General features: G+C 49.7%; 1 protein-coding gene across 2 annotated transcripts; it reads left to right on the top strand.

Moving 5' to 3' along the window:
- Positions 1 to 24953: 24953 nt before the first annotated feature.
- PTP4A3 (protein tyrosine phosphatase 4A3) lies at positions 24954 to 68923 on the top strand. Of its 2 annotated transcripts, none has more exons than XM_048286696.1 (6): positions 24954 to 25030; positions 56266 to 57080; positions 58388 to 58480; positions 63108 to 63238; positions 63570 to 63644; positions 64273 to 68923. In XM_048286696.1, the coding sequence occupies exons 2-6, from the start codon at positions 56976 to 56978 to the stop codon at positions 64388 to 64390; spliced, it is 522 nt and encodes a 173-aa protein (XP_048142653.1). In that variant the 5' UTR covers positions 24954 to 25030; positions 56266 to 56975; the 3' UTR covers positions 64391 to 68923. The 2 variants fall into 2 exon arrangements, with proteins under 2 accessions (XP_048142653.1, XP_048142652.1); XM_048286695.1 differs by lacking the exon at positions 24954 to 25030 and adding an exon at positions 55784 to 55884.
- The last annotated feature ends 1749 nt before the right edge of the window (positions 68924 to 70672 follow it).

The raw sequence follows: 70672 nt of genomic DNA, 5'->3' as shown, positions 1-70672 counted from the left end.
GGACCTAAAAGGTCATCTCATTCCAATCCCCCTATCATGGGCAGGGACACCTTCCACTAGACCAAACTGCTGTCTCTGGAGAAAAATAAGCATTACTGAATTTCAGAATAACTTTGCAAAATAACATCTCAAATAGTGTTTTAGCCTCTCTCTGCTTGTGGGCTGGAAGGAAATGAGTTTAAAGGAACCTGATAAGCTGATAACTGCCTTATGCCAATTCATTGCTCTCTCCAGCACAGGTCCTTTAATGAGACCTCTGTGCACTGGAGAAGAGTCAGAACCAGCTGCCATCCCTTGGCTGACAAGCCAAAACCTCTTTTCAGTGAGGAGTTCAGTCCCAGATCTTCTCCCTTATGGAGCTGCAAGTATCTTCTGCAAGATTAAGACAATTTCTAGGGGAGATTTTCTGAGAGAAATGAATTTTCTTGGACCATAATTTGTCCTTGGGAAGATGAGCCTAGTCTGGGGGCTTCCTAGTGGAGAGGGCAGAGGTAAAGACATCCCAGTGCAGAAGGTCTGAACAGCAGTCAATTGGCTAAATTATTTCTTGAAAGTCATAGAATCCCAGAATGGTTTGTGCCTCTGCACATGCAGGTTTGGGTTGGAAGGGACCTTCAAAGACCATCTAGTTCCAGACCCCTGATAGGGACAGGGACACCTTCCACTAGACCAGGTTGCTCCAAGCCTCATCCAGCCTGGCCCTGGACACTTCCAGAGATGGGACATCCCCAGCTTCACTGGGCAACCTGTGCCAGGGCCTCATGACCCTCAAAGGAAAGAATTTCTTCCTAACATCTAATCTAAATCTCTCCTCTTTCAGGTTAAAACCATTGCCCCTTGTCCTATCACTAACTGCCCACGTAAATACACTTGTCTTCATAGACAACAACAGCTTGGAAACTTGGAACCTCTGTTCATGCACAAGAAAAGAAACCACTTAAGGCAGAAAAGTGATATTTTCCCCCCATCAGCCCTGGGAGAAGGAAAAGGTTCAGACAACAGGTCTTCCCAGGTGTTCATCCACTGCAGAGCATCCCACTAGCAGCTCCTTCCAACCCCCCTGGTCTGAACTCACCTGCTCACCACATGAACAGTGACTGTCCCCATCAGGACCGTGCTCATAAAAGGTGGCAGCAGCAAGGAGCAAAGGTCTTGGAAATCTGGGAAGGCACAGAGGGAGGAGTGTCCAGGGAAGACTGCTGGCACTCCAGAGAGGTACAGTGGTGGTGCTGACTGAGGATGAAGGCAAACAGGATTTGTCACATCACAGCCACGAGCTGTGACCTCTTCCCAGCCAAGCCTGGACAGGCAGATACCAAAGCTCTTGGGACAAACTGGGAAAATTACCTCAACTCCAGCAAGAAGCTTGAATGGGTGAGGGAAGGAGCAAACCAGAGAGGTTTTCAAGGCTGGAGAAGCACCATCTCTTGAGGAGCCAGGGACGTGCCTGCTCTCCAGTGGGATGGCTCTGCATCTTCCTTGTCTTCCCTGGGTTTTACCAGCACAGACAAGACCCTCCAAACTCCTCATGATGTAAACTCAGAGGATTCAGGACTTCATGATTTTGGGGCATGAAGATGTTCAGGTCTCACAGGAGATGGGTCATTCACAAGGAAAATGAAACAACCACCTCCCTGCTCAGCCTTGTTTTTTCTCAGGGAGGCAGATGTTTGATTCCAGGATTTTGGCAGACATTTGTGCACCAGAGACATGAAGACCACAGAAAAGAGAGAGCAGACAGACAGACATTTACACTGAATCTCAAGTACATTTGCCTGATGGGGGCATAGCACGTACAAGAATTTCAGCAAAATGCCATAGGCTGTTAATTAACTGAAAAACTAATTTTATAGAAAAACTTTCATACTTTTGGAAATAAGTAGCAACGCTATTTAAGGCTGCCTGTTCATAAACAAACCCATGTTAGTGGAAAATGTTCAGATTTATATGAACCCTAGGATTTACATGTTTTATTAATGATCAGCAATGTCATATCTATCAACCTGTGGGCCAAGAAAGAAATTAACTGATGGAAGCTAAAACCTGTGCTTGGTTGTGCTGACTGCTCCCACCGTGGTGATTGGCATTCCAGTCATCCCCAGACACTGAAAAATCCTGAGTCAGGCCTTAAAACCCACATACCCTCCTTGAAAACCACAAGGGAATTTGACATTTATGAATAATAATAACAAAAACAGCAGCAGCAACAACCTTGGTGCTTTACCCTTGGCTTTCTGCTGTATTTCCAGCTTGTATTTCTCAGCTAGAATTTACTTTTGATCATGAAGCCTGAGAATATAATGGGTTAGAGGGTCCTAGGAGTTGGATGTATCAGAAAAAACCTCATCTATTGCAAAACTAACAGTAAAATTACACAACAGCATTATGCTTGGCATCTTTGCAAAGCAGGAATATTTCTATTTCCTGCACTTACCTAGACAAATTTACCAGACATCTTTCCTCTTCAGCATCTAAGGGACTTTATGGGGCAGTAAAAACGGAATGAATAAACCCAGATAAGAAGCAATAAATGATTGGCTTGAAAAAAAAAAGGATATACTTGTCTTTCAAAATATTGGAGCTGTAAAAACCAGCAGGGAAGAATTAAGCAACTTTATAGCTGATTTCAGTCTGTGGGCCTTGGGAGAACAGGGGTCTGCATCCCAATGACCTTCTGCACATGAAACATTTATAGACCCCTTCTTGTGTATGTGCATTTGGGCAATTTTAGTTGTGTCCTTCTCTCAATTTATTCAGTTTTGCCTTGAAAAGGCGGAATAAGAGAGCAGCAATGGGAAAGCCAAAAATACCCTTGATTTTCATTTTCCAAAAATGGACAGTTTGGAGGCAAAAAAAAAAAAATGTTTTGTTTGGTGGGTTAAGGCAAATGCCCCATTTCGAAATGTAAAAGTGCTGTTTCCAATCCAAACAAACCTGCTGGCATTAGGAATTATGTGCTTGGATTGTGCAAGTCGAACGTGTCTCAGCGGACTGAGGGGCAAGGGGAGCAACTTTGGGCATGTTCAGGACTGCAGTCACAGTGCTGGCCTCTGTCCCCTTCTCCCTCCCTCCTTCAACAACCTTCAGTCTGCTGCCTCAGTTTCTCTCAATGTAAAAGACACTGAAAATAGCAACTCTCCTCCCAGAGGAAGCTCTGAGGAGTAATTAAGGAATGCTTGCAAAGTGCCAGCCAGTGCTAATCACTATCATTATGCAGGAGAGGAGCAGTCTGGGTTTGCTTTGGTCCTAATGGTGCTTGTTTTCCTGGACTCGATTAGCCACGGCATCAATGAGCCACTGATGGGGCTGTAAGTGACTCCTCAAGGCACTGCAGTAGGTTCTGAAAATATACACATTAACAAATTAATTTAGCTCTCCAACAGTCTCTGGGAAAGTGAAGGCTCCAGCCTCCCTCACAACGTGGCATGCTGGGGAAAAGGGAAAGAAAAGTTGTTCCCATTATTCCAGGCTGATAAAGTGCCTGGGTTGAGCTGTACATCCCCACTCACCTTTTGATTTGCCCTGCCAATCCAATGTGGTCACACCAGCGTAGTGGTGGCTCTGGTGCAGCACCTGGAGCCGTGCCCTTGGAGAAGGAAACTGGGAATGGGGCCAGGCTGGTGCAGGAAGGATGGGGAAAACCACCTGATTTTCAAAGGAGGGAAAGAGATGGAAGAACTTAGCCTAAGGAGCAAGAGTCAAGGCATTCCCTGTATTTTTTGGCCAAAAATCTGGCCAAACTGGGAACAGTTTATGGAAGAATCAGAGATAGTGGAACAGGAACTTCTGGCACAGACAGGCCTTTCATGTACACATAGGTTTTACAAAATAGAGGATCCAAGCTATGATGTGCCCAAATAAACATTTCTCTGCCTGGGACAGCAACAGCTTCTCTGTCATGATCAGTTTTCACATCAGGAGAGGCTGCTGGGTCAATATCAACTAGAAATTGTTGACAACCCCTCCTGTGGCAGGGGGGTTGTAACTAAATGATCTTTAAGGTCCCTTCCAACCCAAACTTTTCTATGATTCTACGAAATTACAGTGGGGTCCAGAACACGCTGTTGTTTGCAATCTGCAGAGATCAACCCTCTGCAGGGCCTTTCCCAAAGGATGCTCCAGAGGTGGGAATCCCTCATGGCCATGACACCACCGGAGCCTGCAGACTGACAAAAGGCTTTCTTCAGGTTTGAAAGAGGAAGAGCCGTGTTCAGGCCAAGTGCAGGCTGGGAACCTGAGCTCAAACTTAACTGCACTTCCCAATTGGACAATTGAAGGGAAATAGACTTGCTAATTGCTGGCTGGCTGTGAAAATCTAAGAAAGCAGGGAGATGGGAATAGTCCTTGGCCTGGACATATTCCAAGGTGGTAGCAGTAAAGACAAAGAGCTGTTCCCACAGGAAGGCACAGTGTGAAGGATCCTCTTTCACAGTTCTTTCCTCTCTAGCAACAGTTTCTCAAGTTAAATATTTATATATGTATATATGCATTCATGTACATACCCTCACAAAGCAAGGCAAAAAAGCCAAATCTTAGTGTCTGAAAAGTGGTTCTAATCAAGTAAAATATCTTCAACCTTGAAATTTCTCTTACAAGACTTTAAAAATGTTTTATTTCAAAGTACAACCTCAGCTTCTGAAGTACAAAGTCATTTATAGATTAAGTATAAAGCCTTTGAAGTCCCTTTTCAACTTCCCAAAATGTTTTGAAGATGGGATGGTTCAAACTTACAAACCCCTGGGAAAGAAGGTGCCCCTTTAGAGCCAGATGGGCCTGATCATCCTGTTCACTCCAAAAACCCTTCGATTAGTAGGATTATTTGAAAAACCCAGCCTGTGTTACCCCAATAAGACATTAGATGTCACCCATGCACTGCATTTACTGCCTGTCCCCCTCTCCTGGTCCCCACATGGGAAAGTAACAGCCCGTTCCCCCCCCCCCCCCCCCCCCCCCTCACCCCAGGACTGGTGATTCAAGCTGGGGCGATCTCAGGATATCACACCGGGGAGGCACCTGGAGTGCCAGGAGAGATGCTCACAGCCTGGACCTGGTAACTCAGACTGGAAGAGGTGGGATAGGAGCAGTATCCACGCCCCCATGGCCTTCCAGAACAGGGGTGGGTCTTTGGCTATAACCCAGAGCCAGGACTCAGGAGATGGTCCAAGATGCAGATGTTTAACTCTGTGCTGTCCCAGACCCGTGCCAGCCAGCACTGCCCATGTCTGGGCAGCCTTGTGGGGGCTGAAGGATTTGGAGACAAGTCCCTACTGGGATGCACCCCTAATTTAGCAAGAAGAGAGTACAGCTGCGTGGAATTTAAATGTTCTGTGCCACACACAAGTCCATGGCCACGGTCCCCAGAGGAGCCAGAGATGGCACAGAGGTACAGGGATCAGCCCCAAGTTTTAAGGCAGCCAGGGTGCTCTGCATCCCCCACCCGTTCCCCTGGCTCAAGGTCTCCTTCACACGCCCTCTCCTCCAAGCACTGCTTTGCCCTCCTCTTCCCTTGCTAAAGGAGGGGAACCAACCCTGGTAGGGTGGCCACGAGGCTGGAAGGCTGGGATGGAGCCAGCTGAGCAGCCCCACGCTGGGAACCACCCCCAGTGCCATTCAGGCACTGTCCCAGCCCTACACCAAGTGGGGCAGGATCTTCCTGGGGCCTGACCAGGGCTGGCAGGAGGGATCCCATGGATTGGAGAAGGAGGCCAACCTCATTAAAGCCATGGAAATCCCCTTCCACATTCCCAGCTGCGGTGTTTCCTCTCTTGCAAGAGCGTGAGGCGGTGGCAGGCGGGGGGAAGCACGTTGGGGAACATGTTTACAGAACTCCTGCCAAACCACAGGAAGTCCCAGCTCCTGGAGATGAAGAATGGGAGGAGGAGGAGGCAGATGTGGCCAAGGCTCTGTCAACTCCTCTCCACTGCCACTGGCAAACAAAAGCCAGAGCACAGCAGCGCTGTTGTGCCTGGCCATGTGGGATGCAGGAGAGCCTGGAGTGTTCTCCCTTTGCTGTTTTATCTCAGAGCAGCTCAGCAAGTGAAGTCCACCAGCAAAGGGGGAGAAAAGCACCTGGGAGATAGGTCATTTTTCTGCACACATCTAGTGTTAAGCACACCACAGTGTGCTTCTGGCTGTGGCAATTGAGAACAGACTCATAAATGTGATCCAACAGCTCACCATGCAGAAAGCTGACCTTCAGTTGCATTAAAATAATTTTTATGATTCCTAAACACTGTTCATCTGTTGCATCCTCTTTACCCACCCAAGGGATGCCATCTTGGGCAGGTCTCCTGGGTTCTCCCTGATAGGCTGGTAGCAGAGGAGGCCAAGCATCCAAGGAATCTAGTGAAAGGTGTCCCTTCCCATGGCATGGGAGTTTGAACTACATGATCTTTAGCAGTCCCTTCCAACCCAAACCATTCTATGACTCTATGATTTTATGAATCTGCTGCCTTTCCCACCACCTCCAGCCCCAACATGCCACTTGTCCAGTGAGGCTATCAAAGGTTTGGACAACAGCTTGAAGATGCTCTTCCTTGATCAGAAGGTGTTAGACACCCCTACAAACACATCCTAGAAGGGCAAAGAGCTCTTGAGACTGGGCACCATGAGGGTCTCGTTTGCTCACACCACCTGAGCAGCAGGTCCACAATTCAGTACGTTTCACATTCCTTTTCATTTCATTAGGGACAACAGCCTTGCAGCAGCCAAGGATGTTTCTTTATCTCACACAGGTGGCTTTGGTTGCACCCTTGGTGAAGACCTTGCACTCATAATGGCTTGATGGGTTTAACTTGAAGGAGGGGAGGTTTAGATTAGATATTAGGAAGAAATTCTTCCCTGTGAGGGTGGTGAGGCCCTGGCACAGGTTGCCCAGAGAAGCTGTGGCTGCCCCATCCCTGGAAGTGTCCAAGGCCAGGTTGGATGGGGTTTGGAGCTGCCTGGTCTAGTGAAAGGTGTCCCTACCCATGGGAGGGGGTTGGAATGAGATGATTTTTAAGGAACCTTCTGACCCAAACCATTCTGGGATTCTGTGATAGGTATCTACAGAGAAGCACTACCCACCATTCAAAGTACTCACCACAGCTGCTCCCTGTCCTCATCACTTCACTTGTTTGATGAGGACAGACACTCCACGCCCTGATTTATCTATCAACATCTGCAGGGGTACAGACAGGCAGAAAAACAACCTCCCTACCAAAACATTGCCTCATACTGCTCAAGCCAGTCAGAACTGCAAATTAATTCATGACAGACTGAATTTCAGACCTAAAGAAAAATAAAAGTTCATTTACTGGACATGCTATTTCAAAATGAACAATATATTCTTGTTTAGTAGCCACTAAAGAGACAGATTTAATAAAAGAAAAGAGCAAAGTTTCCAAGAGGTTTCAGCTGACAGTGAATATCATATTGAACATAGTCAGGAAGAGAAGTTATTGTAGTCTATATAATTCGTCTTTCCCTCCACCCCTGTTTGGAAACCACTTTATCAAATTACAGATGTCCAGACTGAATTAAGTGTTGCTGGAATATCTTGCAGTCAAAATCTTTGCACAGTGTTCATTATCATTAATTAAGTGCATGCGATCCCAGTTCCCAGAAGAGTGTCCTTATCTATTAGCTGAGCTATATTTAAGCTCAGGAGAATTCAGCATAGATTTTTAATAGAAATTCAACAGACAGTATTGACATTTCTTTTTAGTTTACAGCAGCCTTTTTACGTCACAAAAACCATCATGATGACCCAGGGAGGTTGTGCTTCTCCTCTTCAGCTAAAAACCCCAGTTCTTTAAACCTTTCCTCCTAAGGCAGATTTCTGAGATCTTTCTATCACCCTATTCTAGACTTAGAACCAGAAATACCTTGCCCCAGTTCTAAGTAGTAAACTCTGAGTTTGCTACTAGGTGATATGCTTGTTTACACCTCCCAGTATGCTCTTTACTCTCTCCAGAGGGTGGCTTTCCTGACTCACATTGCCTGTAACCCATTGCCCAAACCGGTTGCTCCCCATTCTGTCTTTCTGCAGGTGAATGTTCCTGCCTTATTCCACCCCATGCGCCTCCCGACTGAATCTAACCCACTTTTGAAAGGCCATTACTCCACAAACTGAGGCCACCCTCCATCCTAATCTCATCCTCCACTGCCTTTCTCAGTCCTTCCTGATTTTGCATGTCCTGCAGATTGAATAATCCTCCTCTGGATTCATCCATCCACCCTGCAGACCCATGTTCACCATCACTATCCCACTCAAAAGTCCTGTCAACAAGCATCAGAGTGGTGCTTTAGCTGTTTTAGATCACTGATGAAAGCCCTGCTGGAGCCAAGGCAGCTACTGTATCTCTCCTTGCCAGAACAATTCCCACAATGAGAATTTGATTGATCCAAAAGTTTCCTCTTGACCAGTCCCTAATGGCTGATACTCTTTTCCTTGGTTACCTGTCATTTGTTCGTAAAATGGTCATTTAATTACCTGTCCTTCGCTTGTTTTTTGTAAGAGTGTTTCCTACCCTGTTGACTCTCCCATTTTACTGTACAGGCACTGTACACCCAGTCTTGCTCTGTCTCATCATCCCTGGTCCTCAGCATGAAACAGCCCTGTTACATGTCACTAAGGGGAAAAAAGCCTCTCCAAAACATATCTGCTAAACATTCCCAGTGCCTTCAGTGAGTGTTGGGGTGCCATACCTAATCTTAGTCCATCAGACCCTAAAATAACACTTTAAGCACTCAAGTAACACATCACCAGCTTCACCAAAGGTCTACAGAGTTTTGGCTCCAGCTCATAATATTGTGGAGACTAAATGTCTCCATCCATGGATTAAAAAAATGCTGGTGATGCTTATCTGTTCTAAGGAACACATGTGAAATGGATTCACACATTAAAACAACTTGCGTTCCCCTCGTTGGAGAAATGAGAACCCAAGATTTATCAGCACTTCCCAGCCAAGCCCATACCCCTGTCCTCCTGGGATGGAAAACATTCCCACGAAGGCTGGGCTGAGAAGCAACGAGAAAATCCAAATGCAATGAAGAATTGACTCCCTCCAGCAGCATCCCACAGGGTTTTTGTGTGGGAGCTTGTTCGTACCTGGTGATGCAACTGAGACCTGTGCTAAGGTTGACTCAGGGGACTTTAAAACACACTTGACTGAAGGGCCTCCATTAAAAGCTACTCCCTGGGGTCCTTATACAACCAAAGAAATGGCAGAACCTCACTCCTGGGGGTCTTTAGGGATCCTCAAGGTAGTGAGCATGAATCCCTGTTAGTGGGGATAGGGGTTCTCTACCATTTTGGGGCAAGTTGCTCACGGATACAACAGGGAGGAATCAGAGCTTGCATTTCCCTCCCTGCTCAGCTGAGACCATCTTCAGACTGCTCATCTCTCCTATGTGAGATAAAATTCATCCCAAAGCCAGTCCCTCCTTGCCAGAAGATGGAAGTGGTCCAATGCAAACAGGACAAATAAACCAGCTAATGCCAGCTCTCAGTCAGTCAGCCTTCCCTCTGAAACAAAAAGCAAAGCAAGTCCCAGAGGTCTCTCCCGCTCTGAGCATGGCTTTACAATTATAAATTATCCCAAGATTATCTCTGTCCCCAGCGCTGCTGAATTCACCTCTGCTGTGTTTGCCGGGGGATTAATTGCTGCTGCATTGGCTGCACTGCAGAACAAAAGCTGGGGATGCAGCAAACTCCTAATTGCCACCATCATTCAGCAAGGGGTGATAAATTTAAAGCCAAATACACAGGAAACACTTTTTGGTTTAGCACAGTCTGCAATTAGTTAGCACAGACCACTGCTGGGAAGGGAATCAAGGCAAACAAGACCAGGCATCCAAAGGATGTGAGCAATAACAGGGATTAGGGTGGCACTGGGTAAAACAGCAATGCCCAGATCTGAGCATCCTGGCATCAGCAGACACCATCCAAGGACAAACAGGTGCTTCTTGCTCTTCCCACATCCTAGCATGATGTTTGACAGTGCCTGGATGCAACATCCTTCTTATTCCTTGATATCCTCTACTCCCACACTGTCAGGAGACTGCATTGGTGCTAATTTCTAGGACTCTGCATTCAAAAGAGATGCTCCAGGACAGCCCTCCCATCCCACCCTGACGGACTGCACATCTCACATGGGGAAATGTGGAGATATCTGAGAAGATACCCAGAAGTCTGGTGCCATTGCAGAGCACTGGGCTTGCTTTCCAGATTGAAGTCTCTGATTCTCTCCTGGATATCCTGCCTGAGTATGAAGAAAGGAGGAGCTTCATCTCCAGCAGAAAAATCTCCCGCTTGCAGAAGTCACCCACAGCCTCACCATCCTCATCCATGGTGGGAACAAGCAGCAAACACACCGCTCCTGAGTGAATCTGGGCTGGATCAGATGAAAGCTGAGATCCATGGGAAGGCCCTGGATACCAGCACTGCTATCATCCCACTCTCATGCTGCAGGACTTCCATGAACATGGAAATGTGGTGAGACCTCCAGACCTAGAGGCTCAGATAAGACACCAGAAGCTCCATGGCCCTGAGTGGGACCGGGCTGGAAATCTGTCAGGCTTTCTCATGAGATTTCCTCTCTCCCTCCTGGTTCTGCTTGGACTGGAAACACCATGAGAATAACTTTCCTCCTTGCATTTCAGCAGTTTTGCTTCCGGGCCTGGGCTAAACAAGGAAGTGCAGAGGCGTGGGAACCGAGGGGAGACACAAACACATGGGAGCGCAGGATGAATGGCTCCAAATCCCTACATGCCTCCATCACAGGGGTTCTCCTGCCAGCTGAACTCCTCTGCATGGATATCCACTTTCAGGTGGAGGTGATTATCTATGGGTCAGATCCTTCTCTCCCTTAGGCAGCAAAGCAATACCAGGAATAACTCAAATTTTACTGCTGTGAGACAAGAACATTTGGACCAGGATCTTGATGCCTTTTAAAGACACATCACCCAGCCCACAGCAGAGCACTTGGACACAGAGCCCAAACCTCAAAACCTTTGTCCTTCTGTGGTAAAAGGGTTTGACTTCTTGATGCACTCATCATCTCAGCACCCTGAAAACAGAGTCCATTTCAGGTGCGGAGTACCACAAACCACTTCATGGGAGGCTGACCAATTCCTCTAGGATCCAAACTTCTTCCCTATGCCACGCCTTCAGCATCCACTGACAAAACAAGTTGTGCCCACAGGAGCAGGTATGGCATGTAGGGATGAATAATGATCCTATCACCACATACATATTTCAGGATAAAATTCCAGCTTCACCACAGCCTAATGCACCACCCAACATGTGTTTACACCAAACAATCAGTAACTCAAAGCTACAAAGAATGAGGAAATGGGAAGGAGTTTTTCCCATCCCAAGCAGCTTGCAATTTAAGGCATGCTCTTTCCCATAAGTCTCTGCCAGACTGGGATGGAAATCTCTTTGGGATTATGTGGACCTACTCAGCAGTTCAAAGGTTAATTGGAGCTACACCAGCATTATGAGCAGAAAGGAAGGGACAATTTCTAGCAGCAAAGTCATGTATCTACTGAGCACATCCCTCTGGAGCATTCATCATTATTTAATTATCACTGTACTAATAGTTCACATGAATTGAAGTATTCAAGGTCTCTTAGGCTTTGTGGAAGAAGAAAACCTTCTGGTTTTTTTAAGGACCTCAAAACAGGAGATGGTGGAGCATCCTCCTAGCCCAGCTGGCCCTGTTTCTGAGCACTTGGGGCAAACAACTGAACTTACTTGACTACAACTTCTAGGCAGGACTGATCCAGACCAGAGGCAAAGAAGTTCCAGGTGAGTGAATCTCAAGGACCTGCAGACAGCACTGACATGAGCCAGGAGATAACTCAGTGACTAGAGAGGCCATTTAAGTGGCTTTAATTTGAAAGAGATTAGGTTTAGATTAGACATTAGGAAAGAATTCTTTACAGTAGGGGTGGTGAGGCCCTGGCACAGGTTGCCCAGAGAAGTTGTGGATGCCCCACTCCTGGAAGTGTTCAAGGCTGGGTTGGACAGGGCTTTGAGCAACCTGGTCCAGGCAAAAATGTTCCCTCCATCCTGCCAGAGGTTCCTCACTGAGCAGGTTACATCTGAATTTGAACCCATTAATACCTGTTGCAAAACCACCTTCCCCTCCTGGACAGTGCAACCTGGTACCAGCACCTAGACAGGTTCTGCTGTCCTCTCGTCTGCATCACGTCCCTGCTCTGAACACATCCCCAGAGGCACAAGCACAGCTTCTCCATGTCCTTGGCTCAGAAAGAGAAGCACAGCCCTGAGCCGTGTCCTCCTCTCCCTGTCAGAAGAAGCAAGAGAGGCAGAAATACCTCTCAAGAGACACCCTGTGACTCAGGTCCCTGCCAGGTCTCACCAATATGCCCTGCCCAAGGCACTTTTCCCTGTCACAGTCTGGCACATCTATTTCAAATGCGGAGGATTGCCACATATCACAGGGAACAAGAAACAGATTCCCACTGGAGAAGTAGGGCCCTGGAGCAGAGTGGCGTCAATGACATGCCCTTGAGGCTCAGAGAAGGAGGACACAACTGCTTGCTAATCCTGCTTCCCAGCTGGTGATTTCTAGGGATAACCTAGCCAGGGAATTCTAGGGAAAACATTAAAAGAACTTCTAGTAATGGACTGTGAGAATAAAATCCCCATTGCTGCAGCTCACAGGGAGGCAACCCTGCTCATTGCACAATAAACCATATGAACCACTGGACACAGATCCAAGGATCAGGAAACAAGCAGCAAAGTCTCCAGCAAAATCACCTCTTTCATTTCTCGGTTTTAGGAACCCAGATGTGACCCCCTGTGTTGGGGTAGATGACACAGTGGCCCCAAGCCCACCTTTCAGCCCCACTCTTCATGAGTTTAACATTTTCTCACATAATCTTGTGCTTTTTAATTACTCATGTTCACATGTTCACCCCTAGCACATTGCCCTCCTTGCCCTTATCCCACGCCTTCTCACCAGCTTCGCCAGCCACCATGAAGCCTCAGCCTGTTCTTGACCTCTCAGCATTGCAGTCTTGAGCTCTTCAGACTTTGCCTGTGACTTTATGCTTCAGAACTTTTATTAATTCAAAGATGTCTTGTCTTAGAGAAGAGAAAATGAAGCAACCTGGAAGCACAAGGTAAGGCCACATGGTCGCATCCCCAGAAGATAAGCACATGCTCCGTGCCCAGCTAGATGCTACCTGACACAGTCCTGCCACTGAGGGCCAAGGAATGAATCAACAGGACAGTGCTGCACCTTTACACAGGCAAGGAAACGAGGCAGAGGTGAAGGTAAGTCACGAAATCAGAGCTATATTACTCAGCATGGTCAGTTTGTCATTGCAGCACGATCCACCACCTGAGTCACAGAACTGGAATTCATTCCACTTAAATTTAGACCTCTAAAATGTAGAATCTTATGTCTGGCCACACAGATTCAGCTTCTTTTACAGTCTGTGATTCATCTGACCTCTCTCAGACACTATTGTAGATTGAATCACATTCTGGTTCTTCCTATTTCTCTGCACTGGCAATGAAGGGAGCCGACGGTGACTAGTTCATCCAAAGCCAGACATCTCAACTCTACATGCCAAAATAAGAGCAAAGGAATCCCACTCTGGGTATTGTCATTTCCCCCTAATTGAAGGGCTTAAAACTTTCAAAGCAGAAGGACAATGACAGCTGAATTTGTGGTGGGCCTTTTCATGCCAACATTCAGAGACCGCTTCTTCCCTGCCAGCTCACTCAGTTTAATTCATGGGAATGTCCAGAAACAGGAACCCCTGGAGCACAGCAAAAAAATGAGCCAGTCTCTGACATTTGTGTGAGAAACCAGTTCTTAATTATTTGACTAATACAAGCATTGTGCAGCAACCATATGCATTGAGGGGTTTGTGGAGGTTTCTTTGTCCCCCATGTACAAACCTACACAAGGGTCTAGGGTTTCTGCAGAGTTTTTGGGTATAAGAGCACAATACCAAACTGCAACTCTTCTAAGGATGTTTGAGGAACTTATAATGAAACTGGCCTTGAAAGTAATTGCAGTCAGGAAGGATCAGAGAGCCAGGAAAGGTGGGCTAATGCTGATCAAGTCGGAGATGTATCATGGGCATGAGGCAAACCCTCCCACGTTCTGGAAAGGGCAGCAGCATGCTGGAAGCAGGACTGATGGGAAGACCACAGGAATGGGGGTTTCAGCACAGAAAGGACACAATTACCCTGGGAGGAGACTGCAAAGAGGCTCTCTGAGCCATGAAAATGGAGACAAAATTACTCACAAGCGCCTGGATGTTGGATACCTGGGGAGATGTGGGCTCTCTCTTCACTAGGAGATAGGTCAAATATGGCTAGAAATTAGGGTTTTATCGTTTCAGTTCCCCACCCCCAGAAGTATTGCTAGTTGAGGGCTCTGAGGTAGAGCAGAGCCAGGAGGGAAGGAAATGTCTTGGACTGTACCCAGGAGCTGCACTAAGACCCCACGGGGCTACAGCAGGGCCAGGAGGAGAGCGCTGGGGAAGGAAGTCTTACGGCAAGGTCGGACAGCAGCTGTCTCCAGGATTGAATCCAGGAGCAGCATCCTCCTGGGATGGGCCAGGAGGATCTTGTGTTGACTGACTGCCCTTCCTGAGTTTGGGAGGAAATTAATCTCCCACCGTGGGCTCCAGTTTATTTTTACATTGCAAGTTAGCCCGAAGGGAAAAAAAGAAAATCATTAAAAAAATTCTATTCCCTAAAAGGAATCGCAAATTTCACAGCGACCTAAGGAGATTAGTCAAATCCCTGTGACCGTCAGCAGTTTCACTTAGGTCAAAGCCTGGCATAACTCAATCTCTGTGAGAAGGGAGGAGTGGTGTGGACTGCCCAGCTCTGCAGGCTGGCCAGCCTCTCCAAGAGGGCCCTTCTGCAATATCTGGAGGGAAATATCCCTTTTGCAGTCCCACAGCAAACAGTCAGATTGACCCGGAGTGCAGACTGCAAAAGGGAGCGTTATCTCTTGCAGATACCGCAGTGAGACCTTCCAAGCTGGGAAGCAGGAGGAGGACCAATTTCCCAGGCTGGGAGACATCAAAGGCTGTGTGAAACCTTCCGAAAATGCTCACCCTGAATTTCTCATGCATGGGTGGGCATATGGGATAACTCTCCATAGGGTCAGGGAAATGCAGAAAGTGGAGCAGCCGGGTTCTGATTCGCCTCTTGCTCTGGGGGAGAAAATGAAGAGAATTTAGCTCAAAACCTAAAAATAAATATGCCACCCATAGGTTTGGCTTTGTACAAAAATTGGCCTGAGTTAGGTAACCTAAGGCATTTTTTGGATGAAGTCATTTCCATCCCCTAGCAAACATGTCTGTGTTAATGGGCTCATAGAAGCATCAGCCTTTCAAACTGTGCCTCAGACTTCATCATGGGGATCAGTAATGTGGTGGTGCTGCTGTGGTGCTGCTGCTGCAATGCACTCAGTGAGCAGAGAGGTGTTGGGGAAAGAAATTGAATCTAGAAGTGTTCAAGGCCAGGTTGGATGGGGCTTTAAGTAACCTGGTCTAGTGGAAGGTGTCCCTACCCCTGGCAGAGGGGTTAGAACGAGATGATCTTTAAGGACCCTTCCAGCTCAAATCATTGTATGATTCTATGATTACTCTAAGGAGAAATAGGGTTTTCAGCTCATACTCCACAGCTTTAAAAAAAATCTGCTTCCTTTTCAGGGAGAGGAAGGGGCCTTTTGATAGAAACCCAACAGAAAGTCTCCTGCTCTGTTGTGCAAATACACAACTTGTTTTACATGGTATCATGAAGCCAAAAAGGATGGGAAGTTCCAGTGTCTTCCCTCCACTGCAGAGAGGCAGGAGGCTTTTGCAACTGTTTCTCTCTCCCTGATGAAGTTGTTGATGCAGTTCGTAGAAGAAATAACATCTTTTGCAATTCTTAGCTCTCTTCACAGTGACACTGGCTCTCTCTTTGTGGCTTCTCTGTCGTTTGAACCCTTCCAATACTACCAGATCTGAAGTTTTCAATATTACAAGTCAAGAACTGGGAAATCCTTACATTGATTTAGAAACTAAAAGATTAAAAACAAAACAGCAAGATACACCCCAACTGCAGGGACTTTTGAGTTGCTTCTGGTCTTTGAGCTTTTAAAATCAAGAGTGGGACAGTCCCGTTGCGATTTTTCCGAGTACCATCACACCTGCTCTTCTATCTGCTCTTTCTTTTCTGGTGTCAAGTTCTCCTCAGGGCAGAAAGCATCTTTCTGTTCTGTGAATGTGCAGCATTTTGCACAAGGTGGTTTTCAGGAAGGATGCATCTTCTGGGCATGGGAAAAATGAAGGTGAATTGTTACAATCAGCTGTTTTACCTACAAAATACATAATCCCAGAGTAAACATTTGAGAAGTGAAGACAGCAGCTGGGATAAGGAAGACAGACAGCATCATTGTCCATCACAGCTGCCAGCATTCTCACTCTTCAGTATTTGCTCCTGACCCAGTGAGAGCTTTCCTGTGGGGGAAAAGGAACAATAAAGAACAGAAAATAATAGACTCATAGAATGGTTTGTGTCGGAAGGGACCTTAAAGATCATCTTGTTCCAACTCCCTGCCATGGGCAGGGACACCTTCCAGCAGACCAGATTGTTCAGGGTCCCATCCAACCTGGCCTTGAACACTTCCAGGGATGGGGCAACCACATCATCATCAAAAATATTGTTCATCGTCAACAGATCAGAATATCCTCTGCTATTCCTCTGACATCAGGGTGACCAAAAGCATGAGTTTGCATTAAGTGGGTTCAGATTAGTCAGAGGTTATGTGGCCCTTTGCTCCTGATGATTTCACCAATGTGACATTTGTTCTCATGCCTTTCTCGAGCCTTCACTTCCCTCAAAAAACCTGGAAATGCAGTTTCCCTAACTGGAAACACACATTTCATAGTAACATTTTCCAGACCACTTTGCAGAGGTAAAGTGAGACGAATTTTTTCAGCACAGCTTTAGTAGAAACTCACTGCTCTTACCTGGCCCTTCGTGTCTGTATCCTGACATATTCCTTCAGTAATCCCCAAGTCCTCTTGGCTTCGTCTTTTTGTGGTGTTTGTTTCTTTGCCCTTCTTAAATAAACTATTGGCAGTTCCTATGGTAACACGCCTCATTCTTTCTCTCTCCTCCCTAAAAGTCTCTTCCCATTTAACAGGCTTTTTAAAAGGCTCTATTTATACTTTCTTTTGTTACCCTGCCCCTGCTCCCTTGCAGTCAGACAAGGGCAGGCACGGAGCAGTGCATGCACTACCCTGTGTTACTAATAATGGCCATCCATAAACACGAGAGCAAGCCGTGGGGATCAAAGCTGTGACCTTCATCGGGAGATGCTCTGCTTCCTCGAGCAAAAAGAAAGGAAACGTGAGACACGGCTGGCTCGGGAAGGAAGCACTGTTTGCAGGGGCCATCCCCACCCTCCCACTCTCCAGCAATACGCTGAAGGGCTGCAAGCCCCCCGAACCAGCCAACATGTGAAAAACAGCCTCGCTGTCTCTGCAGGCAGTTTCCACCTCCCCTCTTTCCTCAGTGTCAGACATTCATCTACATTACCGGTAATTGGATAAAGAGAAAAACATGAGCTGTGCTTCTTTTTGCTTCCTATTCCCTGAAAAGAAAATCTCCCCTCCTCTCTGTGCTTTTTCGTTTTAAATCTCGGGGCCACTACCAAGCGTCAAGGTTTATTTCCTTATGGTTCATTATATCATTTAAATGCAGATTACAACTTATCTTAACCCTTAGCTGAAGCAGTAGGTGGATTTTTACGATGACAATTCATTGTTTCTCAGGCATTTCTCCTAATGAAAAACAAAGGGTCTGAAACAGTACAAGTACAATTTGGTTCCTTTCTCCATTGAGAGGTTTCACTTGCACAGAAAGGCTGGTGCCAGAAACCACACGTTTTTTGGTCATCTTTAGGGTGTTCCAAGAAACATATTGTCAATAGATCTCAATTTTTAAGTAGAAAAAGCCAGTAGAAGTTTTTTCCTCCACATAAAGACAGCTTTCAGGGCTTCTTTATTGATGAAGAATGACCCCCAACAGTTGTAAATCCATTTTTTTTTCCCTTGCTTGTGATCTCTCCTCCCTGGCCAGCACAAGAAACTGTGATGTCCTCGAAGTGCCACTGCAGAAAGGGTTAAGGTATCTCAAACTACAGCCTCAATAAGCAGCTCGAAAAAGTGTCCTGTCCCCAGGGTAGGATCAGTGTATGAGAATTTGCTCAGATCATTTAATGTTTGTAACTTGATTTCCTGCCGGAAAGCTTCAGTGGGCGGAGTTTCTGCTAAACCAGACAGAACTAGAGCTATTTCCTTCTCCAGATTGCTTGTGCATGTCCAGTCAAGCTCAACTGAATTAATATCCACCGGCTTGTTTCCCCCACACACCCCTTCCCATTCACCTTTTGCAGTGAAAATACTGGAAGTGAGTGATAATCTTGCTGCCACGGCCTCAGGAGATGGGATGATCCCACAACCTTGGGCAAGTCCCGTTCTTTCTCTGCACGTCTGGTCCACTTCTTGTTAAATTCTGAAGAAAGGATGCTCTCATGACCTGGCTCCTGCCCCACTGATTTCCTACATGACCTTGGGAAAGTCACTTAACATTTGCTGGCCTCCACCTTCCACGAAATGGAGAGGAAATCATCAGAAGGCTTTGCTCACTCTGCTGCCACCACCAGTATTAAACCACGGCCCATGAGGATTGAAAGTAGAATTCTTTCCAGTTTAAGCTTAAAGACAAGTTGCTATTGTCTCCTGAAAAGTGCAGATCTGTGCTGGATCACCTGAAGCACTTCTGCAAGGAAAAAACAGCCCTGTTACCCCCCACCACGCTCCCAACTGCAAATGGATTCATTCATCCGCTGCCTCGGCCATCCCAGGAACCATGAGTTTCTTTCACATTCATCACTGAATGCAACCAAATCTCCTGGGAAAGGCCAGATCCTGCTTCAGGTGCTTGGTTTTTTACCAAAGTTTTAGGTTTCATCAAAGTAGTGTGAGCTAAACCCCATCAATACTTTCATCAATACTGAGAACATCTACATAGTGGTGAATGCAGGACCAGACAAGTGGGATCCTACAGATCTCATAGGAGAACAAATGGCTGGGGCCAGAGATCTACCCCATGCACAGCCTTGGGACTCTACTGGTTTGAATGGTGTCAGGTCAATTTATTTGAGGTTCAGTTGGTAATCCAGACACTTCGTTATTGAGGTGAAGGTAGGCGAGCCCCCTTCCCTCAGTCAGTTTTCAGCAGCACCATTCAAAAATACTCCCTAGAGTAAACAGCAAAGTCACCCCAAACAAAAGACATGAAGCACTGTGGGGTTTTTTTTCTCTCACAGGACCAAAGAGGAAATTCCTCTGAGGCACAAAGAAATTTCTGAGTGCCGTGTTTCTCACCCTTTTCCAACTGCTGTCTCCACACCAGCCTGTGAGTCCCACTGCTGGATGCCTGGGGCAACACCCTCTCCCCTCACGAAGATAGTATCATGTCCTTAGGATGTGTCTACACTCCCAGGTGGAGCTGGTTACAGAATAGTCCTTTCCTTAGGCCTGGCTAAGTCTGGAGGCCTGGGCGTGAGATAAAAGTAGGTACTGTTCCTTATCATACAAGCAAGATTATGCAAGAATGTCCTGTAATGAGGAAAACGAAGGTGCTTTGAATAGGTATGTGGGGTTGGCTGCAGGTAACTTCTGGCAGGAGCAGGGCTCTTGCAGCATGGACCAGCCCTGGTTTCCAGTGCCACATGAAGTGGGGCAACCAGCTGCCCCACACCAACCTCCCTAAATCAAATGATCAATTCACCTTCTTTCACAAAAAAAACCCACAAAATTTAAGGACAACATCAATGAAGGAACCATCACCAGGACCTCAAACTCAAAATCTTTATCTGCTACTGTTACTTCATCTCCTTTCTGATTGCTGGCTTGCGTGCATGGGAATGCAGTGTGTACGGTTTCATTTTCTTAATTGCAATCATCCTGCAGGCCACCTTCAGGCACGCTGGGGACCACCAGTAGTGCAGGGACTGTATGTGAAGAAGCCCTGCCCTAGGAGACCCATCCTGCCTTCCCTGATGTGGTTAAAATGCCATTCCAGATTGTGGTGCCTGCAAGGATTTCATGATGTTCTCAGCCCAGAGGAGAGCCCTGGACTATGCCCTGTGCCTGAGAAAGCAGGACTGAACTTCAGCTGTGTAGAAGGGCAGCTGTAAAAAAACAGGATATCTGCAATGGTAGTAGAGTTTCCTTCATAGCCTCCCCCATCTCTTTTACATCCAAGTGCAACCTCGGAGTCTCTGGACCGAGCTCTTTCTGTTCTGAAGCCTTCGCTGGCTATTAATACCTGGGGAATCTGTGAAGTAGGCAAACAAGGTTTTGATGAGTGTGGGAAAAAGAAAGGCGTTACCACATATGAGTGAACTTCAGTTTCGCTCATGTGCTGAATTAGTCAGTGCCTTCAAGTGAATTCCAAGTGCTGGTCCAGCTATTAAATTACTCTTCTTGAAGAGCTAAGTGCTCCATTTTTAGCCTCTACTGGAGGAAAAGCTAAATTTAAAAAAATAATATTAGAATCTGAACTATTGCAAAGGCTTTGGACTTGGGTGTTTTTGGTGTGTTGTTTTGGGGTGTTTCTTTCATGTTTTTAAACTTTTTTATCTCTCCCAGAAAGAAAAGGTATCCACTAGTCAACACACAGCAGTTTCTGGGACTTCTGCAAGGTGGAGAAATCCGGGTCACTTGTCATGCCCGTGAATGTGATGTCTGAGTCAGGAAACCTCATTGAGATGTTGCAGCCCCAGAGGAATGTGAGGCAATAATTGCTTCACCGAAGGAGCAGGAGTACCTGGTGTAGAGGGTCAAGACATAAGCTGCAGTGGCTGAGAAATTCAGTGGAGGATTTGCTCAATTTAAACAAGGATGGGAAGGAGGCATCAGCACTGGAACATCAACAGTGACATCTCAAGAATTCATGTTTCACTTCCTACCCTGGAGGAGTGGTTCCTCCTGCAACCTTTCCAACCCAGAATTATCACTTTTCTGCTGCTTCCTCCTCTGACACGTCTCACTGGCTGTGAGAAGTGCCGTCTGGAGGTGGCAAAAAGCAGAGCCATTTTTTCCATCAGTTCACTGTTAATGCTGTCCTGGCTTGAAGGAAGTTGAGTTTGGCTGAAATGGAAATGACAGAAGGGGCAGGAAAAAAAGATTATAGAAATTTAGACAAAGCAGGTGTATGGATTGCATTTCCATCCTTTCTGCAAACACAGAGGCTGCGTGGGCTAGATCCAGGAAAGTGTCCCAGCTGTAATACAAGCACTTTGACAAGCACACATTAAAATATAGCCAGGCTTTCCACTAATACTAAGGTAAACACAGCCCGCTGGGATTAGCATCTGTGCAGAGGTTACAATCCTTCCACATTGCTTTTCAGTGTATTAGGCTGAAAAACATGCTCAAGGATGCTCACGTGCACAGGAGATTGTCGATACTTGTGCTGAAAATCCATTCAAATTCAGAAATTACAGCTAACATGAAGCCTACTTGATCCTCTTAAGGCTGTGACCTGATTGTGGAAACATTTCTCTTTACTTCTTTTTCTAAAATACAGAGAAGCAAGGCAGGGGCTTGACTGAAGATGGATTCAGGCTTGCCAGGAGACCCGAAGGTGCTCCCCAGTTGCATTGCCCATCAATTTTTAATGCCTCCATTTCCCCTCCAGCTCACAATGGACAAAAGCTCCCCTACTCAGGATATTCTCTGATTCTGTGGTGCCCAAAAGCAGCAGCCAAACTGGTATGAATTTACACCCCCGGCCAAGAAGCGACGCTCCCAGGCACAGCAACCCTTCCGAAGGGTTCTGAACCCTGCTGAAGCCTCACCCATGCAAGAGGGATCAAGCTGGGCTTGACAGCACTTCTGAGGGAATGTGCTGGAGCCTCATGCTGTTGGCCCTCTTTCTTCTGCCAGAGCTGTCAAGCTGAGGTTGTGCTCGAGCGCTACAATTTGCCATGTGACATTTCAGATGGGAAGCAAAAGAACGGCTTTGCCAACCACCGCTCTCAGGTTCTCCGCTAAATAAAAACCAGATTACTGACATTTGCTGTGTCTGAGAGGAAGGCGGGTCTGTCTTTTTTACAAACAATAAAGGATGCAGAAAAACAAACATATTCCCTCAGAGACAAGCGCAGTTCCCCACCATGCCTGGGAATCCCCATGGAAGGGAAAGGGGTCATGCTCTTCTAACAACAGAAGATTTGACCAAAAATACCCAACCAAATGCAGCAACTGCGACATTTTTCTTTGGATTTTTTTGTTTGCTTGTTTCAGTTCTCAGGTTTTTTGGCTTTTAAAGAAAGCAGTCACAGGCAGACTTCTCCCTGGGCCCCACCATCACCAGTGTTAGCAGGAGGACTTCTGCCCTCCAAAGCTTTCCCTGGGCTTTGCCAGACTGATTTTAGCACCACCGAAAGTCACACTCTGAGTTTTCATTAAAAAAACGTTGATGTGAAAAACAGATAATTTTCTCACTTCAAAAAAGTAGCAGGGAGTCAGACAGCAGAACCTAAATGTCAATAGCAAGGGAAGTCACAGGTTTTTTTCTGTTCTCAGCAGACTTCCTTGCAAGGTGTGAATTTGCTAATGCCTAACCAAGGTTAAGCTTATGCTCTGTGTTGAGAGGGGAAGGGGAAGGAGAGAATGAAAATCCCTTTCATCCAGCTGTGGGTTTCAAACCTGGAGACACCAAATGTCTTGAATATCCTTTGAAATCAATCAACAGATTCCAAAGTTTTATCCAAGAATCCATTTCATACATTTACACATATACTACTGTAGTTGTATAAGATTCATTGCATTAAGAAACTTTGGTAAATTTAACTTATTTCCTTTACTCTTTTCAAATAGTCATATGCCAAATCAGCCCTTCTCAAGTCCTGCTGGAGGACTTGCCATAGGTCCTGCCAGGCTGGGATGTCAAGGCTGTGTTGTGTAACAGCCTGAAGCTCTGTGAGGGAAGGTTTAGGTTGGATATTAGGTTCATCACCCAGAGGGTGGTTGGGCACTGGAACAGGCTTCCCAGGGCAGTGGTCACAGCACTAGGCGTGACAGAGTTCAAGAAGTATTTGGACAACACTCTCAGGTGTGATTTTCTGAGCTGTCCTCTGCAGGACCAGGAGCTGGACTCAATGATCCTTGTGGGTCACTTCCAACTCAGGATATTCTATGATCTATGCTTCCAGGTCATCCCTTAAACAGAGAGGAGGACTGCATACTTTGAACAATGTTCTCAGAAACATAAAGCACTGTCAGACCATTCTGGTTTAGAGGACACAAGTTTAGTGCCTTTCAGGGAAAAGGTAAAAATATCCTTAAAAGGCAACAACATCTTAGGATCTCCTGATATTCATAGAGATGACACGTATTTGTGTCTCATGAGGAATCACCTCATCCCTCTGTGCCTGTGACCCCAACCCTCCTATTATTCTTTTCATTTTTTGAAGCCCTTGTCTGCCTCTGCGGTGACTTCTGCTAAGAGAGTCCTCGACAAGTTAGAAATAAATGAAAACTTGCAATGGCGTCAGGTGCTCTGCTCCTGTTCCTTTGAATTTATGGTGGTTCTTTACACCACAGGTCTAGACATTGGTTGTAGACACAAAGGTTGACAACCTGAGGCGAGGCCCTTGGCTATAAAGTGACAGCAGCTCCTGAATTGTGCCAGCTTGAGTCCGCAACACACTGGGTGACCCCTGTGCCTCACGCGTACCCAGAACCACTAATGGGAGATGTTACATATATCCTGTATAGCCTCAGGAACGGGCAGCGTCCTTCCGTCATCCAGCCTGATTGTCAGGGAACCACGGGCATCTCCCCCCAGAGGACAGGAGACACTGCTGCACTGAGCCCAGGCCTGTGCTGTCTCCCCTTGACCCTGCCCCCAGGCTCCTCTTTGTCTTCCTCAGCTTCCTCTTTGTCATCTTTGTTTTCCCCTTCTTCTTCCCCTTCTTCTTCCTTCTCCCTCTTCCTTCTTCCTCTTCTTTCTCCTCTTCCTCTTCACCTTTGTCATCTTTATCTTTTTTCTTCCTCCTCTTCTTCTTCCTCCTCTTCCTTCTTATTTCTTCTTTTCCTCCTCCTCTTCATCCTTGTCATCACCATTTTCTTTCTTCCTCCTCTTCTTCCTCCTCCTCTTCCTCCTCATCATCTTCATTTCCTTTTTCTAAGAATGAGAGAATCACAGAATATTTTGGGTTGGAAGCGACCTTAAAGGTCATCCAGTTCCAGCCCCCTGCCATGTGGGACACCTTCCACTATCCCAGGATGCTCCGGCCCCATCCAACTTGGCCTTGGACACTTCCCACGGATGGGGGAACCACAGCTTCTCTGGGCAACCTGTGCCAGTGCCTCACCACCCTCACAGGGAAGAGATTTTTCCTAATATCCCATCTAAACCTGCCCTCTGCAGTTTGAAGCCATTACCCCTTCTCCTGTCACTCCAGCCCTTTGTCCAAAATCCGTCTCCAGCTCTCTTGGAGACCCTTTAAGCAGGGTCTAAGGACCCTTTAAGGAAGGGGCTCCAAGTTCTCTGCGGAGCTTTCTCTTCTCCAGGCTGAACAACCCCAGGTCTCCCAATCTGTCTCCACAGCAGATGTGCTCCACCCCTTCTTGCTCCATTTCCTTATCTTTTTCCTTTTCCCCCCGACCCTCACACTCCCCTCACCCCTTGACCCCGCCCACTCCCTTTAGGTCCCGCCCCCTCGCCGGCCCCGCCCACGCAGTCCCGAGACCACGCCCCCGCCGACTGTGCCCTTCCCATTGGCTCCTGCTGGCGCCACGTGACGCGGCGGCGGCGCGCGTGGGGGCGGGGCCGGGTGCGCGGGCGCGTTCGGGGCGGCGGCGGCGGCTGCATGTGCGGGCGGGGGGCGGCGAGCGGAGCCGGGCGGGCGGCGAGCGGAGCCGGGCGCGGGGCGAGCGCAGCCCAGAGGAGCCGAGCGGAGCCGGCGGGCAGGTTAGTGCGCGGGCGCGGAGGCGGGCGGGCAAGGGGAAGCGGCGGCGGCGGCGGCTGCACGTGTGTCCGCCCGCGCAACAATGCGGGCGGGAGGGGTCCGTGCGCCGCCGGCTGCGGGGCTACCGCGGCATGTGGAGGAGGCTGCGCGGTGCGATGTCCCCCCGGAGCGGGGTGATGGCTCCGCTGCAGCCATCCTGGGGCTGGGGGGGGGGGGGGGGGAGCACCAGCGTGCGTGCCCCCCCCGACCCCCAGCGGAGCTACAGCACCGTCAGATTGAACCCAAAATTAAGGGAGGGGAGCTGCAGCCCCGGTGCGGGGGGTTCACGCACGCTGCTTCCTCCCCGCCACAGCCCCGCTGGGAGCCCACGCGCGATGCCGCAGTCCCCCACCGCATGGTGCGGACGCGGAGCATCCCGGCAGACCCCATCCCGCCGCGCTCCGTGGGTGGGATGCAGCGTGGGCACTGTCAGGGCTCTACGGGGCCTCTCCACCCCCGTCCGGGGCCGGACGCAGCGATCGGTGTCACGAGGGGCCCAAGGGGGGAAGCGCCGTGCTCCAGGCTGTCCGGTCTCGCCATCCCCGTGGACGTTTCCCTCTTCGTGAGGAAACGGCGTCAAACGAATCGGGCTGCCCTGCATCGGTAGCTGCGGCAGGGATGGCCTCTCCTGGGTCGTGTTTGGAATAGGCTGCCCAGGGAAGTGGTGGAATCACCATCCCTGAAAGTGTTCAGGAAACGTGTGGATATGGCCCTTGGTGACATGGTTTAGTGGTGAACATGGTGGTGGTGGTGCGCTGATGGTTGCACTTGGTGATCTTGGAGGTCTTTTCCAACCCGAATGATTCAGTGATTCTGTATTTGAGCATGTCTCGTTAGACTAACAAGCCTTGCCTGGCCTGGCCATGGCGTGGGGGCTTGGGAATGCCGGTAGTTCCCATTCCCTGGGCAGGCAGGTCACAGAGCAGGAGGACACCCCATGCCATGCCTTTCTCTGCTGTAGGTAAGGTGGATTTTTGCATGCAACTGGAATTACTAATCCAAGCAATTAGCTGGAATCTGTCAAGTTTGTGCTGCTGCCAGTTTCTCCAGTTCATTTGGTTACAGCTTCATCTTTCTGCTCAAAGGAGCTGAAATGTAAACGGGGCAACCGAGTGTCTGGGGCTGCTGGGTTGGGTTTATGTGCATCCTTATGGCCAAAGGAGGATCAGCAAGAAAACTGAGCCTTAATGAAGTGGTGTATTTATTGGCAGCAGTGGAAAAAGCGTAATGTGGATAAATGGGGCTGGTGGCTTTTCCGTATACAAAATGTCATGAATCTCCCTACCAGGTTGTGAGCTGGATTTAAATTCCACTGTTATAATGATCACTGATTTTTTTATCACATCATTGCTAATAGCTAGTGTGTGTTGAGAATGCTGCAGGTGGATTTAAAGCTGTGGGTTTGTGGACCCACCAATATTCTGCACCAATATTTATAATACATGCAGGGACTTAACAGGTGCTGGCTGGCAGGGGCTGATGTAGCACAGTCTCTGACACAGCCACTTTTTGGGGATGTCAGATGCCACCAAATTTGACAGTTGGGCAAGTGAAGAGACTTCTAACCTTTGATAAGTGGTCCAACCTGAAATTTGTTCCTCTTGAGAATATTAAAACATTAACTTTGGTTAACTTGTGTCAGTGTCTGCCATGAGCCATCGCCCTGTTGGCGCTGCCTAGAGAGGGGGCTGCTTGCAGAAGCAAAAAGCTTTTGTTACAGCTATTTTATTTTCATATGTGCCTTGATAGCTCAAAAATCACTCGTCGGCTTCCAGTCAAGGCAATCCTGGATGAGAAGTATCCACTGGGATTGGCCTGTTAAATGCATTTCTTTGATTTGACAGCAGAAGTGCCCAGAGAAACATCAAAAACCCCAAGATTTAGGCATGTTTCCAGCTCCATCATCCCCTGCAAGTCATGGAAATCAGTGGCTTGAAATCCATCAGCACTTGATGTTAAAATAGCAAACAGTAAACATCGTCTCCTATCAATGACTTTAATTATGGTTTGGGTTTTGTCTTAAATAGACACACGTTGTCATAGGGAATCAAAGTTTAGCATCCAGACATGCTCAGCGGGGTGGTAGCGTCTTTAGACAGGGTGTAACATGCTTTTATAGCGTAAATTAAAATAAAAAAGGGGTTTAGCAGCGTAGCATGCTGTTGTGTAAGAAAACTGCCAACTTTTGGGCTGAGACCGCATGGTTTCTGGGCATCGTGTGCTGCAGCGTGTTGGCGGGTGGTGTTCCCGGGCAGCTTTGGATGGGGAGAGCAAGTTTTACCGCTCTGCAGCTGAACCCTGATGGGGTTTTTCAACCATAAAATGAAGTGCAGAGGAGGCTTTGTGTGTGCCATGGATAGCCAAACCGAAAGCAAAAATAAACACCCGCGAAAGCTGGATTTTTTTGGTCATCGACTGAAAAGGAAACTGCCGGTCTAGGGGTGGGTGTGAAGTCCCGTGTTCATTACGTTCCTAATCTGGAAAATACAGACTGTGGCACATGGCAGCAGCGTGTGTGGCTAATTTTACATCTTGTCCTTTTCCCTTCTGATTTAACCCAAAATTAAGTAAGGGAAGCAGCACCCATTGGCCTATTAAATGTTCATTTTTGCCAAGTTACGCCACTTTGCGAACACGGGACACGACCGGATTCCTGTGGCGAGGAGCCCTTAAAATTTCAACAGCTCTACCTATAAATATAGTCACCGTGAAAGGCAATCCGGCTTTAAAAGAAAAAAAAAGCAACCATGCTCTTTTTTTAGTCCCACTGTATCTGCCTGACTTCAGTGCCATGCGATGCATCTCCAGCCGGGTGGTGAAGCCGAGGCGATGTGGAACATTCAGTCTCCTAATTCCTCTTGCTAATATATATGAAGAATGGGTGCAAGCAGAGAAAAAAATTCGGTTTAGTTGCCCTGAAGATTTTTGGGGATGGGACAGTGGGGCTGGGTCTCTGCAGCCACATCATGGCCTTTTGCAGAGGGTGATTGCTTGGTCCTGGTGAGTTCCCAGGAGCTGCTGCACTGTGGGGCAGTGCAGATGGAGCCTGAGGCATCCCTTGGACACAAAGCAATGTCCCAAATGAAAATTAAAGGGAAAAAAAAGGAAAGAAAGAAAGAAGCTGGCTGCCACCTCACCCCAGAGGTGTCTGGGCTCACCCACTGCTCTCTGATGCAATCACAGCAGCCCAGGGAGCTCAGGGGCTGTTCTTGGACATGCCCAGGGTTGCCCAGGGACAGTCTGGCCTCGGGATTGGGTACAGAATATTCTGGGCATTCCTCCAGGCCAGTGGGACCCCCCACCAGCCCCAGGTGATGGCCACTGGCACATCCTGATGGAGAAGACAGCGCTGCCTGCAGGGCTGGGATTTAGGTGGAGAAGCTCCAAGGGAGGGTGGTTTTGCAGCTTAGTGATGCTTTTCAGCGTGCCCTGCACTCGCATGGCAAAAATCCACCTTTGTAGCCAGAGCAGCTGGGTCACCTTGCCGCACCAAAACCTGCTGGGTATGGTTGGGATGGGGCACGGGCTGGGAAGTGTGTGGGAGTGGGGCGGGAGAGCTCTGCGTGGGGAATTGCTGCGTGTGCACTTGGGCGAAGTGCTGAGCCTGGGCTGCGCGGGAGCTGCAGACAGAGCCCACACGTGACCGTCTGAATTTCAGATGATTGCTGGACCACTTTGCCAACAGCCTCTCGCAGCTCATCAGCTGCAATATCACTTCTTTTCCCCCCACCCCGTTTTTTTTTTATTTTCTTTCCCCTTCCCCACCCTGCCTTATTTCCAAGCTGAAGCAGGAGGGATGAATATGGACACCGAGGGTGGCTGCAGCTGCACAGGGTTTGTATCCAAATGGTTTCCTGGAAGGCAAGTTTTTTTGTTGTTTTTCAATCTTAAAAATATTTTTACAGCGAGTGTCTCGTATCGGGGCTGTTTGGATGTCAGGTTTAGTTTCCCATGACATGGAGTGATTAGAGGAGGGAGGGGAAGGAGGGGCTGGGTTCTGCTTTACATGCAGATCTCTCTGCAGCGGTATCATCGCCTATTGATGGTAAATGTGTTCCCTCTCATCTCTGCGATAGTTCTCGGAGATTTCCTCTTTTACGTCACTGCAGTTAATAAGATGTTTAACTTGGGAGCTGGGGGCGATGTGCTGTGTTATCGTGTTGCAAGGAGCAGGGGGGGATGACGAGTTCCTGCACAGACTTGTGCTGGGAAGATCGTATCAATGCTGGGGAGAACAGCTGGGTTTGGAGTCAAACCACTGCCTTTCACCCTTAATGAACCTGACCTAGCTGCATCTCATTTTTTTTATCGTGACAATAATTATTTTCCTTCTAATACTGAGAGAGGCAACTCAGTCCTCTCTATCTGCTGCATTGCTGGAGTCAAGTGTGCACCTTGATTTTATTAAGCAAATTGTGTCTGCCTGGCTGGACTTTGGCTTTTTTTCCCCTTTTTTGGGGACCCCTGAAGCATTTAATGAGAGCACCTGATGGCTTTTTGTGGTGACTCTGCAGGTGCAGTAACTGCAGAGCCTGAGCCCTCTCCAGGAAAGTCCTTGACTGTGTGTTTTGTGTGTCACTGGTTGATTATTGAGTTAAGAAAGTGTTGCTGTTGTACATGCCTTGACCAGAAATAGCCTCCCTCCTGCCACAGTTTGCAAGGCCAGCTCGTTGAGAGCAGGCGAGTTGGTCAATAAATGCTCCGAGCAGCACCCTAGGGAGTTCTGAACCAAAATGGGAACACTTGTGTCCTTCAGCTCCTCCTTCCTTGCCAAGTTGTTTTCTTCCCCCAGCTCCTTCTCCAACTTGCCACTCAAACACTGTTCGTTCTGCAGTGTTTTTCCACAAATGTTTTTCAGGCATGACAGCAGGGAGAAGAAAGCCACGAGTGCTGCAGGGGGCTGATGCCTATCAGGCCAACCCTTGCCTGTGGCTTTGGGGGCCCCTTCGCTTTGGTGACTTGGTGGCTGCAGGTGGGTTTGCATTTGGCAGCTCTTGGGCTTGGAGCTCCTCTGTCTGCCACCAGACCCATCCCAGCTACCTGCACCTATTCCAGGTCTCCCAGCTCATCCCCAGGGCTTGAGTCAGGTGGGGTGGCCAGGGTGTCCCTATGTAGGTGTGGAGGGGGAAGGGCTCCATAACCCTCTCAGGGAAATGGGGACATGGAGGGTTTGCAGGAGAAACAGCCACAGCGCTGTGGTGGCATTTTCCAACCTTCCATCAGGACCTGTCACTTGCTGTCCTGACGACATTTAGCTGATGACTTGCTGTCACTGATTTTGCTCAATAACTCTTCTTTTAAAGACCAAAATGCTCCTTAAAAAACAACGTGCCACCAGCACGTTGGGATGTTGATTTGGTTTTTGGGAGGCTCACAGCTTCCCAGTTGTGCTTTTGCTCTGGGGAGGAAGCAACATGGTTGGGTACAATTTTCAGCCCTCATGAGAACAGGGTCTTAAAAAATAACCCTACCACATCTCAGCTCACGCCCTCACTGCTGGATGTGGGAGTTAATTTTTCTCACTCCTGCCATGTACAGCAGCCCCTCTCTGTGCTTTTGCTGCGAGCTGGGACAAGGAGAATTTTGGGTGCAACTCCAGGCAGTGCTGGCTCGGCACATGTCCCCAAGCGTCCCAGCTGGGCAGCTGCCCGGGGCCCCCTTCATGCAAACAGGGTCAGCAGCTGGGAAATAGCAGAGCAAAGTGCCTCCCTGGTAATTCCCAGCTGCCGTTAAAGCGGCTTTAAAATAAATTCCCTCAAAGAGCAATTCCAAGTATTTGAGGGTTTGAACTTTTCCGGGGAAGGGTTTGGGAGCTGCCGGCTACTGCGCTGCACCCTGGCACGCCAAGGAAAGGCGCCAGGGCAATTGCTCTGATTATCCCAACATCTAAAAAACACTTTTTTATTGTCTGTATGATGTTTATTTATTAGCTGCATGTGCAACACAACAGTTGGAGGTGGGGCGCTGCTGGAAGCAAAGTTGTGTTAAACTGGGAGGATGGATAGCTGGGCAATGTCCTGGGCTGGAGGCAATGCCCAGGCTCAGTGACCCTCACCATGCCGTCCTGCCTGGCCACCAATGCTTACCCAGAGGTGCAGCCCAGCCGGGTGCCTCTCGCCGCACATTCCACGGCCGGCTCTGCTTGGTAACATGGGCACAACAGGAAACAAACTTTGCAGCAAACTTTGCTCTCCCAGAGCCCGTGAAGCTTGCTTAAAAAAAAAAAAAAACAACTTTGGAGCAATGTGGTCTTTCTTTTTCTCATGCTCATGAAAATTCTCATACCAAACCAGTAACCTCCACTGCCCCCGCTTCATTATTTTTTAAGGTGGCGTTAGGGGGCATTTAAGGGAAGGCTTGTCCCAGCCTCTGTGTCCCCTCCTCTCCTACATCCCATCATGGCAAATTACAGCTTCATCCGTGCTTGTGTGACAGGCACTAAAAGGGGGAGGTTTGGTCAATAAACAGCAAAGTTGGTCTCATCCCTGAAAGGCTCTGAACGTCCCTGAGTTGGTGCTCCCCAGGGTGATGCGTTGCTGCATTCCGGCTGGTGCAACTTTTTGGTCACGGGAATGTCCCCATGAGGCTGAGTACCCTGAGCTGGGGACAGCCAAACTTTTCCCTGCAGAGACAGTGCTGGGCTCTTGCCCAAGTCCCCTCTCCAGGGCCCTGGCACAAGTGCAAATGCAGCCAGGCAGAAGGCTGGTGATTAAACCCATGATCCAGGTCACTCTTGCCCCTTTCAGTGCCCCAAACAATAAGGATGCTGATAGCAAGACTACATCCAGTTGGGGATATTGCACCTCTCTGAACAGTTCAGTGGGTTTGGGGATGAACTGAGCAATGTGGGCTAAAACCACCCTAAAAAAACCGTTGCAGGAGGTGGTTCTTCCCCACACACCCTTCATTGCCGTGGCTAAGCTGCTCCCAGCTCAAACTGATTTTGTTCATGTGCTGACCTTTACTCTGGCAGCTTCTTACTGAACTTTCTATCATATATGTAATTTTTAAATCATTTTTTTTCTGTGTAGACATGACAGAGCTGTCTCCTGAGATGGCAGAAAACACATCTTTCCTCTTAAAGATGGGTAGGGAAACCTGCACATGGCACAGGGAGTTGTGCTGTGGATGGGACAACACTGGGTGCAGTCCCAGCCCAAAGTTGCATCCACTGGACCACACACTTAGCTCGCTTTTTTTTTTCCCTCCCAAACTAATCCCTCCAGCCCCTTAGGCTTTTTTGTTTTTGTTGTTGTTGTTGTTGCTCCTCTCTGAATTCCTTCTAATTTGCAGGCTTGCTGCCAGCATCCAACGCGCTATAAAAAGGGGACTTGTTCTTCAAGCTTCCCTCTGGTACAAAGTGTTTGCACAAATAGCAACACGCTTGACAAGTAGGTCTGATTCCCCCTGCTATTACCGAAATGCTCATAGGGTGCTCGGGGAGTAGAGCTGCTGTCTCAAGACAAGCCAAGCTGAATTTCACACAGGGCCCTGAGCCCAATTCCCAGCCGGTGTTTAAGCTCCTGTCAGCTGGAAAAACGGAGCTGTGCGTTTTTATTTTCCTCCCTGTGCATCTTCCCTCTCCCTCCGAGAGCAAGTGGATGTGTTTGCATCCCGCCATATCCCACCAGCACAGGTGAGATGTGGGCTGTGGCTGCAGACCCATGTCCTGCTGAAGGCAGCCCTAGGGCCACCACCAGTTTTTGGCTGGTCCCCCCCCTCCCCACCATTACAAGCAGCCGTGACACAAACCCCCTGCCAGCTTCCTTCTCAAAACTAATGAGCTGTTTGACCCTGGCAAGTCCTCTGGGAAAGCTGTTGCCAGAGCCTTGCTGCTCGCACAGATACAAACTGCTCTCGTTTCCAGCTTAAATTTATTTGTAGATGACTCGTACCCATTTGGCCTTGTTCTTCTTGTACCCGCACTGGCTTTTAGCTTGGATGGCTCCTTTCCCTGCTCTGTATTTATCATCTGGCAGGCTCTACCAAGTGCTGTAGGTCTGCCAACCTAAATGACTCCAGAGCTCCTGGTGAAGCATGGCTGGAGGGGGTGTAAGGGCATCTAAGCTTCCTCATTCCTGCAGTGGAGACAGCCCCAGCGACTTGATTTGCAGCTCACCCATTGAAAAGGAACATCCACCATGCTGCCTCTCGACATCCTCGCTGGGTATAGTCCCAGCCTGCAGAAGGACAACCCCAACCATCCTCACCACTGACAAAGGCTCTCTGATTTGAAACCATTCTCTAATTTCATTAGCATGCTTGTCTTTTGCAATGCAAAAGCCATTTTGGCAGAAGATGAGCATGTTTTTTTCCTGGTGCAGCCTTCAGTAGCACCCTTCTCTCTCCTTTCTGGTAGTGCCAGGGTTCGTGTTCCCGGCCATGCTAATCTCAGCCCTGGTGTTGTGGAGCAGACATTTCCCATGCACAGCTGTGCCAGGCACTTTGCTCAAAGGCTGAAGTGGATTTACAATGTGGAAGTTCATCAGTGCAAAACACACACGTGGCTCCTTACCAGTAGTCCGCTTTTGGAAGTGTTGGACCATCCAGGATGGTATGGGAAGAGCTGCGAGGTGTTTGCTTTCCCCCCAGGATGGTAATTTCTCACCTTGGAGCTCATTTTCCCCATACTTTCTGCTGCCATATCTTTGCTGTGGGTTTTCTTTGCATGTTGATGCCTTTCATGTGCTTTCTTTGGGAGCTCTGTGCTTATTCCTGGTGATGCTGAGATGCTGGCTTATCCATCCTGATTTAGACCCCTGCCTTTTCCTTGGCAGGCAGAACTTGGCTGGTACCTTTGATGGAGGAAAGGATGCTCCAGGTGCCATCACTCACCAGCTCCTTATTTCCTCCAAGTTTCCCTTTAGTTAACAACCTTTTTTTCTTTTTTTATTTTGCCTAATCTAAGCTGCACCAGCATGTGTCCATTTGAGGCAGGATTTTATATTCCCCTGCAGTGTCCTTCCATCATTCCGTGCCCTCATTAAACCACGCATAAATTGGCATCATCGAGGAGGAGCTGGGCTCTGCGGTTATTAGCAGGATTATTCTCATCTCCTGGTTTCCAGTGAAGCTGCTGAGCTGGTGTAACAGAATTCCCACTAATGCTCATCTCCACTGTCAGGGAGAGCGATGCTGATGGGGCACTGAGCATCAGCAGCAGATACCAGGAGGAAACCAGCAGACCCCATCGCATCTTTCCGCATCAAGTGATTTTTGACTCCCAGCTCCTCTCCTCCAGGCCATGGTTGTTTAGCACATCACACTGGGCATTAACTTCCCCTCTTGAAACTCTTCTGAGCATCCCGTGGGCTCCTTCACAGCTGCAGCTCCAGTGCCAGAGTGCATCCTGCACTCATCGCTGGGTTTGCTTTGTGCATCGCGTTTTCTCACTGCCTAAATCAGCATCCACAGCCTCCAGCACTCAGAGTGGGTACAGCTGGGCATTTTCTGGCTTCAGTTGATCTTCCTTGTTCCTCTCTCCCCATTTATTTGATTTCTCACTGTATTTAAAGACAGGAGAGGCCAGTGTGTGTTTTACAACCTTCTCCTGTTACTAATTTCTTAGAAACGAAGGGGAAGGAACCACAAGCAATAAAGAGCCTGAGGTTTGAGGACTGGCTGTTTACTTGTCAAAGCTAGAAATGCAGTGACTGAAGAGGACAAGAGAAAATCCTTGGTGCAGATGTACCTCATTTAAGTTTAGACTTGTGTAGATCAAATTTGGGGGCTGTGGACTTTTACATGGAGCTGTTACTACTGCCATTACTGCAAATACCATCTTAGTTTTGCCTTCTGCACCTCATTTTTGAACCCCCGGCCTGACTTCCCTGCACCATGCCCCTCTGATGCTGGGGGAACAGTGGTGCCCATCTCAGTGGCATTGTGTCACCGCATGCAGTGGGATTGCACATGGCTGATGACGCGTGGGTGGCAATAAACCAGTCCTAAGTGTGCAAACGCTGGCAAGGAGGCTGGGACTGGCCATCAGCTGCTGGGAAGAGGGGATGAGGAGCAGCAGGGTGGCTCAGATGCCGAAGCCAAAGGTGCTCAGAAGCCCAAAAGGGACAAAAATAGGTGTCTGGGTCATTCAAGAGGGTTTGAGGACCACTTAAGATCTTTTCCCTCGGAAGCAGCAATTACCAGATGAAAGGGAATGTCTTCAAGCAGGCGTTTTGGAGCGTCTGGTTTGTATTTGGCACGTTCACTGGGGGAAGGCGGGAAAGGCTGGAAGGCTGCTGGTTGGGTTGGTGGCTGGGCAAGTCAGAGGGTGTCCTTCAAGGCATGAGTCTGGTTACTAACGAAATGCATTTTGACACCAGGATCATTCCCACATCTCTCCTCCCTTTTGGACTGCATTGTCAATAACTCTCCAAAGCATTAACGCTGGGCATGAGCTGGATTTCCGCTCGTGGGAGGGCAAGGGGTGTCCTCACGTGAAGTGGCGAGTGGGGGGACGCACACGTGGTTTTCTTTTTAGGTTTCGCCCTTCCTTGCTACAGAGGAGGCATTGGCGTGTAATTACCACCAGCTTTAATCCAGCCAGACCAACTGCCTTTCTGGCAAACCCAAATACAATAGGAGCCAAAGGTTATTGCATGCCCTAAATAAAACCATTACAGCCCTGGGGCCTCACCCAAGCCCAGACCGCAAAGCATCCAGGACCGGCTCCATTCAGTTTTTCTGAGCCTGGAAGATTTGGTTTGATGGCAATGACCCATAACTTCTTTTTTTCTTTTTTTTTTTTTTCTTACTTTCCCCCTGCAAAGCCACCTGCACAGTTGCAGCCACCGTGGCACCTGCAGCACATCTGGCCAACGTTAGCAAGCCTGCCACGTCATTCGGTCTTCTCTTGCTAAAATCACTAGTGGCTTTAATTGAAAGCAGAGGTGGGTAAAGGCACATCACACAGACACACCATGGCATGCACGGCTCAGCTCAGCACGTGGCTGTGACCAGTATCCTTTCACACTGCTGCCAGATACAGCCCAATGTCCTGCCCATCCATGGGATGGACTGAAATTTCAGGCACCACACAAGGACCCTGAGGTAGCCACCCAGGAGCCAATGCATCCCACTGTGCCTTTCTCCCAGTTACTGTTCCAAAGTGGGATTTACTCTGAAACCTGAAGGATTTAACTCTCTATCCCTGAGCAGATACAGTCCAAAGTGATGCAAATGCATGACCTCACCCAGATCTCGAGAGGTAAATATTGCATCATGATGACCATGCCCCATATCCTTTGCCCCAGTCTGAGACACTCTGAGTCCATCCTGATGCAGGGACAAGCCAGGCCAGGGAGGAGGTATATGGTGGGAGAGGCTTTCTCCTCACCTCCCAGTTTAATTATCAATGTGTCATGTTTGCAGCATGATGGACACTGGTCCTGCCTCCACACAAGGCTGCTCTGCCTCCTGGCATCCCCACAGAGCTGCCAGCAGGGAGAAACTGCATTTCACAACCTGTCTTTCCAGGCTCCCATAAGGTTACTGGAGGGAGAGGAATGTGCTGGAGAAAATATCCCAACTGCTGTTAAAAGGCACAGCTTTCCCTGCCCCTTTCTGGGATAGCCATTCCTTCACCGAACCAGACACCCCCTCCCCAAATCACCCTGGGGTGTCTTTGCCCTCGTGGCCTCCCCTTCACGTGCAAATAATTGAAATTGTGATAAGCAGGCTCTTTTATGAAGAAATTCTGCTTTTCCCAGTGCTCCTGGGACAGAATTCAGTCACTTTATATCTGGGCCATAAATCTCCGGGCTCTCCAGGGCACACCCACCACACAAGGCAGTAATGGGCCTGCCAGATGCTGTTCTGTCTGGGTGAAGAGCTCGCCAGCCAGTGCAGCATCTGTTAATCATTTGCTAGGAGAGCCCAGGCAGTGAGGGAGTCTCAAGCTGAATCTCTTTTGGCCAATCCTTTCAAATCACTAGGCTACCTGGAGCTGAAACAACCTGTGAGCTGCAGCAGCCTGTGATCCTGGGCTGAGAGATGCATCCCATATGTCTCAGGAGGAAGGTGAGAAATCTTTCTCCTTGGTCCTTCTTCTTCTAAGAGGTGAAAAATCCTCCCCAGGCCAAGGCTAAGGCAGCCCTTTTCCTTGATCCCACTCATCTGCTTTTGCTTCAAGATGCTGTGAGCATTAGATGATGAGATGTGGTCCTGGGCAGTGAAAAGCACTGGGGAAGCTTGAACTGGTTTGGTGTTGAGTCATCTCCTCCTGGGTGATGGCACATGGACAAGGCTGAAAGCAGGGATGGCTTTCTCTGATGTTTCTTCTCTGTTGAGTCTTCTTTAAATATTCCACACTCCCAGTCCACGCATTTTGCCTCCAGCAGGTAGAACACCTCCAGGTTCTCCGCAGAAGATCTTGTTGCATCTGGGGGCGATGGTTGGGCTGTTGCACTCACTCTCATTTCTCTCCCAGGCTAATTACAAGCCTCTGGGACTCTCTCAGGTGGCTTTGCAAGTGCTTTGCTTTTCTAGTGCCAGTGCTGGGGAGCCCTGGCCACAACCATCAAGTCTTTCCCCAACTATTAGAAAGCAGTTACGCTCCTTGTGTGTCTTTTCATTGCCGGAAGCTGGTAAGTGGATGGATCCTACACAAATAAACTTCTCAAGGGCAGGGAGTCAAAATATCCCTGGGCTTGTTTGGTGGGAAAAGGTTAACCAGCATGAAGTCTATGAATTGCCGCTGACCCAACTTTGTTGACAAAATATAGTGTTATTAATTGGACTTGCAGGCAAACTGCCTGGGGATGTTTAGAAGGAACTTGTCCATTGCGAGGGCCAAGATCTCCCTGGGAGAAGATCGGTCTGGGCTCTTTGGAGATGCACCTAGGCCTTGGCCATGGCTCTGGTTTGGGGTTTTGTTGTTGAGGATAAGATATGTTAGGGTCTCAGTGTCCCATACTGGCCATGGGGCCACACAGATTCACCAACAGCAGAGCGGTAGCAGAGAAGGACAGGAGGAGCCTGTCAAGAAGCCTGGGACCAGGTGACTGAAACAGTCTCGATCTACTGGAAGGTGTCCCTGCTCGTTGCAGGATTAAATATTGTCAGACTAGACAACATTTAAAGTTCCTTTCCAAACCAAACCATTCTGTGATTCTTTTGATGACTCTAATGAGACTCCTGGTTCCCTAAATTCAGGTTTCTGCTCTCAAGCTGAAACCTACACAAGGCATCATTACCTGGACAGGAGCAGCAACTTCATGATGAAGGTGAAGTTCCGGACTGTGACCTGTGCTGTTCCTAGTGTGCTCCTAAATCCCAGCAGCTGTTCACTGCTGTGTTGACACTGATGACATTCACTGTCACCCTACCCCCAGCTCGGTGGCTTATTTTGGCTGTGGCAGGGCAGTGGTCGGTGCATGTCCCTGGGTGCCATCACAGCCTTTCAGCCGCCGTCGTGGCAGCTCCAGAGCTGGCTGCTCCTGTTGTGGCTGGCAAGTTCCTTCACAGCATCTCACGGCCATGCATGACGAACAGCTTGCTTCCCTCGGCCTGGGAGCGAGCAGAACACTCGTGCTGGCGCAGGCCCAAGACAGAAGCTTTGGGAATCCTCCTCGACAGCGTGACAGCAAATGCTCCTCTCGAGCAGGGCCAGTGCTGGGAGGCTCCCAGCAGCAAAGCCTGTCCTGGTGCAGGAAGAGCTCGCCTTGGGCTGTGAGCTTTCCTGCACCTGCATGACTGAACGTGCCAGAAGGCACCTTCCAAGCGTGCCAGAGTGGTGGACATCCAACTGCCAGCAGATAAACGTGCCAGTGCCTGTCCTGCCATGCTTTGAGGAGGGGAATGGCACCTAGTGGAGGTGGGCAAAGGGGCTATGCCCTTTCCTCAGTTTCCCTATAAAGCTGACAGTCGCCTCCTAGGTGAGGTCGGCCTCATTCAGGTGGAGCATTATACAGGTTAACTGTGCTCCTCAAGGGCTGCCTGTAGCCCACAGGAGAAGCTCCCTCTCCTGGGATGCTCAGCCTTGCCTAATTCAAGTTGGGCCATGCGAACATGACCTGGAAGAGCCAACAGGAGCATGATCCATTTGCCTGTTCCTCTTGCGCAGCCTCTGGACATGGTCTTGCCCAGGCTGAAGTGGCCCCAGGGGTGAAATGGTCCATCCAGGCTGGAGTTCGGAGCAGCTTGACCGTTCCCTGAGAGCAGCCGTGGCAAGCAGCCCGTGTTTCACAAGTGGGGTTTTCCCATCAGGCTCTCCAGCTGCTATAAATAACAGGAAACGTTTTGTCGTTTTCTGCTCTGGAGAAGGTCAGGAGCTGGATTCTGTGGTCTTTGGAGCTTTAATAAGGTTGGAGATTTATGCAGTGTACCCAGAACTCCCCCGAGACAGCCTGCCTGAGGCTGTTTGGCTCCTCGGATGGAGAAGTCCTGAATGCCAGCCTTTGACAAAGTTACCTTAGCCACCCTTTATGAGCTGTCAGGTCCTACTAAATCCTTAATGTGCTCTTCATCTCCAGGCCAGATGCTAACTCTTGGATTGCTGCTGAACCAGCTCATGAGAGGTTTGAACCATCCTCTGTCAGTGGTAGGAAAAGCTTCCACCAGGGACCCCAGGATGGATGGACATAGGGGCACCAGCCACTGGTGTTGTGAGCTTTCTGGGAGCTCATCTGCATAGAATCATAGAATCTGCCCATGTGAGACCCCACCTGGAGAACTGTGCCCAGGTCTGGGGTCCTCAGTACAAGAAAGACGTGGACCTGTTAGGGCAGGTCCAGAGAAGGCCACAAAAATGATCAGAGGGCTGGAGCACCTCTCCTCATTTTTGTGTTTGCAGCAGGATGGAAACCCAGCAAATCAAGTGGGAAGATCCATCCTTGGGGGTTTGCTCAGCCACCCCAACAGTCTTTCTGGGTCCTGGAGAGCCCCAAGCTCAGGTCTGTGCCGCCTGTCACCCCAGCAGCCACGCCGGGAGGAGGCAGAGCCCTGTCTGCCACCTCTCCCATTTCCCCAGCAGATGCAGGAATGCTTTGATGTCCGCTTCCCCAGCCCCAGTGCCCAGCACCAGGATTAACCACCAGTCAGACGCCTTCATCGACTCCATATAAATCTTCTAAACTCAGACAAGCACCACTCAGAGGGGTCCCAGCATTCCCCTCTTGCAGAATGAGGGTTAAAAATAGTTTTTCCCCTTGCACCTGTCCCTCTGAAGCCAAGGCTGTGTTTTATTTTTAAAGCCCAGGTTTCTTGGTGGTTGGCTCCTCTCCTGGGGCATACAGGCCAGGGACAAATAGAAAAATTGCCCATCTCAGTGGTACAAAGAAGGTGGGCAGTGTGGAACATGCTCACATGAATTGGAAGAAACTCTTCCTCCCCGCAATGTCTTTTTCTTATAGCCAAGACAGGAATGCAGCTGTAGGGATGATCCTTGAGAAAAATACTGAATTTTGCTCCTTTTTGCATGTTTGTGAGAGTGTTTTATCTGTCTCTAAGGGGTTTTTGGGTCAAAGTTAGCATGCCCTGTGCAGATCTCTGAAGCCTGGCTCAGTCCCACTTAAATGGTTTCAGTGAGGCTGAATTATTTTTTGTTAAAGGCCATGTGTTTACATTTCATAAGCTTATTTTAAAACACATGTGTATACAAGAGCAGGCATATTTATAAGGCAGATTGGCCTGCTGTGTCCTTACCTGACTTAAGTGTCAAGGAAGCAGCTTTTTTTAACTTTTTACAGGCACAGTTTAAAATAAAATACTGGTTTGCTGTGCGCCAGTGAATCTGCCCAGGAGAGGAGGTCAGGACAAGGTCTTGTTTTCCAACTGTAAAATGCTATTTTGCTTATTTACAGAGCTTCCTCTCACCAGCCATCATTTTAGGTTAATATGTTAATGACAGCTGTAGGTAAAAAAAACCAACATTTATATTCCCCAGAGTCTTGTCAAGCCAAAATCCCAAAGTAGCCAGGCTTCCCAGTGAAACAGCTTTTGGGAACTTTCCTTCAGTAAAGCTGGATTTGCTGGGTGACCCATTCTACCCAGGTTCTTGGCAAGATTTCTGATTTCAAGTACCACAGGGAAATACTTGAGAAAAGCCTTTGTGGAGGGATCTTGGCATTTTCTGCTTGCCCTGGAGGAAGGATTTTTTTCTTTTTTTGTGATTTTAATCCTATGAGCTGGTAACGCACCCGTCCAGCTGCCGGAAGGTGAGGAGCGCTTATGGTGGTGCAGTTCAGTGTTGGAGTGTGAGGAGATGTGTGTGGATAGGGCTCTCCTCACCCTCCCCATCCTTAAAGCAGGATGGGGAGAGTGAGGAGAGCCCCAGGGAACTACCAATTTACACAAAAGCAAAGGGAAGCTTTGACTGTAGAACATAAAATTCATCTTTCACAAGGGATGAGAAGCCCCCATGTGTTTTTATGCCTGTGCTTGGAGAACTTTTCCTGCTTGTGTCAAGCTTCCACATGGGGCTAGTGGGTATGGACATGAAGACCTGGGAGGTAATGAGACGACTGTTGACATTTACACCCAGGAGAGGGCTGGAGCAAACACTGAGTGAGGGATGGTTTTCCATCCAGTGAAGCTGTAAACCAAAGCCCTGACCACTGGTGGTTATTTAAAGACTCCAGCAGTGCTTCCTGCCATGGGAAGGTGCTTGGCCCACGTTCAGCCTGGGTGACTGCTCTCTGCAAAGCCAAATAAACAGCAGCCACTTGAACTTTCCACCTTGTGTGCTCGGCCAGATGCCTCATCCTGGGCCATGACCCAGCACCATGCCCCGAATGGGCTTTGTGGACGAGCCTCCTTGGAAGATACAGAGTGATGGCCACAGTTTGGGGTTGAGGGTGCTTTTCCTGTCTCTGAAGGACCCCAGTGGAAGAGTTTGGTGCTGTTTGGAGCTGAGAGAGGGCATCTGGGAAGGGAGATCTGTGTCTCAGGAATGGGCTGGGATGCCCTCCATGCAAGTCCATGTCTTTCAGTGACCTTGGGCAGGGCAAAGGGAGGAAATTATATCCTTTAACCCTACTAGACACATGCTTTGGATGCTAAATTTCTTCAGAGGAGCACAATTCAAGTAGCCAGGACCAGAAATCTCATCCATCAATCAAGGCAAGGTGTTGATGCATGACTGTGGTGACCATCTGATCTGTAGGATGTCCATGAAGGTGCCAAGGCATCAGTGGTGAGATGCCCGTAGTGATGCTTCACCCACTGGGGAAGTTGGAGGTGGTCCCTTCCAACCTCCGCCCTCCTGTGACTGTCCATGTGAGATGTCAGACAGTCCCCATAGGTATTTTGTTGCTTTTATTGAGCTGCAGTCAACATGATGCATGTCCTTCCCCACTTCTGACCCTTCCCCAGTGAGCTGAGATGTTTCAGCAACTCACATGAACCCTGCAGTGGATGCTCCTCACATCCAGCTCCTCAGCCTGGGAACTTTTGCAAGACTTGGCAGCAGGACCATTGCAGGAGTATTTCACACAGGACCCAAAAATATTGCTGTTGGTGCAGCATCGGCCGGCCTGGACGCAGGGTCAGGTCCCTCAGAAATCAGACTGTTGACGAACAAGCTTGAGAGCATTCAAATGTTTCATCTGATTTTCTTGGACTGTGGAGTTTCCTAGGGAGCCAAAAAGCTGGCTGCTCCTCTTGTTGACTCTGCAGGCCAAAAATACAGCCAGGTTCAGTGGAATAAGGAAGCTCCCAATTCTTGTACTGGTGTAGCAGAGAGGGGAAAAGCTCAGTTTGGAAAAGCTCAAATGTGTCTTTGGAGATAAAAGTCCAAGGTGGTGCTCTCTGCCTGTGCTCAGCATCAGTGATGATTGCTCAGGCAGCCCCAGGACCAAAATCCTTGCTTGACATCCCTCTGAATTTCTAGCAAAGAAGCAAATCCAGGAGCATTTCACTTGATCAAGGTCAAAAAGTGTGTCCGCATAGGCTTTGGGGAGTGCAGAGAGAAGCTGTGCCAGCACTGGGCTGGGATGAGAGCACAGAACACAGGCAGGAGGAGAGCATCACTTTAAACTGCAAATGAACCCTGAAATGACAAAAAACTTGAAGCAAGCCCACGTTTTGGGTCAGGCTGGCCGTGAATCAGCTCTAGAATATGAAAGACGAAACTTTCTGACTTCAGTTCAAGTTATGAACTTATAAACTCTCATTTATCTTGTTCAATGGATGTGAGCCAGAGACATTTTTTGAGGTTAGTGGATGGGACAGCTTCCTGAAAATGAACTCATTGAAAAAGGCGGGATTTGGAGACAAAGTTTGTCTCAAATTCTCATATTGTACAAGGTTGGGTTAATGTGATGGAGATAAGTTCTGTGTATCCCAGAGCTGCTCTTGAGCATCCTCCATCCATTTAGTGCTCTCTGCTAAAATGTGGAGGCATGATAAATCACTTCCAAAAATGAAAGTTGAAAAAAACTAATCAGATTTTAAGCCCATCTGAATGATGACAAATGTGCAAAAAGTTTTTGCACAGGACAGCCACGTAACCTTACTCCATTCCCCCCAAGATACCAAGCACAGACTGGAAGTGAACTGTGGACAAGTGGGGCAACCCATGGTCCAGCTGTGTGATTTCATGGCCCAACTTTGAGATGGGGGTCAGAATAGGAGTGTCTCACATGTAGGTGCATTTTTTGTCAGCGAATCATAGTACTTTTTTTTTCCAGAACAAGGCTATTTTTGCCCCTCTGCTTCCCTTTAAAATACTGATTTATTTAAAAATGGCTGTGTATTCCCTAAAACTGTCTTCAGGCATTACAAAAATCAGAATATCTGCCTGAAGCTAGGGATAAAAACACAGCAGAGGCGTCATGCAGGCAGCTGGGCTAAAATTGGCGTCTGCTAAAGTTAGGGGAGATTTCATGGAGCTGTTGGTTGTTTTATTGAAGTGGACAGGTTGAGGACCAGGGTTTTATCAATTCCCTGGCATCAGAGAGATGCACTACTGGTCCTGGATGCTGTGAATCTTCCTCATCCTTGGCGCTGTGGCTGCGGGAAGGGTGGCTGGGATGTGCTCCTGGTGAGGAGCTGGTGATGTTGTCACCAGCTCTGGAGGCAGCGATCCCACAATGCTGCTCCTGCCTGCGGTTGTGCTGGAGAAGTGGGTGAGCTCAGAGTTGATCCTTAGTATTAACTAAAATCTCCTATTCCTACACTGTGCCAGTCTCCTGGGAGCAGATCTGGGGAAGTGTTCCTCTGTGCCTGAGTTGGGTGATGGCTCCATGGGTGCATCCATCCAGATGCAGATCACCACAGCCCTGCCAGCTTGTGAGGCTCAGACAGGAAGGCTGTGGGTCCAGCTACATGGGAGAGGTTGGCTGGCATTTCCAAACCCTGCAGGGAAGTCTCTTCTTGAGGTCCCCAGAGTCTTTCAGGTGCCACTATCTGGCGGAGCTTGAGGGAAGTCCCTCTGCTGCATTTCTAGTAAATGCCAGCCCAGGACATGCTAATGACAGCAGAAAGGATATGCTCCATCTGTGTGACGAATGACACTTATGGGAGATCTGGAAACAGGATGGGGATGTTTTATCGACCAGCTGATAAAAGAAAATGCCAGTGAAATTCCCATGTGGGAACACACAGCAGAGTTTCACCCCATGGCTCGGCATTGAATTACAGTGCTCCTTTAGCAACCCTTGGCTGCCTGTCTCAATGCTGCCCACAGTGCCTGGCCAGTACAGGTGCCTGTTTGTAGAGAGATGAGCTGGGAACAGATCAAGCTGAAAATAAACTTTTTTATTTATGTTTTAATTCCCCCAAGGCAAGATCAACTCCATGGTGCCTTTGCTGGGTTGGCCATCAATGTCTCGGTGGCCTCATGCTGGTAGAACTGAGCCAAGCCAGTACCTGCTGACTCTGCACCGGAGCAGATGAGCTGGAGGGGACATCTTCAGTACCCCTTGTCTCTGCTCCCTCTGTTCCACTGTGGTCCAGCCCACGCCAGGCTGGTTTTGCTGTTGGTTGTCACGTGCAGTGCCAAATTTAAATTATTTGTGAAACAGCAAAGTATCCTTGGTGCTGGCTGCTGGAGTACTCTGTACACGTCTATGCCTGTAGGGTTTTTCTGCTAGGATAGTTGAAATAGTGTGGATTTCAGCATGGAGCCAGGTATATTAATAGGAATGCCCTCATTTTGCTTTTTGTTTGTACCGAAGGAGCTTGCAATGGGGGAACTGAGCCTTAAGCAGCACTGAGTGTTGTGCAAGGTCTCCCTAGATCTTCTTCGATGTTGTGTTTTCTGTTTGCTGCAGCCTGGCTCTTTAGGAAGCAGCATGAAAAGGAGATGGAGAAAAACCCTCTCAGGGTACAGCCATAACCAGCAGGATAGGGAATGCCTGTCTGCCTCCCTCTCCAGGCATAAACCCTTTTATCTCCCCTGGGAGCAGAGGGGCAGGGACCATTCTGGATGGACCTCAAAGCCAGTATTTAACCCGGACAACTTGTTACTGGTGTTGCTTTTTCATTCACCTTCTTTGCCTTTTTCCCTGCTGAGAGGCAGAGCATGTGCATGTGCATCCCCAGAAACATTTACTATCATCAGGCAGCTTCATCATAAATGATGAATTTGTGCTCGCAGCTTCATTTACCCAGGGAAGCTCATTTGCTTGCAGCTTGATTAGAGCCTGCTCCAGCGCAGCAAGGGTGGCTGGGAAATGCCACCCACGCCGGCGTATCAAAGTGCCTCTGAAACCATCCAGGAGCCGGGGAGCCAAGCAGAGCCGGGAAACCAAGCGGAGCCGGAGCAGCTTGCGTGTCTTCAGGCCATTAAAGCTCACCCCTGGGGCTGGGGAGGATGTGCAGAGCACGGATGAAACGCCGCATCCTGCCTGTCCCATCCCTGCTGGATCCGGCCGTAGGAGCTGAGGAAGTTTTCCTGCTTAGCAGGGTGGGGAGGCTTCACATCTCAGCCTTTATTTAATTTTCAGGTGATAAAAGCGTCGCTTCCCTGCCCGGCGCGTCAGAGCAGCCAGCACCTTCAAACGCTGCCCTTTCTCCAGGGAATTTGCATTTCCCTAAAGGCAGTGCTGGATTTATGCAAAAATCTAGATGAAAGAAAGTCAAAGGCAAAGCATGCTCATGAGTAAGCTTTCCTGGGCACTTCCTGAACAGTCAGGCACTCTCCTTCCAACCTTTTGGCATTCTGGGGAGAAGTGATGCTGACTGCAGGCTCCTCCAGCCCCAAAAATACTGTTTGATGACCATTTCACCTCCGTGTTGTCCCAAGGCTGGTATCAATCTGGAAAGGTGCTTTGAGAGGTTGCAGCATCCTGCTGTTGGATTTGCTTTTTCCTGGGTGCACCATTCCGTGGGATGTGGCATCCCCTCTTGTTGTGGTGTTCAGGTGATGTTTCCACTCTAGACAGGATGGATTTCCTCCTCATCCTGCCATTCCCCTGAGGATGTGGTCCTTCTCCTTCAGTGATCTCCAAAATCACCTGGGCACGGTCTTTCGCAGCCAGCTGGCTGTGCTGCATGACCTTCTCCTTGCTTTCCCTGACAGGATGGGAAGAGCACGAAGTGTCATCATCCCACAGTGGCTCTGACATGAGCTTTTTGCTCATGCAAATCATTGCAATTTCCCTTCCTGAGATACCAGGGTGTTTGCTGGCTTTTACAAAACCACTGCTGGAAATCCTTCCTGTGAATGACAGGAACAGGGTTGTTCATCTTCTGTATCAAAAGACAGTTCATTTAAGTTCAAGAAGTGCCAGGATCTGTATCGTTTGCCATCCTTTTTTAGCTAGTTTCGCCTCAAACAGTGGCTGGGAGCAGCCTTGGCATGCCAGAGCATCTCTGTGTGACAAGTGAGGATGTGATTTAAAATGTGCTCGTCTGGGGCTGCAGCATCTGCTCTCTGCTTCTGGTGTGCAGCCCAGAAAGGGACAGGCTTGATGGTAATTGGGGAGCCCATTTTTGCAGTCCAAGACCACGTCCCAAGCTGCAGCATTGTAGGGCTCCAGTCCTAAGGATTTTTCAGCCCATTTTCCTAATTCTCAGTGTCCTGTTCCAGCAAGATTTTTTTAGTACCGTAGTTAAACTTGAATTCAGTTTGATCCCCACTTGGTGAAGAGGCAAGTGGGGAGCTGGGTGGGAGCTGATGGGGGGCTGGGTGGGAGCTGATGTGGAGAACCCGGGCAAAGGGTCATGGTGACACCCGGCCACTCTGGCCCTCAGGTACTCAGGGAATCATGGAATGGTTTGGGATGGAAAGGACCTTTAAAGATTATCTAGTTTCAACCATGCTGCCATGGACAGGGACACCTTCCATTGCGCCAGGTTGCTCCAGGCCTCATTCAGCCTGGCCTTGAACACTTCCAGGGATGGGGCAGCCACAGCTTCTGGGAGCAGTCTGTTCCAGTGTGTCACCACTCCCATCATAACAAATTTCCTTCTTACATTCAATATGAACCTACCCTCTTTCAATTTAAAGGAGTTGCTTTTTGTGCAACCACTACAGGCCCATGCAAAAGTTTTTTTTCCACCTTCTTTTTTTTCAACCTCCCTTTAATACATTGAAAGGCTGCAGTGAGGTCTCCCTGGCCACCAATTCCTGAGATGGAGAAAGAGCCACAGCAACATCCTCACCTTTTTATGCCCATCTGAGCCCAGCTGCAAGGTGCATTTCCAAGGGGCTTTGAGTTTCAGAAGTTCTGTAGTTGGGAAAAGGCCTCAAGTTGCACCGGGGGAGGTTCAGGTTGGATATCAGGAAGAGTTTCTGCACTGAAGGAGCAATTCAGCATTGGAATGGGCTACTCAGGGAAGTGGTGGAACCCATCCCTAAGTGTTCAAAAATGGGTAGACATGGTACTCAGGAATGTGGTCTGGTGGGCAGGATGGTACTTGGTTGGAAGTTGGATTTGATGAGCTTGGGGATCTTTTCCAACCTGAATTCTACAATTCTATGATTCTAGTTTGCAGACCCTGAGCAATCTGAACTCTGCACTGCCTTAATCTCCTTCCTCCAAAGTGATGCTTGATCCTCCCTCCTCCTTCCAGTTTAGTCCCCCATCTCCCATGTGGACAGGGTGCAAATGGGGCTGAGGACATGGGGCAGTGGTTTACACACCCGGCAGGCTCTGCGGAGTGAGTGGACACATTGACGTCCCTCCAGCGAGAACAGCTGTGACTTTCAGCATTTTGTGCCCTTTGATCTTTTAATGGAAAGAAAACCACCTTTATTTGCTCTGCAAGCTCCCACGGGTGGGGGATAACTCTTGGCACAGTGCTGGGATTTTGCGCAAGGGCAGCAGGACCAAAGGATTTTGTCCCTGTTGCTGGGGATGGCTGGGTCCAGGAGGGTAGGAGAGGGTGCAGGGGAGCAGGAGAGGATGCAGGATCAGGCCATGCTGTAGCCATGCATCCAAAACTGGCAGCTTGGAGGTACCAGCCTTTGTCCCTAAAGCTTTGTCAACATGTTGCTTTTGCAGAGCACTTGTCCTGTGGCAGCCAGGGAGCTCTGCTGTGGCTTTTTGCTGGAGCCAAGGAGTTTTCTGGGAGAGAGTCTTAAGGAAAACCATTGCTGCAGGACCTGGGCTCAATGGAAGGAGCCAGGAGCATGGTGTGCTGGGGGGTCGTGATACCACTGCCAGACCTTGCCACATCCCACCCAGGAGCAGCCTGTTTTCCCCCCTCCCTCCACTTGCTCCATGGCTTTTAATTATCCTGGCTTACACTCACCATGTTTCCCTGAGGATCTCTCTGTATAGTGGGTAGCCCTGAGGAGACACTTCTCACCTACATGCAACATCTCTGTCCCATCCTGCTGGAAAAGGAACATCTCTGGAGGGGCTATTTCAAGGGGCAGTTTCTGCTGTTAGAGTGACAGTGGCCATGGCTGGTGAGGATGAGGAGGAGACAATCCAGGGCTTTCCATACAGCGCTGTTCCCATGGGTTGGTGGCTGCCTTCAGAAGTGCTTTGGTGTCCACCACAAAGGAGAGGGCTGGTGGTGCTGCCACCCCCCAACAGCCTGTCATGATCTGTGTGACCCTGTCTCCATGGGGCGAAATTTGTAAACCAAATAGTGCAGAGCAAAAGTGAGATGGTTTGGGAGGACAACCCGTGACAGCACAGGGTCTAGATGGTGGAGGAAGCTCAGTGACCCACAAACACCATCTAAACCTGGGGCCATTGACTTGGAAGAGCTGCCTTTTTCCAGAATTTAGCTTCTCTGGACAATGCTGACCATAACTTGATGTCACCAGAGATCTTTCCATGGGGTACGTAACAGGCAGGGCATGTTCTGTCCCCAGTTGCATCCCCAGCGTGTCACAGAGCACTATTTCAACATTGTCTGCAGGTCAAAATCCACCCTTTGGGTAGATTTGAATCCCCTGGAGCCCCCTTCATCATCAGCAAACTTCCATCAAAGCCACCGCAGCCTGTCTGGGTTGGGGGTTGTGCAAGAGGCACCAGTGACGCAGACAGGGCTCTGATGGCCTTGGGTCAGGGCTGCTGGTGGCCTGATGAGAAGGTAATGTAGGGACAGCTTCCCATCAGAATCCCACCACTGAGCAGGGACGTGGCAAATAGCAAAGTTCAGGTCTGGTGGGACACAGGCTCACGCTCAAGCTGTACCTCAAAGGGGAGGTCATGACAGTTCCTCCCTGCCCTTCCCAGGAGTGTGCTGCTGTTTCTTGTGTTTCCCCAAAAAAAGCATCAATCTGCACTCCCACCCCCAAATTTTGCCACCTGCCATGAGTATTAAATTCACTCAAAATACTGTGAGAAACCACAAAAAAGCTGGGCAGATATTCAGCTGCACCAGAGTTTCAGGATGGGAGAGACACGTGGCAGTGTGTTGGGGGGGACCACTGGGGTCAGTTTGCCCCCTGTGTGTGTTTTGGGGCGAGGATGCTGCTTTGGGATTCTTTTCTTTCCAAAGATACTCTTGGACAAGGCTTGAAGCCTAGGAATGCCCAGTCACACATAGAATTGCTTTTCTTTCCTGATTCTTCTGGCCAAAAGAAATCCCTGAAGTACGGGGGGAGCTGGCCCCCAGTATTTGGGATGCCTGACTTCCCTGTGCATCGGGCGCCGGAGCGTGGGGACCATCCGTCCCCAAACGACTGTGCCTTTCACCCCTCCCCAAAAAAACCCTCTAGGGCACACCCTCTGCAGATTTGGGAAGCAGCCAGCCCCAAGCCTGTTATTACTTTTCCCCGTGGAGTTGGCCTCTCTTCCTCCTCGCTCTTTTTCTTTTTTTTCTTTCTTTCCCTTCAAATCCAAGCCAGGAAAAGCCTCTGACGTCGGCACCACGGCTCCTCGTGGCTGCTGGGGGAAGGCAGTGGAGGGGATATCCCAGATCATAAAACCAGGATCTTGTTGAAAGCAGGGCTACCACTGGCTGCCTGTGAGTCGTCCACTGGTGGGGGACTGTGTTCAGCTGGGGGGAGGTCCTTTTCCCCACAGTTCAGAAGGTTTAGTGCCTTTTTGTGGTTTTTATGATCTTCTGGTGGCTGACTCTCTTATGGTACAAGAAGGAGTTAGATTAAATAAAAAGCTGTCCATGGAGACCTCAAATTCGAGCTGCCTGGGGACTGCATGCAAAGGGAAAAGCAGAAATTCCAGTGAAAGGGCTGTTGAAGGGTTGCTGGAAGCATCATGTTTCCTCCAGGGCATTGCCCCACAAGCTCTGGACAGGAGAGGCAGCCCTGACTCTGGTGGCATCACAGGAATCCCAGTGTCAGCACAGGCTCCATGTCCAGTCAGGGTTGTGAATCTGGGTGAGAGGGAGAAACAACTCCCAGAGGACCTTTATAGACACTTCGCACACTGTGCCTCAACCTCTCTTCAAAGACAAAAGGTGTAAATACAAGATAAGAAAGGGTCGATCATGTTACCAGTGCCTGCAGTGCATTCCCAGCTTGCACAGTGCTGGGAAGACCGTGCTCTTCTTTTTATCTGGCTGGCTGGCTCAGTGCCTCAGCTTCCCCATTCCTCCCTCTTTCCTGGTGTCCTGAGTGCCTCCTGCTTGCAAATCTCCACGCCAACATCATGCTGGCACCTTTCCCTGCTCTCTAAATGTTACCAAACTCCTTAAGTCCGACTGGAGCTGTAAGATCAGGGGCTGTACAGCTCTGTTTGGCAAAATTTTGTGTTAGCCAGTATTTACTGCACACCGAAAACGTTGTGGGGAAAGATGCATGACCTGGTTTATCTTGCAGGTGTGTTTTTGTGGGCTGCCAAGAGCCCCCCAACGCTCTCCCTCTGCACCTGTGCATTTTTAATCCTTCTTGTCCTGCTTTGCTCAGAAAACATCACGTGCAGCAAGAGAAACAACCTAAAAAATAACCCCTTAGAGGAAAAACCCACGATGCTTCCCTGGCAGATGGTGCCAGGCACTGCTCCGCTCCTGGCAGCAGATACCCCACAACCACCACAGTACCCAGCATGGCTTTTCCAGGACATCCCATCTGCCCTGTGCAGCTCTGCACCTGGAGCAGGACGTGCCCGTGGCTGCTTACACCTCTCCCCACAGATGCCGGCTCCTGCCGGGTGTTTTATTTCTGTCGCTCTCCTCCCGGACCTTTGCTGTTTCCTTCCGTGCGGATGCAACTGGAGGAAATCTCATCACGCTGGCTGTGTCCCAGCTGCAGTCATGGGCTGGGGACAGCACTGTGGCTCTCTGTGTCCTGGGACCTGTCCTCCCTGGCAGTGATGGCGATGGTGGCAGTGGTGGTGCTGCTCGTGCTGGTGGCAGTGGTGGTGCTGGTGGCAGTGGTGGCAGTCATGGGGCTGCTCATGCTGGCGGAACCCAGTGGTGGCAGTGGTACTGTTGCTCATAGTGCTGGCAGTGGTGACACTGGTGGCAGTGGTTGGAATGGTGGTAGTGGTGGTGGTGCTGCTGATGCTGGTGGCCGTGGTGGTGCTAGTGGCAGTGGTGACATGGTGGTGACAGTGGTGCTGCTGATGCTGGTGACAGTGGTGGTGATGGCAGTGGTGGTGATGGCAGTGGTGCTCCTCATACTGATAGCAGTGGTGACACTGGTGGCAGTGGTGATGCTCATGGCAGTGGTCATTGTGGTGGTGGTGGTGGCAATGGTGACAGTGTTGGTGCTGCTGATTCTGGTTGCAGTGACAGTGGTGGCAGTGGTGACAATGGTGGTACTGCTGGTACAGATCTCATGTGTGCAGCTGAGCTTCACAGACCTCCCCATGGTCACTCGTGTCAGTGGCAATGGACGTGTGCAGAAAATTCTGCATGGTGATGACTGGGACTGCTCAGAAACTTGGGTTCAGTTTTCAGGGTGATGGAGGTGCTTGTTGGGAGCAGGGAGAGCAGGACTTCATCTGCCTTAAGGGGAAAGGGCTGGTCAGTGTCTTGCTACGTGAGCTGAAAGCAGGAGAGAGGTCGAGGAAGTGTGACACAGCTGGGTGTTTTGTTGGGTTTCTCTGAAGGTGAACTTTGAACAGGAGGTGTGCTCGCTCCGAGATCTCTATATTTATGTACGGGTGAGATACACATTGTTTGGGTGAGTAAGAGCCTTTGTTCCGAGTCCCGCTGCTAAAGCCCTCATGGAGTGACACTTTGGCTCTGCAAAGCTTCCTTTTCCTTTGCTTGGGGAGGTGCTGTGTTTAGGAAAACCTGACTCCACCATCTGTGTCCCGCTGGTCAGGTACCAGCAGCACAGCCGTCGGATCAGGCATCTGATCAGCAATCCAACCAGGCTCTTCCATTCACTGGTTGAAGATCTGACCTTTATTTTCCATCAAGTTGCCATGAGGAAGATCAGCCTCATCCCTCTGTTGCAGGCTCTGTCCCTGGACAGCTGGGATGAGACCAAGGCATTTGTAATGGCGTTGCCACACTGCAAAGGAATATTTCGGAGAGCTCTGTAATCTCCTCAGCTTTGGGGTATAAGACAAAGAGATGATGGCTCAGTGGTCCCCATCCCCCAGAGCAGCATCCTTCACTGCTCTCTTGCCACACTGCTGTGTGTTCATCCTGGATCCTCAGTGGGCTCTTGGCTGCAAAATTCTTGTGGAAGAAGCAGAAATTTCCACAGTCGTGGTGAAAAAATACAGCATAGAATCACTGTGGTTGGAAAAGATCTCTGAGATCGTGGAGTCCAGCTGTTAACGCGGCACTGCCAGGTCCATCACTAAACCATGTGCCACATCCATGCCTCTCTTGAACACTTCCAGGGATAATGATTCCACCACTTCCCTGGGCAGCATTTTCCAATGCCTGACCACCCTTCTGGTGAAGAAATTTTTCCTAATATCCAATCTAAACCTCCCCGGCACAACATGAGGCAATTTCATCTTGTCCTGTTGCTTTGTTACATGGAAGAAGAGGCCAACCCCCACCTGGCTACTACCTCCTTTCATCAGGTTTCTCCAAGATGGGTTTGAGCCTGACAGGCCAGTGCTGCATTGCTGAGCATCCTCATCCAGGGCTTGCTCTCTGTGTCCTCACATGCTTCCTCTAGATCCCCTGGAGCGCTCAAATCAGAAGGATTTATATTCCACTTGGCAGGTTATTAATATTAGCTGAAATTCCCTTTTCCACATTGTTCTGCCATGCTTAATATGGAGATCAGCATCGCCGCCTGAAATGCAGGGGATGATTTGTGATTGAATATCCATTAGGGATTTATGGGCTTCGGGGCTGAATTGCTGGGATGTGCAATTGCCAAAATACTTGAAACGCTTCCACTGGAGAGGAGACCTTGTGGGAAAGGAGCACTCGCTGTTCTCGTAGGCAGGCGGTTCCCACTGAGCCTCCATTACTGGCAGCAAGCACACCCAAGCCAATAAAAAATTGTATGGGATCCGGAGCGCCAATGGAGCATGAGCTGTGTGTCGGATGATGACAGGGGGCAGCGCAGGCATTGGTGCTGGCAGCAGCTGCCAGTCCCACGGGGTTGCTCAGCGGGTGGGATTTAATCCAGGACACGGGTAAACATGGGCACAGTTCATATTAATGTCCCTGGCAGCCGGTTAAAATGAGGTATGAGGTTGTTTGGAGGGAGAAAAGTCATTTTTTGCTGCTGTCCCTTGTGCACCTCTGGTGCTGGTGCGGTCAAATCAGATCGATCATTGGGATCAGATCAAATCATTGGGACAGATGGCATGAAACACACTGGAAGCCTGAAGAGTAAAGGCATAAAAAGTAAAAGCAAAAGATCCTCAAGTCCTTTGTTTCAGAGAAACTGGGTTTGCAAGGGGACAGTTTGGGGCAATTCCTACTTTGCATCAGCTCTTCCCTTTGAGCAGGCAGCTGTGGCTGCCCATCCCTCCCACCTCCCATCCCTTTGGAGGGTTTTAAGCTCTCTTTCCCTTGAAATGAAAAAGATGAAGCTTGCTGAGGGGATTGCCAGCATGTTTTCCTTGGGAATCGTTCACTCACTGGTTGCTGGTTCTTTTCATGGTTGTGCTGGCCGGCAGATCAGCAGCTGGACATGTAGGAGCCACACAGCCAAAATCAGCCCAAAACTACCCTCCAGAAACACCACACTGGTTCTTACCCAGCCATGGTGAGATCGTCTTGGGGAGAAGCAGATCCCACAAAGAAAGTGGTGGGTGGGATCATCACTGAAAAAGCATGGTGAACACTGTGGGGAGAGCAGGTTTCCCAGCCCATCTTGCGGGATTGTTGCAAGCTTTGAGCAAAAATTCCAGCTGCTATGGTCCAGGTGGGGAGGGTCAGCTACCCTGGGGGGTTCAGCATCATCTGTGGGCCAAGCTGCTCTGAATCACACCTAAAATGCTGCAGGAAGGCAGCTCCCACCTCACTCCCATCCCTCAACCAAGCTTCCAGACTCCATCAGCTGCTAAAATCTGATTTTCTCAATTGGGACTGGAAAGTCTTCCCCCCTGAATGTCCCACTCATCCCCTACAGCCCAGGCAGGGTTTGAACTTTGCAGGGCTCTGGGGTAGCATTACCTTGGTTTTTATAGGGAAAAAAAGAAGTCATGAGTGATGGGGCATGGTTGATGGGAAAAGTCCATGATTTTAGCAGGCAAACTGGACACTTTCAGCAGAGCATATCCACTTCCCCTGACACCTCACCTGCCTTTTTTCCCATTGCTGTTTAACTTTCCATTCCTGGGTATGATTGGAGAAGTAGGAGCTGTTGAACAGGTTGTAAATTATGCTCGGGCTTGGAAGAGCCATTGTCAGCACCCAGGTGCTGTGACAAACTGGTCAGCGCTTGGCTCATGTCCCTGCTCCCACCTTGTCTCATTGCATAAGGGTGAAACAATCCAGAGGGGAAAGTTTCTGGCTGCTGTGAGGAGAGGCAAGGGGGTGCCTGCTGGCCTGGCTCGGGTTACTTATGTGCTTATCGTCTATTTTGAGGCTCTGGCCACGAGGCACTAAGCAGCCGCTGACCTGGGGGAAGGACCAGTTTCAAAACAAGAGTCCATTGGGGAACAACATGGGGAGGCTCCGGCTGGGTTTCCCTCAGCCCCGAGTGGGGCTGGCAGAGCTCTCACCTTCCTGCTGGGCCCATCATCAAGTGGATTCGGGCATTTCCACAGTGGGAATTGATTTTCTTTTTTAATTCTTCCCATTACCATCCTTGGAAGCAAAGATGCTGCAGGTTAAAGGGCAGGGGTCCATTACAGGGAGCAATGTGCCAGCGGTGTGGGAATGTGGATGAGCAGGCAGGGAGACACATCCATCACTAACGCTGCCAAAACCACACACAGGCGACCCCCTCCACGGCCCCCCCTCCCCAAGAAAGCTCATTTGCAGGCGGCTTAGTTCTCCTAAGAGCATTAGAGGTGCATTTGGTGGACATGAGCCCAGCGCCAGGAGCATGTGGCCGATTAGCAGCAGTGGCAGCTGGTTTCGGGCACAGCGTGCGCTTGGGGTGGAGATATTCAGCGTGCTTTTTGGGGACACAAAGGTGAGGTCTGGGGGATCTGGATGGGTGTCAGGGGGGTCAGCTGGTGTTGATTGGTTGCTTAAATTCACCAGCAGGTGCAGATGTTGGGTGGCATATGGGAGCAAGGCCTTCCCTGCCATGTGCTTTTCCCTTCTGTGGGTGAAATGTGAGTTACCCCCTCTGGCTTTCCAGTGCCATTTCAGCTCTCCAGATGATATTTCAGTTTTAACTTTAAATACCACTTCGCTTTCTAATCTACGGTCTCCTGTGAAGATGAGGATGGTCAGGGATACTCATAGGGGATGTAGAAAGTGATGGTGCCTTCAGGGGCACCCACACCAGGCAGGGGCTTCCTTGGGGAGGACACTCTCACCACCGCGTTTCCCTTTCCCTCCCCTGCAGCCTTGCTCTCCGCTGGGATTTATGGAGGTGCTGAGGAGCAGCTGTGAGCCCCGCAGCCCCCGGCAATCCGCCCTGTGAAGCAGCCTCCGGCCGCCTCTCCTCGTCTCGCCCAGCACCCTGACCCTCCGACTCAACCATTCAAGGCTCCCGTGCATGGATCGCCCCAGCGAGGCACCGCTGCCGGACGCCGCCAACGCCGCCCCATAGGTTCCCGGCCCCCCGTGCCGCCCCCAAGTACTCCACATACCCCGATGGGGTAACGTGACGGGGGTCACCCTCCCGCCACCACCACCCCCCATATGCAGAGGCCTTTCTAAAGCGCCCGGGAGCGCACGGCACCGGAGGCAGCAGCCGCTCGCCGTCGCACACACACAGAGGACGCCAACACTACAGCAAAGGGATTTTTTTTTTTTAATTATTATTATTATTATTATTACCATTAATATTATTTTTTTTCCCCATCTGGCTTTTTTTCCCCCCCGGGGAGCTTGTGGTGTGTCAAAGAAGCCGGCGCACTCCCAGGAGTTGGGATTATTTGCACAACGTCTGTATATTGAGTTCTTGATCCTGTTTTATTTTTATTTTTGAAGCACAGAGGGGTTGTTGGGTTTTTGTTCGGGTTTTTTTTTTTTTGCCCCTTCACACCACACTTTTCTTGGGTTTTTTCCCCCACCACTGTCAGCACCACCTCACCCTCCCACTGTCCCACCATGGCCCGGATGAACCGCCCTGCGCCCGTGGAGGTCTGCTACAAAAACATGAGGTTCCTCATCACCCACAACCCCACCAATGCCACGCTCAGCACCTTCTTGGAGGTAAGGAGGGAAGGCTGGAAGTGGGGAACCAGGGTCCAGTTGCATCTTTTGGGGCTAAAAGCTGATGTAGATGAGAGGACAGCACAGCCCCTTTGGTACCACAGCCCCTCATGGCATCCTGGGGCAGTGGGTCTAATCATTGCCAGCTTTTTGGGATGGAATGTTTTTCAGGACCCCAACTATGATGTTTGGGCACAGTAGAGATGGAGCAGAGTGTCCCCATTCCCGCTGCATCCCCTGCCAGCTCCACTAGCACATCATGTCACGAGACTCTGGAGCGATGCACATGGGTGCACACAACCTGCCCTGCACCTCCCAGCACCTCAATAATGACTTTTCATCCCAAATATCCCAGCATATTTCCAATGCTCAGAGCGTGTTGGGTAGTGCTGGAGAGTTTGGTGTTGCAAGAGCCAGCATAGGCAGCACCTGTGTGAGTGCTACTGCCTCAGGGTGACAGGAAGGTGCCTGTGATTTGGGGACAGCCCCCCCATACCCTGCACGCTGCACACAAGGCAATGGGGTTACCTGTGGTTACACCAGTGGGAAGGGAGAAAAATGCCCCTTTCCTCCAGCCTCTTAGACTTTTGGCCAGGCTGCTGAGCATGTGGGGGGCTCACCACGGTCTGGTGAGTGCACATGGGGAACAAAGGAGGTGGATCATTGGCGGGGATGATCTCATGGTGCCCGGCGAGGCCGGTGCACCGGGCACGTAATCCGGGGGCAATCCTTGCACTGGGCAATGAGCCATGCTGGAAACATCCCAAGTCCCACGCCTGAGCCTGCAGCGTGTTGGAGTGATGATGGGATACAGCAGCAAGGTGGAGAAGGAGCCCCTGAGCCATCTGTGAGATGCTGAGCTCGGTTGGTGGGGCATGCTACGACTCCCCCCCAGCTGCTTCCGTGCATTTCTGTATCAGGAGTGTGACCTCACCAGGCACAAATAATTTCTCCTTCAGAGGACTTGCACCCATTTCAGGGATGTTTCTTTGACTGGGGTGTAAAATCCCTGCTGTTGTGGCTGTCAGGGCTTAAAAATAAATGGCCCCATTGGTACTCGTGACTCTGAGGAGTCATGAAGATGCTGGTCAAAAATCCTGCAAGGCCACGTGGCTTTGGTGGGATTTCATATTTCCTTGTACCTGCCAGGCTGGATGGACCATGGGTCAAAGTTTCAGAGATGGGGCACAGCACTGTTTTAGGGTCCATACTGCACCACATGGTCATAGCAGGGCTTGGATGTGTTGGGGTTAACGGGTGCATCTGTCAGGGTCTCTTCAGACCCCTCCTTCTCCTTCCTTCCCCAGGACCTGAAGAAATACGGTGCCACCACGGTCGTGCGAGTGTGTGAAGTGACCTATGACAAGACCCCCCTGGAGAAGGACGGCATCACTGTCATGGTAGGTGGGCAGCAGGATGGGCACCAGGGGGGACGGGGGGCTGCCCCAACACCACCCTTAAATATCTCATCCCTTGGGGCTGTGAAACACCCTGGTAGCCCAACACAGCATCACACTTGCCGAGGAGCAAAATTGGAAGCCCAGCTGAGCTGAGCTGAGGCTGGTGCTTTAAAAAGAAGTGCTGCCCACGCAGCCGAAACTGTGACTCACCCAGCTGAGTCGGCAGCTGCCTTCCCTGCCTGTTGCTCAGGCTTTGAAACATCCAGGGATGAGAGCGCCTGATCCCACGTGGAAGATGCGCGTGGTTCCCATTACCCTCGGCTGTTATCTTATCCTGGGGGGTGGTGTGAGGGTTTTCTGCTCTTCCAGCAGCCAGCTGGTGCAGCTGGGGGGGATGAAAGGGAGGAGGCAGCAAGCTGGGAAAGGCAGAGCAGGCAGCTGCCTGGGCTGTATCTTGGCTGATAAGTAATTGGAGATGATGTCAGGCGTGATAGCCCTGCCAGGGAGTTCAGCTCCAGCTGGGAAGTGAGGCTCTGCTTATTATTTAGGGAAGGGTTTAGAAGTGCCTCATGTCTCCTGGGGTGGTCCTCTGTGTGTAGGACCTTTATATAGCTCTGTCTGCATAATGTGTATCCTAGAGAGAGAGAAGGCTGTATCTTAGATCCTCAGGGATATAGGTAGATAATCCTGTGGCTCTCTAGATACAGATCCTCCAGATGCAGATGTCTCTAGATAAAGATGCAATCTGTGTCTCTACAGGATATATCTTGGAAAGATAGCTCTATCCTACATATAGAATCTGTATGTTGGAGATCACATCTGCTCACTTACACACCAAATTCTGCCTTCTACCCCATTTCTAACTGGAGCCTCCAGTCTGAGTTTCTATATCTAGGATATATGTACCTCTTTACATCTCTTACATCTCTCTTATGTGGAGAGATACATATCTAGGAGATGTTTTATATAGAGAGTTAGAGAAACTATATAAGACACTATAGAAACTAAATAGCTTCTATATCAAAGTTTCTATAACCTATATATAAGGTAAATCATAGATATATCTATAAGCTAGTTTTCTATACATACATGTATCTATGCCAATACAGAAATATCTTTATATAATTGTATCAAATACATCTCTATATATATTTGAGATGTGTATATATATATATATATACACACACACATATATCATGGTATATCTTTATATTTGTGTCGCGGGTTCAGTTTGTAACCGGGCGGAAACACCAATTTAGTGTAGTGGTTTGGTCCAAAATACTCATTTCTGTTTATCTGCTGTGAGATAAGAATTAGGAGAAATCCAAAGCAGGCACCAAACTTGAAAGAATATAAAGAAGTTTATTAACAAACCTAAAAGAGGGAAGAAAAAAAAAAATATACCACCTTCAGAACTCTCCTCCTCCCCCCACCTTCCTCCCTTCTCCCACTGACAACGTAAAAAGACAACCCTTAAGATGTTCAGTCTGTTTACCACTTCCATAATAACCTTGTTCAGTCCATTTAGAAAGAGAAGTCTCTTCTTGCTCGTGCTATGAAAACATTATCACAACGAGACAGCCACCCACTTCCAAATATTGTTCAGTCCATTTAGGAAGAGGAGTCTCTGCTCGCATGTGAGTCCCTTCCCCCGACTTGCAGCTTTTCCCGCAACTGCTTTCGAGGGTCCACTCTTGAAGTTTTTTGGGGTACAATTTTAAGGTTGAGCCGTTCAGAAACAAAAACAGAGGCCCTTCTCCTTCCCTGGGAGCAAAGGGTCTTCCTCATGTTCATCGTTAGGACTATCTCTGGGACCATCTCTAGGGACTGAGGTTTTCTCCTTTCCCGTTTGGAGCAAAAGTCCTCATCTGGTTCATCTCTCCCTGTCCAAACTTCTCATGAAATTACAGCTGCGTCAGCATCTGCCTATCTCAGCGCAGGTGCTTTTGCTTACGAGCTGAACACTCCACCCCCTATATCTTCATGAAATTACAACGGGATACCCTGATATATCATAGCTTCACAACAGGATTTCGGCTTTAAGCATCTCCTCTCTCTCTTCCCTCAGGTTTTCAGCTCTTCACAGCAATAAAAGGGTTAATCTCACCTCGGCTTTGCAGCTGGAATGTTGAATGTTTCTTATCGCAGTGGAGAGGGGGGAGAGCCAAGCCGCTCCAGCTGCCCATGGCAAGGCAGTGGGGGGGGTTCCACAGCTGGAACAGGTCCATCGGCTCTAGGATGGCCGTGGCCCAGCCCGGCCTGGCCCAAGCAGGGCCTGGCCGGGCCCGCTGGCCCCCACACGGGGCCTGCAGCCACCCGTCCCAGCGCCGGAAACGAGAGAGAGCTTGGGGGGGAGTTTGTCTATTCTTAAATGTGGATCACAGAGGTGATCACAACTTTAAGTGGCTTAGAGAATTGTCCATATTCAAACTGGCCAACTGATAGGTGCTATCAGTTCCCAGAGGAAACTGTAAGCACCCCTTAGCAAGGACGTCCCTTCCGGGACTATGCTTGCTAACCTATGACAATTTGATATGTACATTTTTGGTATATTTTTTTATATGTATCTTGGTATATATATTTCATATATAAATATATCTTGGTGCACAAGTCTGTTGAGGAGCAGCTGAGGGTGTTTAGCCTGGAGAAAATGAGGCTTGGGGAAGATCTTATCCTCTCTACAACTCCCTGAAAGGAGGCTGTAGCCAGGTGGGGGTTGGTCTCTTCTCACAGGTAACAAGCAAAAGGACAGGAGGGAACAGCCTCCAGTTGCTCCAGGGGAGGTTTAGTTTGGATATTAGGAAAAAATTTCTTCCCTGAAAGAGTTGTCAAGCATTTACAAGGGCTGCTCAGGGAAGCAGGAGGTATTTAAAAGAGGTATAGATGTGGCACTTGGGGACATGGTTTAGTGGTGGCCTTGGCAGTGCTGGGTTAACAGTTGGACATATTAATCTTAGAGGGCTTTTCTAACCTAAAAAATTCTGTGCTTCTAAAGATAGACCTGTGGGGTCTATTAGAGGAGGTCTGTGGGGACCTTAGAGCCCCTTCCAATCCCTAAAGGACTGCAGGAGAGCTGGACTATTACAGAGGCATGTAGTGGCAGAACAAGGGGGAGTGTCTTTAAACTGACAGAGGGCAGGTTTAGATGAGATATAAGGAAGAAAGTTTTTATCGTGGGAGTGGTAAGACACTGGCACAGGTTGCCCAGAGAAGCTGTGGATGCCCCATCCCTGGAAGTGTTCAAGGCCAGCTTGGATGGGGCTTGGAGCAGCCTGGTCTTGTGGAAGGTGTCCCTGCCATGATAGGGGTTTGGACTAGGTAATATTTGAAGGTCCCTTCCATCCCAAGCCATTCCATCATAGGATGATTCTGTGGTGTGCTGTGTGATACCTGGTGTGAGCCCCTGACCTGCACTCTTGGCTGCCAGGAGGAGATGGCCTTGCAGGAGGAGATGGCCTTGTAGGACAGGCACAGGCACAGGCACAGGGTGGGTGGGGTGGGGTGGGGCTGGCTCAAGCACTGCAAATACCCTGAAGCCCAGTGTGCTCCTTTCCTATCAAATTCCGACAGAAATCACACCACCTGTTCAAGCACTGAAGTGAAGCAGCTTATTTTGCCATCTCACACCATGGATGACTCCAGCACAGCAGCTTAGTGACTCACTCCTCAAAATCTAAGATTAGGGCCCAATGCCTCCCACCCTTCAGGGCTCACCAAGCTACATCCTCTCCCAAGTGGTGCTGCCCTGCCTGCCCCTCTCTTCCACTGCTGCATAGCCAGTGCCCATGCTCCTCCTGACAAATCTGTTTTGGGAGAGAAATACCCTCTTTAGGACACTTATCCTCATAACTGAGCCCAGGGCTGAGGGGTATCAAATGCAGAACCCATTTGACCAACTTCCTCACTATGTTCCATTTTTGAACTTCGGCAACTTGAGGATGAAGCTCAGAAGAAGATGGGATTTTTTTTCTTTGTTCCCTTAATAGCCTTTCCTGAAGGATGGTATTTAAATGGCCCCATTTGGAGTGATCTCCCCTCTTTGACTCTCTCTAGGGCTGTGTTAGTGGGTCCCCAGACCATTCTTTTGGGATTTGTGTTTTCCCCTTCCCCTCCAGGTGTTGCAGGAAGCTGAATTTCAGCACCACATCAAGCCCTGAGATTTCAACCATCTTCAGGCCACCTTTGCTCAAATCCCCTACAATGTGCTCCCAAGTGCTGGAATTAGACAGGAGCTGGCAGGGGGGAGGATGGGACCTGCATCACCCCAAAGCTCAGTGAGGGCATCTGGATGGGGATGGGGCAGGGGGTGGCCATCCTGGTCTGCATAAGCAGGAGGTCATGGGGACCATGTTGCAGATCCTGCAGGTGCTCCTGAAGGCTGAACCTGTCCAGAGGAGGTGGAAAGACCCCACACCTAGACTTGTATGGCTTAAAACCCTGAGCCAAAGCAGCCAGGGAATTCCTGTATTCTGGATGATGCTGCAAAGCCCTCCTACATGCCCAGTTCCTGGCACTCTTCTACCTCCCCACTGCTGAGGCCCCAAACACCAACACCCTGAGTAAAAAACAACCCCTGTAAATTTTTCCCCAGAGTCTTGACAGCATTTCTCTCTTCCCAACCTTGCAGGATTGGCCATTTGATGATGGAGCGCCTCCTCCCAGCAAGATTGTGGAAGACTGGCTCAACTTGTTGAAGACCAAGTTCTGCGAGGACCCCGGCTGCTGCGTGGCCGTGCACTGTGTGGCCGGCCTGGGGCGGTGAGTCCGAGCCCAGCACCCCAGCTGCCACCCTCCATGAATACAGGAGAGGGAAAACCATGCCAGCTCTCCTCCTTCCCTTCCCCAGCCCTACTTTGAACAGGGTTTTATCCCAGATGCCCTCTGTGAAGGCAGAAGAGGGAGGACCATGCCTACGCTCCTCCTTCCTTTCCCCAGTCCCTCTTTGAAGAGGGTTTTGTGAAACCTTAGTGGGAGTAGGTGTTGATGGGGGGGATCTGCTACCTTGAGCTTCTTCTTGAACTTTAAATGATGGATATCAGCCTCTGGGCTGTGTGACTGGGGAGTGACAGCCACTGCTTTTGCCTTTCAGCGCTCCCGTCCTCGTCGCGCTGGCCTTGATCGAGAGTGGGATGAAGTATGAAGACGCCATCCAGTTCATCCGACAGTAAGTGCAGCAGTGTTGTGGTGTCAGAGCAGATCTCTGAGTTTTCCCCTCCATGTGTTTCAGGAAGCTGAATTTCAGCACCACATCAAGCCCTGAGATTTCAACCATCTTCAGGCCACCTTTGCTCAAATCCCCCCTACAGTGTGCTCCCAAGTGCTGGAATTAGACAGGAGCTGGCAGTGGGGAGGATGGGACCTGCATTCCCTCTCTGAGGGAATGGAGAGACCTGGCATGTCCCAGGGTTTTTTTTTTTTTGTGACACCGGGGTTCTCCTTTGGGTTCTCTCCTTTGGGAGTGGGAAAATGAGGCATTGGTATGGAGCACCCTGTGCCTTTGCAGCAGGGCTGCAGGAGGCTGGGGCAGCATCCCTGAGTTTTTGGCAGTCACCCCACCTCCCTCCCCCCTTCCCTCCCCACTCTCCATGTCCTGGGACTCCCAGGGTGGATGAGTGAGGAAAGCTGCTGGGGTCAGTGCCTGTCTCCATCCCTGGAGAGTGCACCTGGCTTCAGCCTCCAAAATCCTTTCGTGCTCCAGACAGGGGGGCTCAGCACCCCGACAGGGGTGGTTTGGGTTGGGGGGGATCTCATGTCACACCTCTGACTGTTCTGGCCTTTCTCTGTCCCCACAGGAAGCGCAGAGGAGCCATCAACAGCAAGCAGCTGACGTACTTGGAAAAATACCGACCAAAGCAGAGACTCCGATTTAAGGACCCTCATAACCACAAGAACAAATGCTGCATCATGTAACCTCAATGACCTCTTGCCAAAATCCGTGCACAGACCCCCGGGCACTCGCACACATCCCACCCCCTCACCTCCTCGCCCAGCCCTGCGCTCCCCACGCGCTGCCCCTCAGCCAGGGCTGGGCTGAGGACATGGAGCATCTCCAGTGTGTTCCAGCACTCACAGCACACTCATCTTGCTGGATCCCCAAAAAAGGCTGCTGTCTCCAGCTGCAGCACCAAGGAGAGAAGGCAGCACTGCCCTCTGACTCTTGATGTTAGCAGGCAATGAGCTCATGTGACCATTCTTCATCACCACCTCCTCCCCTCTTCCCCTCCTGTTGCACTGAGAGGGGTGGGCAAAGGGTGCTTGGTTTGGGGTGATGCAGACAGGGCTGTGCCAGCTGAGAAGGGATGGGGGTGCAGGAGGGCCAGAGCACCTCCAGAAAAACCTTTCCCCACCTCTTCCCCATAAATAAGGGCTGAAGCAGCGGGGATGGAGGTGGGGATGGCACAGTGGCCTCAGGGGGGAAGGTGGTGATATCAGGGAGAGGTGACAGGGGCTCTTAGCTCAGTGCTGGCCTTGTGACCAGGGGAAGGGCTGAGCTAAGACCCCCAGCATCACTCCCTTTCTCCTGGCCCCTCTGTCACCTCACCACCTCCCTGTTGCCTCGATGCCAGCTGCGATGCTGCAGAGGGGGCTCGTTGGGGGCTTGCTGCAGTGAAGGCAGAGCCCCTGGGAACCTTGGGGACCTCGGCAGGGCTTTTGAGGCACTCTGCTGGGATGCTGGATCAGCACTGGGTCCCCCAAAGTGTGGGGTGCTCTTACAGTTTCCAGATTCAGTGCCCAGGGTGGTGGGTTCTCTTCTGTCAAGTCCCCATCCCTGAGCTGTGGCACAAACCCCAGTTCTGGCTGCAGTGGCCTGGGGACACAACATGCCTCTCAAGGCACAATCATGTCCTCCACCATTGTGTTTGCTGGCCGAGGGGCTGGGCTGCAGCTTTCCTAGGGGATTTTGGGTGTTCTGGCAAGAGCACATCACCTAATTTTGCACCTGCCTTTTCCATATCTGTACCGAGGCGCCTGGCACCCCTTGGCACATGCCCTGATGGGGTGGGCTCAGAGCTGCCACTGATCTGGGACATTAAACATCTCTCAACTTTCTGCCTTTGAACGCTTGCAGCAGCTGGAGCAGTGGGCACGTAGGGGGTGTGGGAATGTTTTTTTTTCTTTTAACGAGGATAAAAAGAAATTTGCTAATTAAAGGAAAAAAAGAACTTAAACAAACCAACCTGTTTGTCTTCCGCACATCCTCTGGCCTTTCTTTCTCCCATCACTGCCCAGCAGAGCCTGGGAGGTGACCCATGGTCCCCCAGACTGATCCCTACCACTGTGTCACAGCTGGCTGCCATCCACTGTCACCAGGACATACGTGTGGCCCAGGGGATGCTCCAGGTGTCCTTTGAGCTGACTGCTGCTCACCCCTCAGCTGCAGAGGATCACAGCTGCTGGGACAAGGAGGGCTGGTCATCCACCTCCTGGGGTTTTAGGCTGCCCAGCTTGAGATGTCTTCAGTGCCATGTGTTGGGTGTTTCCAAAGGTTTCTGTGCCTTCCAAAAGTAGATACCCAGAGAAATTCGGTTCAGGGGGTTCCTCCCTTGGGACAGGTAGGGAGGAAGGGTGGTTAGACACCTTCAGTACCTGCAGAAGGTCGGGGACTGCTTTGTACCGCCACATGGGTGGGCAGAGGAGATGTTTGGAGCTGTTCCCAGCACCACTTCTCCTGTCCCGATGGGGGCCAACCCCACTGCAGGGCAGGGAAAGCCATCCTTTGGGATAAGCTGTGGTGCTGAGTGAGGTGGGGACCCTCCACACGTGGCCCTGGAGTTGTCACACCACACACCTCGGGCTTCTCCAAGCGTCCACATTGTGAGGCAGCCCTCACTCCCTTGAGTTTCTCTTGCCTTATCCCAGGCTGTTGGTTCCTATGACTCGTGGAGAAGGCAGCAATGGTCAAAGGGTCTGTGTTGGTTGGGAATGGTGTAGAATTGGGCTGATAAAAAGGCCTGACCCTGTATTAGAGCACCCTGATGGGTGGGTCGCCATCCCCTTCCTGCTTGGGTCTGTCCTCCTGCTGCTAAAATAGGTGCTGCTTCATCCCCAGGGACATAGGAGGTGGCTCAGCATTGTGGTGGTGACAGCCTCAATCCCTGCTAGCCAGGAAACCTCCCGATCCCATACCCTTCCTTGTGGGAACTGTTGCTTTATAGGCTTGGAGATGTTTCTGACCTGGCAAGATGAGTTTTCCTCACCCATGCTCATGGCAGCATCACCTGGAACATGGCCCAGGGCCAGAGGTCCTGGGATTCAGCCACAATGCCTTTGAGTTGGAGTCAGGCTGGGGACAGAGGAGGTTGAATTCAGCCTCCTTTGGCCACTCCTGAGCCAGTTCAGTCAGGCCTCAGCTTGGGGGGCTGGTTTAGAGGGAAGACCATGGGGCAGGCTTCACTTTATGTAGCATCAACCCAATCACCTTAAAATCAGGGAGCTTCTGGTATAAAAGCAGTCCTTGACCTGGCCATGTGGCCAAATCCTGAGGGCCTCTGACTGGCAGAGTAGCATCTTGATCCTCTTCAGTTTACGAATCACTGAAAAAAAAAAAAAAAACCACCAAACTAAATCATGCTGCTTTAATTGTCCTAGATCTTCTTCCTTTTTTTTTTTTTCCATGGAGATCTCCCCCTTAATCACAAAATGTGCTGCTGCCATAGAAAGGACACCTTAGCAGCCCAGGAGCTGCTGTCTTGCATGGAGGGCTGAATTCAAAAGTTTCTCTGGGTTGGACTGCCAAATACTTGGGATTTTTTTAATATGGACTTGGGCTCCTTCCTGTGAGGTACCAGCTTCTCGATGTTTCAGCCTCTAGAGAGGGTTACAGAAGCAACAGGCTGGGGAAATTGAGGGGTCTTCCAAGGGGGATTTGGGTTGGAAATCTGAAAGAACAGCTCAGAAGTCTTGAGACAGTTGGGAAGAGGGAAAGTTGAAGCTCAGTAGACAGCACCAGAGGAAGGCCTAAGCAGCCAAGGGCTCATGGTTTGGGCTGGTCTTGGGGTCTCTCCTTGTACACTAATCCTCATTTCACCTCAAATGCCAAGATGCTGAAAAGAGAACCTTAAAAATCTGATGTATTTGCCAGTGCTGTTCCTACTCCGGTTGTTTCCATTGAGTCCTGGCAGATGTCACAGGGAACAGACACCCCCAGGGCTTTGGCTACAAACCAGCCACCTCATCCTGCCCTTTTCTCCAGAAGCAAAGGCTCAAACTGGGTTTTATAATTTCTCACCCCTATCCTCACCCTCCATGGAAAGCCACCATCCTCCCATAATTTGCAGGGACAAGGTTCCAAACTGGTGCAAGAACTGTGGAGACCCAAGGGATGGCAAAGCAGAGATGCCCCAACCATCAAACCAAGAGCCTGTAGCCTTTACCCAGGCGTCAGTCATGGTTGAGCCTCATATGAGGGAATAAATCTGACCAGGAATTTGTAGCTGTGTCCTCTCACCAGTGGCACACAGCACACATATGCCCTCAAATATCCCTTCTGTTGTTTGTTTTCCAGTCAGATGGAAACACGTGGAGGGGGCGGGATGGTGGGAAGGCAGAAATGTGGCCATCACAAATGTCCAGCTCTTCATTTAAGAAGGTTCTAGTGACACACATTTAAAGACTTTGCATTTTTAAATTCATATTATGAGTCTTGCAGTAAGGCTGACACTGTGGTGCTTGGGCTGGGAGCTTCAGAGGTTTATGAGGAACAGCTTTCCCGAGAAAGCAGAGTCTGGCTCTATCCACAATAGAACAAGTAGTTTCCTTTTTTATTTTTTTCATTGGGTTTGTTTGGTTTTTATTAGTCCCAGTGGGAAAGCGCACAGGGAGATTCGTGACTTCCATGCAGTTTCCAAGGTCTTGTATCTTATTTGCTGCCAGCACGCTGGGTAGGTGCAGCTTGGCGGGTGGGTTTGGATGGGATTCTGTCTGGTGGGAGACAAATGTGGCTGGTTTCTTGGTGCAGAGGGGGGTCCTGGGCCGGGCTCTTGCAGACATTCCCGGGGAGGGGGCGTTCTGCCGCTTCCCTTCAGACGATGATCTCCCAATGAACTCTCCACTTCCCTGCTGTTCCTTTCTGTGCAACAAAGAACTGCATATTTTCCTTTTTAACCCCCTGGGCGGCCATAGTAGTGTATAGATTAAGCCCAGATGACTTTTTTTTGTTGGGTTTTTTTTGGTTGGTTTTTTTTTTTGGTCTGAGCCATAGCTAAATTATTGTACCCAATGCTTTTTGTATCAGACAGCATCACTTTGAATATGCAGATGAGGTATAGGATCTTGACACTTTATAACCTTTTTAAAAAGAAACTTGTCTGTTTACTTAACATCTTGTGTAAAAAGGAAAAAAAAAATGTACGCCTTCGGTAATCTTTTTTTGGTTTTTTGAGTTTTATGAAATTACGGTGGTTACACTCCAGCAGCGAAATAAAAAGCGTTCACTGTTTTGTACATCCCTGTGTGCCTGGTGCTGCTAATGGGAGTTATCAGGATGTGGGAGGCAAAGGCAGAGCTGAACTCTGGCCAAGGGTGGAAGTGTCTGGGGGAGTTTGTTCCGACTGGAAAAGAGAGGGCTTCAGGAACACCTCAGAGCACCTCCCAGTGCTACAAGAGAACTGGAGAGAGACTTTTGCAAGGGCCTGGAGTGACAGGACAAGAGGGAATGGCTTCAAACTGACAGAGGGTGGTTTTAGATTAGGTATTAGGAAGAAATTCTTCCGTGTGAGGGTGGGGAGGCCCTGGCACAGGTTGCCCAGAGAAGCTGTGGCTGCCCCATCCCTGGAAGTGTTCAAGACCAGCTTGTACGGGGCTTGGAACAGCCTGATCTAGGGGAAGGTGTCCCTGGCCATGGTGGGGCAGTTGGAACTGAATGATCTTGAAGGTCCCTTCCAACCCAAACCATTCTGTGATTTTATATCCAGTAGAGCATGGCCTAAACTTGGTTGGACACCCTGGAATGCACCCAGAGGAGACACTACACACACCCCACCTGACCTGCTCATGAAATCAGCTGGGTTTTTAACTCTGTTCCCCATGACCAAGGAAGGCAAAGATGAGAGTCTCCGTGGAGGCTGAGGAGTTGGAGCTTGCATAAACAGGCTGGTAAGAAAGGAAAGCTGACACAAAATTGTTTGAACTCCCAAGTAGTTACATGGGGTTGTGTGGAAGAGGGGAGGAAACTCCCTTTATGCTGCTCTAGGCTGAGGAAAGCTTTTAAGCCAGATGCCAGCTTGGAAGAAGGTAGAGGTGAAGCAGGGTGGCGTGGCCAGAGCTGTCCTTGGATTCCCCCAGCACTTCCCAAGCACTTGGCACAGCAGATCTTTATCTCCTGCAGGCTTTGAACCACAGCTGCAAGGGGCACTGCCTCCTCCTTGTGCAAGAAGCAACTGGGCCTTCAATCAGCCTAATTGCTGCCTCTCCTCTCAAGCAGGAGGGCCAGGGGGACTGCTGAACACGGCATGTGTGCTGGAGAAACACCCACCCGTGCTCCTGCCTGTACATGCTGTCTCCTACCTGCTGCATTCCTCCTTGCTCTCCGTCACCCAAAAACATGCACCTCTCTGCAGGCCAGATCCCATCTCTCTGTGCTAGGCTGCTGCCACTCCGTGCATGAGTTCCTGCCCTCCCTAAGAGGACTACCATGAAAGTTCATTAAATTGAGGGGTTCTGGAAAAGTCTAAGGTGGCCACTCACAGGGATCTGCCCAGAGAAGCTGTGGCTGCCCCATCCCTGGAAGTGTTCAAGGCCAGCTTGGACGGGGCTTGGAGCAGCCTGATCAGGTGGAAGGTGTCCCTGCCCATGGTGGGGGGCAGGGGTAGAACTGGATGATCTTTAAGGTCCCTTCCGACTCAAGCCATTCTATTATGATTCTATTCTATGATTCTCTGATCTCTTCCCAACTGGTGCCACGGTCCACAGTGCCTTAAACCGTTCTCAGCAGAGGATGTTGGTACCTGCAAGCCCCATCACAGCCCCACATTGCAGTGCATTCAGTCCTGCCAACAACAAAATCAGTGAGATCCTCCCCAGCTCAAGGTGAACATCCATAGCTTGGTCTCATCCCTGACTCCCTTTCCAGTCATCAGAGATCAAGGGACAACACCATAGATTCAGGAGGGACTGACCTCAGATTGTCATGGACACTCCTTTCAGAGCTCCACCACCACAGACGAACCCCCAGAACTCTCAGCTCACACAGAC

The sequence above is a fragment of the Corvus hawaiiensis genome, chromosome 26 (assembly GCF_020740725.1).
Source record: "Corvus hawaiiensis isolate bCorHaw1 chromosome 26, bCorHaw1.pri.cur, whole genome shotgun sequence".
NCBI lineage: Eukaryota > Metazoa > Chordata > Aves > Passeriformes > Corvidae > Corvus > Corvus hawaiiensis.
This window is presented reverse-complemented; position numbering and strand designations above follow the sequence as displayed.

What these genes read in the sequence shown, in the direction of transcription:
- PTP4A3 (XM_048286696.1), top strand. Translation starts at nt 56,976, where the DNA reads ATGGCCCGGATGAACCGCCCTGCGCCCGTGGAGGTCTGCTACAAAAAC. An exon ending in TGTGTGGCCGGCCTGGGGCG is followed by an intron (nt 63,239 to 63,569) that starts GTGAGTCCGAGC and finishes TTTGCCTTTCAG; the next exon opens with CGCTCCCGTCCTCGTCGCGC. An exon ending in GCCATCCAGTTCATCCGACA is followed by an intron (nt 63,645 to 64,272) that starts GTAAGTGCAGCA and finishes CTGTCCCCACAG; the next exon opens with GAAGCGCAGAGGAGCCATCA.